The 62,807-nt window shown below is 35.5% G+C and overlaps 7 protein-coding genes and 1 pseudogene across 10 annotated transcripts in view; 6 read left to right on the top strand and 2 right to left on the bottom strand.

The window, feature by feature from the left end:
* LOC108984686 (ubinuclein-2-like) overlaps positions 1-8,130 on the top strand; it is an 8,730-nt gene extending 600 nt beyond the window's left edge. Inside the window, exons 2-13 of one of the 3 annotated variants that reach the window (XM_018956724.2) lie at positions 1,038-1,124; positions 1,376-1,468; positions 1,602-1,678; positions 2,738-3,335; positions 4,477-4,570; positions 4,671-4,780; positions 4,933-5,019; positions 5,508-5,624; positions 6,416-6,553; positions 6,639-6,686; positions 7,254-7,355; positions 7,451-8,130. In XM_018956724.2, the coding sequence (XP_018812269.2) occupies positions 1,038-1,124; positions 1,376-1,468; positions 1,602-1,678; positions 2,738-3,335; positions 4,477-4,570; positions 4,671-4,780; positions 4,933-5,019; positions 5,508-5,624; positions 6,416-6,553; positions 6,639-6,686; positions 7,254-7,355; positions 7,451-7,924 (2,025 nt within the window). In that variant the 3' untranslated portion in view covers positions 7,925-8,130. The remainder of the gene's footprint in view (positions 1-1,037; positions 1,125-1,375; positions 1,469-1,601; positions 1,679-2,737; positions 3,336-4,476; positions 4,571-4,670; positions 4,781-4,932; positions 5,020-5,507; positions 5,625-6,415; positions 6,554-6,638; positions 6,687-7,253; positions 7,356-7,450) is intronic. The other 2 variants (XM_018956725.2, XM_018956726.2) reach the window with 2 other exon arrangements.
* A 1,613-nt stretch (positions 8,131-9,743) lies between these two features.
* LOC108984685 (NAD kinase 2, chloroplastic-like) lies at positions 9,744-18,891 on the top strand. Of its 2 annotated transcripts, XM_018956720.2 has the most exons (8): positions 9,746-10,225; positions 11,287-13,239; positions 13,984-14,105; positions 14,203-14,344; positions 14,431-14,655; positions 14,888-14,962; positions 16,740-16,841; positions 18,437-18,891. In XM_018956720.2, exons 1-8 carry the CDS (start codon positions 9,956-9,958, stop codon positions 18,638-18,640), a joined length of 3,093 nt encoding a protein of 1,030 aa, XP_018812265.2. In that variant the 5' UTR covers positions 9,746-9,955; the 3' UTR covers positions 18,641-18,891. The 2 variants fall into 2 exon arrangements, with proteins under 2 accessions (XP_018812267.2, XP_018812265.2); XM_018956722.2 differs by lacking the exon at positions 16,740-16,841 and having other exon boundaries at positions 9,744-10,225.
* Positions 18,892-19,728: 837 nt separating this feature from the next.
* LOC108984687 (1-aminocyclopropane-1-carboxylate oxidase 5-like) lies at positions 19,729-21,201 on the bottom strand. Its single transcript, XM_018956727.2, has 3 exons — positions 21,085-21,201; positions 20,674-20,900; positions 19,729-20,323 (listed from the first exon to the last, which is right to left on the bottom strand). Exons 1-3 carry the CDS (start codon positions 21,184-21,186, stop codon positions 19,729-19,731), a joined length of 924 nt encoding a protein of 307 aa, XP_018812272.2. The 5' UTR covers positions 21,187-21,201.
* A 9,620-nt stretch (positions 21,202-30,821) lies between these two features.
* Positions 30,822-32,322, top strand: LOC118348776. The gene is made up of 2 exons (XM_035691251.1): positions 30,822-31,823; positions 32,137-32,322. The coding sequence occupies exons 1-2, from the start codon at positions 30,851-30,853 to the stop codon at positions 32,169-32,171; spliced, it is 1,008 nt and encodes a 335-aa protein (XP_035547144.1). The 5' UTR covers positions 30,822-30,850; the 3' UTR covers positions 32,172-32,322.
* Positions 32,323-40,310: 7,988 nt separating this feature from the next.
* Positions 40,311-43,296, top strand: LOC109009855 (putative pentatricopeptide repeat-containing protein At3g25970). The gene is made up of 2 exons (XM_035691041.1): positions 40,311-40,393; positions 40,500-43,296. The coding sequence occupies exon 2, from the start codon at positions 40,889-40,891 to the stop codon at positions 43,025-43,027; it is 2,139 nt and encodes a 712-aa protein (XP_035546934.1). The 5' UTR covers positions 40,311-40,393; positions 40,500-40,888; the 3' UTR covers positions 43,028-43,296.
* Positions 43,297-43,327: 31 nt separating this feature from the next.
* LOC109017688 lies at positions 43,328-46,848 on the top strand (annotated as a pseudogene).
* A 957-nt stretch (positions 46,849-47,805) lies between these two features.
* Positions 47,806-49,259, bottom strand: LOC109009857 (1-aminocyclopropane-1-carboxylate oxidase 5-like). The gene is made up of 3 exons (XM_018990501.2): positions 49,158-49,259; positions 48,743-48,975; positions 47,806-48,400 (listed from the first exon to the last, which is right to left on the bottom strand). The coding sequence occupies exons 1-3, from the start codon at positions 49,257-49,259 to the stop codon at positions 47,806-47,808; spliced, it is 930 nt and encodes a 309-aa protein (XP_018846046.2).
* A 5,149-nt stretch (positions 49,260-54,408) lies between these two features.
* On the top strand, positions 54,409-58,188 carry LOC109009850 (amino-acid permease BAT1 homolog). Its single transcript, XM_018990485.2, has 7 exons — positions 54,409-54,628; positions 54,771-54,950; positions 55,456-55,575; positions 56,505-56,696; positions 57,017-57,322; positions 57,416-57,598; positions 57,697-58,188. Exons 1-7 carry the CDS (start codon positions 54,518-54,520, stop codon positions 58,186-58,188), a joined length of 1,584 nt encoding a protein of 527 aa, XP_018846030.1. The 5' UTR covers positions 54,409-54,517.
* Positions 58,189-62,807: the final 4,619 nt, after the last annotated feature.

Here is a 62,807-nt window from a genome sequence, read left to right on the forward strand (position 1 = left end):
TACATGTAAGACATATATACACTCACACATATAGATTCATCCGTGTAGTGTCTGTAATTGTGTACATAATTGGGTTTTTGTATGTTTGGCATGGGTTTGCATGGGGATACGGTGTAATTGAGCTTTGTCCGGAAGACGTAATGTTTGACTTCTTTTTGTGAATCATTTACGCCATATTTACCGTTAATTGTGTTGCTGTTGATGGGGTATGGGCGATTGTTATTCTCATGTATTCGTTTGGATGAAACTAAGTCCAATGCTTAGTTTGTTTTGTTATTGTCTCCGAGTATGTGTAGTTTTAAGGTATTGTTTTGAACTTAACTGGAGGGATTGCTGTTGTCAATAGCGTGGTTGGGATAAAGAAAATGCCTTAGTAGATTTTTTTTTTTTAATTTGTTTTTATGGCTAGCTTAAACTCAACTCAGCTTCACTCAACTAATACTTAATCCCAACTTATTGGGGTCGGTTTAACAAATATCTCTTCAAGCAATCGGTGTCAGTTGCATATATCTTCATAAATCAAGCTATTTCAGGAACTGATTTCAGCAATTATACTGTTAATCCTACCGATGGAGCTTTATGGCTGAACTGGAGGTTGGTTTGGCATGTTATGTTCATCGTGATTGAGTAGTTTTTTTTATAAGTTAGTGATCGATTAATTACTGAATGGTTCTCTAGAATTTTTGGGACTAGATATTCCCAAACTCTTAACCTACACTTTCATTCTACATAATATCTTCTCAAATTCTTGCCTCATGATTTGTTATACATCAGGTATTGATGTCTTTACTTTGGATGGCTATATGCATATACGGCAGCATGAAGACATGCATTTGGTCTTTACACAATTCTATATGGTTGCATGCTTGACCTTGTAGGTGTTAAGAGTGTGAACTCATCTTCATTTACATCAGTATAGACTCCATATTGGTTACGACAAACATTGTTGTTCATTCATCTGCTTTTGTGTCTTCACTGCACATGAAAACTTGGTTTCATTATGCACTTTAACTTTTTAGTTGTGCCTCACCTTCTAGGGACAGCCAACTGAGAATGAAGAGAATGATGCAGCTGCTCCAAATCGTTTTAGTGCCGTCATTGAGAAGATTGAACGTCTCTACATGGTATGTGCATGTCCTTTGCATTTTGTTCCCTTTGTTATTCTTTTATCTAGGATGCTTTTGCAGAATCATTGATTCTGGGACATATAAGATGAACAATTGATTCCAAGATATTTATCTTTTGTCTGATGTGCAAGAGAATATTAGCATATGTGCAATATAATATGATAATATGAATATGAATAATTAACTATCCAAAAAAAAAAAGATATGAATATGAATAAAAAAATAATATGAATATGAATAATTCGCAGGGTAAGGATAGTAGTGATGACGAAGATTTACGCAATCTTCCTGATGATGATCAATATGATACGGAAGACTCTTTCATAGATGATGCTGAGCTGGTGAGTATTATCATTTTTTTGTATATCTGGGTTTATTGTCTTGCAGCTCTAAGTGGTAGGATTCTTCTTATGACATTGATGTCTTAAAAGGTATATAATGCTTTTGTAATGTCTCTCTCTATCTTTTCTGCAGGATGAATATTTTGAAGTTGATAACTCAGCTATAAAACATGATGGGTTTTTTGTTAATAGGGGGAAGTTGGAACGCATGTGAGTTTCTATGAACCTTTTCTTGACTCTATTGCTCTTATCAGAGTCACATTAGTTAGCTATACTCTATTTTTTTTTTCCTGCTCTTAGGTTAGGGCACATTACCCAAACAGTAGATCCTTTCCAATGCATTAGTATGTAGCCTTAAGTTCGAGGTTACATTGCCCAAACAAAGAAGAGGGGGGATGTTGAAGATTTAGTTTAGCTATCAGGTACAGTGGAGCAGAGTGGAAGGTTGAGGACAGGGCAGATTCACCACTGAATTGTTAGTTTTGCCCCCTTTTGTTTGCTTAAATCAACATATTAAAAAATTTAGGGACCTGTTAGTTTGTCAAAAAGATAAAAAGAAATCCTGGTGTGCCTTTTGTATGACAAATTGTAGTCAATGGTCAATGTGTCTATTTGGGCTGATCGGAGCTATGTGTGCTTATAATGGTATATGATGTCTAGCTGCTTTCCCCCCCACCAAACATAGATGATGGATGGCCATATATTACCATGGTGGACATTTTTGTTAAAAATAAAGATAGGCTATCCTATGCTCACACAGGCAATAAGCTTCAAGTACAATAAATCCTTAACCATGGGGAATTCATAAGGTCTGAAAGAATGATTCAATTCCTCGGCACCCTACAAGCTCTATACTTGAAGCTTTCTCTACAAGAATATGGCGTACACCTTGCATTCATTGTTCTCCTACATCTCTTCCCAAGCGTAACAAATGGGAGCATGCAGAACTCCTTGTCAGGAATTAGTATTTCAACTGGCAGACAATCATTTCAAATCACATGAGTTATCATCATTCATCTTTTTATGTTTCCTTTATAGTTGAGTTTTGGTTAATTTATTATATGTCATTATTTACCTAACTCCTGGAGTTACTTGTTGGTTATGTTACGAATGTTATTGGTTTTTCTTTTCTGTTTTTTTAATCTTTACCAAGATTCTGTCTGACAATTTTGTGGATTCTGAATTAGTTGAATCAAAGAAAATGAAGCTCTGTTATCTTTGGCTTTTTCTTCCCCATATAACTGAACTGTTTTTTTTTTCTTATACAAGAAACGAATCTACTGTATTACCTAACCAGCAACCAAAGAAGAGGCGCAGAAAAGATTTGGGAAAGGGTCATGGTGGAAATGATGAATTTCATGCATCATCCAAACATGTAAGGAAGGACAAGACAGCAGCCGCAAATATGAAGGACTCTTCTAGTCCCTCACAAAATTTGGCTGTCACAAGTGAACATTTTCAAGATGTGAAAATCCAGAATCAATTGGGTGCTACTGGAATTTCTTCCAAAAAGAAATCTGTTGATGTTGATACCAAAATGATATTTGATCCCTCTGTATCTCAAAAAGTTTCTAATGGTGATGCTTCTGTATCTCTAGCTGAAGTAAGGGATGTTGATAGGCAGAAGACAGGAGTCATTCAATCTAGGAACCTTGTTGACAAATTGAAAGAAGCAAGTGCATCCTTTGAAGCTTCCCAGCAGAAATACCTTGACAATAGTGATCATGTACAATCTAAATCTCTATCTGGAAGGCCATCAAACAATGTTGATCAGTTGGAATTGTCAATTAGGCCGAAAGAAAAGAATGGCATCCGCGAACCATCTGACAACAATTTTTCTGTGGATAAGTATGCCATGCAAATGACAGTAAGTTACTATTTATCTGATTAAAACAAAAAATTACCCTTTCCCTTTTTTAATGCATTGATTGCCATAATATACAGACCATGCATCATGATGGGGACATGTTGTGCCAGGCTAGGCAAAATCGGAAAATCTATGTACTGGGATGAGGATTCATTTGTATGCACTGCATGTTCGTGTGCACACATTTCTATATCTCAAACACATTGGTATTTTAGCTGGTGTATGCTTGATATAAATCCATTTCATGATCCATAGTACAGGAAATGATAATCGGGTTTTGGGGGGGGCAAATAAGAGAAGGGCATACAGACAGGTGTTCCAGTGTTTGACAGTGCGGTCGTGGAGGTTAACATGTCTTTTTGAGATGTAAAAATCACATATTTTGATCTGATCTCTTGATGCATTGGTTGATTTTTTATGTTATTTAAAAACATCTGCCATTTATATTTTTGTTTTTGGTGGTTATAATTCTGTTATAATTTCCAAACTAAAGTGTGGAAATAATTTTTTTAATTAGATTTTAAGCATAACGAGAAACAGGATCATAAGACTAGTGCATCAATTTGTCAGAAGAGAAACTAATATATGTTATTTTTATGAACGTCGTCTTCCTTTTTCCCCTGTTGATTAGGCCACATTTTATGAATGATGACTAGAAAAGATGAACATTTATGCAAGGTTTCAAGAGGAGCTATTAGTCTTATTTTTTAGCTAGGTCAATTTTCTTTGGATTAAAATCATCTCCTTCCTCCATATGGAAGGGATGGAAAGTATAGCTACAGTTTCAATCCCATATGGTTCCATGAGTCATATTTACTTATCAAAATATTTATTTTTTCTAGGCTTTACAGAGAGCTACTGAGGTCCGAATAAATTGACATATGTAAAACATGTAAGGACAATCTTGTAGAAGTTTAGGTTTTGAACCCGACCATGGAAAGAGTACGTGAAGCGAGCCATACTTTTTACCTGGCATTTCCTTGGTGCAGTCTTGAAATAAGCTTGTTTTTTTTTTTTTATCTCCTTTTCTTTTATTTGGTTGAGTTCAAGGAAAACTAGAAGATGCTGCAAATAAGTGCTAGTTTTTTCCTTGTATATCATGTCTGTGTTAGTCTTGATTTTATTTCTTAACTTTATGCAGAAATCAACAACACATAGAAAGGATAATACTAGTGCTAGGCCAAAAAGTTCACTAGAAAAGGCTATCCGAGAGTTAGAGAAGATGGTTGCTGAATGTAAGTCTTGAAATTATCATGACAATGCTTATCTTTTACAAAAGGTAATTTTTGGAACTTCTTGCATATAATTAATTGCTGTTTGTGTAACTTATTACAGCGAGGCCACCGGCTATTGAAAATCAAGAGGCAGATTCTTCATCCCAGGCAGTTAAAAGGAGATTACCTCGAGAAATAAAGCTGAAACTGGCAAAAGTTGCTAGACTAGCGGTATTTAAAAAAGAGCTAAAATCACTTTAACTTTTTGGCTCTTGGTTTTGTGCTATTCTGGGAATTTTCATCATGGCCGTATATTTGTATACCCTAAGCCTCTGACAAAGTTCAATAAGCTTATTGTTATTAATAATATTATTTGGTTGCAGCAGGCAAGCCAAGGGAGAATATCCAAGGAGTTACTTAACCGCCTTATGAGCATTCTTGGACATCTAATTCAGCTCAGAACATTGAAGGTATTGTCATCTGTTATAAAAATGATATCACTCTTGGTATCTAGTGCTCCATTTTCCATTTGTCATGTAAAGGCCAGATTATTTAGGTGTTTATGTTGTATACTCTCTGTGTACATTGATAAAATCTTTATATTATTGATGAAGTCTTTCTTACCTACGACTTATCAAAAAAAATTTCTTACTTATAAAAAAAAATAGCAATTTTATGTCTCTTTTACTATCTACCTATCAAAAAAAGATTTTTGATAGACTTCTTTCTTAAATTATGGAACTTTTTGAATTTGGTAGATAATAAAGTTTCTTTGTTATTGTTGTTTGTCTAGATAAATAGAGTTGTATTGTATTAATCTGCATGTGTGTGTGTTTGTGTTTTCCTTCTAACTAGTGGTCTTCTTTGATTAACTCATTTTGGTTTATGATATGGGTTTTTAATTCATATAAAACAACTGAAAAATGGCTAGCACTTATCCAATGCTTTTCTTCTACAGAGAAACTTGAAAGTCATGATTAGTATGGGTCTGTCAGCGAAACAGGAGAAAGATAATAGGTTTCAACAGAGAAAGAAGGAAGTAGTTGACATGATTAAAATGCGGGAGCAATCGAAGGTATGATTGTTTTGTAATGTCTACCAACACCCCCCCCCCCCCCCCCCCCTCTCCATCTACACTTGTGCCTAGGAGTCTTGACCCATGTGGTGTGTTTTACCGCTATAGCGTTTTTTTTTTCCCAATCTATTTTCTTTTAGACGGATGAGAGTTAATATATGACAGATAATTGTGGACTGAGCTTCTTTGTCTTTACGTATCTATTTACTTTTGAGGTCCACTTAGCTCACAAAGCATCTCATGGTCAGCATCAATTCTTTTTTTCCCCTTTTTGAGCTTTATGTAGGATCCTGCTCTTATGCTAAGTTAGAGGCTATTGTGTCTTTCACAGTTGGAATGTCTTCTTTCTGGCTTTTTTTTTTTTTTTTTTAATCCTAGAGGAGTGTCTGACATTGTTTTCCCTTGCTGGTGCGGTTATTACTCTTTCTTTCTCCTGGCCAAACCTTCTTTTTTTTATAGTTACAATTTTTTATTAATAATAAAAAATAAGCATTGTCCAAGTATATAGGACGTATATAAGAGAAATCACCTATTTAAGAAGGAGAAATAGATATAAGAAAATTATGAAAGTTTAGCACATCGAAATCAATAACTACTTCCCATAGGAATGATGTATTGAAGAAGAGTCCTGGCCAAACCATCTTAAATTTCTTTCTTTCATTTATCACTAGTGAAGTAATAATAATTTTATTTTATTTCTCTGTAAAAAGATGTGTATATTGGAGCAATGCCGGATAGATTGTTTTCTTTGATGCTTGTGCTGAAATCTTAGTCTTGATTTTTTTTCTCAGGCATTTGTGCAGCAAGCTGGAGCATCAGATGATTTTCAAGAATTTTGTTCTGAAGAAAAAGGAGTCTTTAAAAAGAAATTTAGTATGGATGCTGCATTAGAAGACAAAATTTGTGATCTCTATGATCTTTTTGTTGATGTACAGATTTCTCTGCCCTTGCCTGCTAAATATGTTGATTGGTAGTGGATGGAACTTTTCTTATTTTTTCATATGCTTAATCTAGGGGCTGGATGAAGATGCAGGTCCACAAATTAGGAAGTTATATGCAGAGGTAATTCAATTTTTACTTTGACTGTCAGTTTCACTGTCAGCATTTCCAGACTTGTGCCTATCTTGCTGCTTCTGTTACGTAACGTCTGAAATTTTAATGAAGCTACATGAAATGACCATAAAAATGTCCAGAGAATTAAGAAGTCCAAATCAGCTCCTCTAGTTGTTTCCTTGTGAGTTTATACAGGTTTTGTGTTTCAGCATGGTTTACTTGCACAAAAAATGTCTTTTGCTTGATATGGAACAAATGGTCTCTCTTCTCACAAAATTTGAATAATGTTGACTGGCAATTTCGTTTGACAAGCTTTCTGATTTCTATCTCTTTCTTCATTTCTTTTTGTCTACCTGTCACCTAAAATTTTTGATACACTTTGATTTCTTTTTTTTTTTTTAAAGAAAAACTCACTATACTATCATTTAAATACTCTTGAAACACTTAAGACTCTTTCATGTTATGATTTCTGTGCTTTTGAAGTTGATTTCTCTATGATTATAGTGTCATTATGATTGTCAACATTCCTCAGTAATTTCCTAGTTTTTTGAGTCAAGAATCCTCTCTGTGGTTCAGCTTGCAGGATTGTGGCCAGTTGGTTTCATGGACAACCACGGGATCAAAAGAGCGATTTGCAAGGCAAAAGAGAGGCGGAGGGCACTGCATAGCAGACATAAGGTATGTGTTCTGCATTCTGTCTTGATGGATGTTTGCAAGGCTATTCACGCTTCAGGTTGATTAAAAAAATTGGTATGCTGTTAATATGTATTCAGGATCAGGAAAAAATCAGAAGGAAGAAGATGCTGGGACCTAGAATAGAGGAGACTGTTCGAGCGGAGGGTAATTCAATTGTGCAGCCACAGTCTATGCGTGAGCGCATATCTTCAGAAACTGGCAGCCATGGTTTAACTTCAGCAGACAGGCCAGTTTCTAGTTCAACAGCAGCAGTCAGGATGCAGAGCCCCTCAACCAATGGTCCTCTTATTTTGGACAGGATAAAACAAGAGAAGTTAAAGGGAACCTCGAGCAATTCCCTGGATGATGCAAGGGTGTCTGATGGTGGAATGATAAAGAAGAAGGTAAAGCGGAAGCCAGAACTGGACCTAAACGAAACCCATTACCGACCCGAGAAGTTACCTTCTCAAACGGGAGAGGAGAGACACAAGTCCCTCAAGCAGGCTGCTCTTCCCGGCCATAAATCAAACCTTCAGACAACTCCTCCTCCAAACGTTGAGCAGTCAAGCTGACTTTGATTATAGCTCGATTAGAAGTTTACATCTTAATATCTTCGTGTAACACAAGTATTTTTTTCTTTTCTTTTCTTTTGGTGGGTGCGTCATTCATTATCATGACCATCAGATTTTTACCATTTTTGTAAGTATATGTTCTTCGATGGAGCCCTGTGGATTAAAGATTTTATTCTCTAAGAAAAAATCTACCAAACTTCTACACATCATATTTTTTTAAATTTTTATTATTTTTTTCTTTTATAAAAAATTTAATATATGAATAATGAATAGAAGAATTAAATTAGTTTAAAAAGAATAAACTAAAAAAAAAAATTTAAAAATTTAAAAATTTAAAAAAATGTGATGTGTGAAGGTTGGGAAGCATTGTTTTACAATGGATTGCTCATATTTTTGCAAAAACAGAATCATTTGACAAATTTTTTTTAGAGAAAATATATTTGCAATCGTGAATTGTACAATCGTTGTTTAATCGTTTTTAAAAAAATAATAAAATATGAGACATATATAAAAAAATTAATTTTTTAATAATAGACTCTATTTATTTTTAAAGTAATTACGCGGCATTTACGTACTTTATGATTGTATGTATAATTATTATTCTTTTTAAGATCTCTTTTAAACGTATATGAAGTGGGAGCTCAATGACTTTTATGTTTGAATAGTGAAATGAGATGAGATGAATGTAGATATTTTGTAAATAATAGTGAGATTATTAGTTAAAATTAGATAAAATGAGATGAAGTGAGATGGTTTTATTTTACCTCCGTATCCAAACGGAATCGAAAATAAAAAATAATACCAATAATAGAAAGATTGCCAATCCTATCAATAATGTCAATGATAATACCATGTACAAAAATAATGGTCAATAATTTCATTCTTGAAAATGGTCAATAATGGGATAGACACGTGCTTTTATTTAGAGACAGGAGTTTTTTGTTTAGAGATAAACATATAAAAAAAGATATTACAATATTTATTATTATATAATTTTACTAAACAATATTATATGCTTAACAAAATTTATAAATACAATTTGACAATTTTGATACAATTCGCGAACTTGGATATGAAATTATGAATTATAGTTGAGGACTCTCATCGGTTTCAATTGAATAGATCAAATTAATATAAACTTATTTAAGCTGAATTCAATTTATAATTTGAGCTCCGTACATCATATTCAAAATATGAGAAATAATTCATTTACAAATGAATCTCACAAAATAAATTTACAAATTAACCTAATTTAATACAATATATCTCATCTAATTTCAGATAATCAGATCAAATCATTGAATTCATATATCTAACATTTCTCTTTTAAATTATAAAATTTTATTTTTAGCTCATAACAAGTGGTCGTGTTTATTTTCACAATTATTTTTATCTCATCTTATCTCGTATAATCATTTTAACTTTACTAAACTTCTATACAAAAAAAAAAAAAAATTTTTCAAATTTTAAAATAAGAATAATATTATAAAAATATATTCTAACAATATTTTATTTAATTTTTAATTTTCATCTCATCTCATTTATAAAAATAAATAAAACGTTAGTAAATGTCCCATCAATAATAGTACATGTATAAATTTTTTTAATAATTTTTTATATAATAATATTTATATATTATAAAATATTATAAAACGATATTATTTTTATAAATTATTTTATAAAAAAAATATATTTTATTTAAATAGGATTATGTAAAATATCGTGAGTGTATTATTTCCCTTGAAACAAAGTTTACGGCTTGATCTGAACGCAGAGACACGTATGTATGACCCGTGGTTGCGGAGCCGAAAGCATCACGTCAAGAGACTGGATAATGCCAATCCGAAACTCGAAAGGAAGGAAGAGTATGAGAGAGAGCGAGCCAGAAAGGAACGAAAAGCAATCAACCAATAATGTTACAAATCCAACCGCCAACGATATTATCCACGGCGTCTACATTTTCTCATCTTCACACACGCACACATATATATAACAAGGAAAAAGAAAACGCATATAGAAGTTGATTCACACATGGTGGCACGTTGCTTTTTGTGCCACGTGACGATCTCCGTCGTCGGCATGAACCACTCCTCTCCGGCTACCGGAATTTCATCACGATCATCATCTCTAGCATCCCATTTTTGTCCATCTAAACCATCTCAGTTTTCAGTTGGTAGTCTAAAGCTTTGCGGGTTCGGGTTCGAGTTGAAGAGGAAGGACTTGTTGAAGAGACGGCTTAAGTTCGTAGTCAGTGCGGAGCTCTCGAAGCCATTCTCCCTCAGTTTCGGGTTGGACTCTCAGGTTTATTGCTTTCCCTGCCACCCATTCGGCTGCTTGTTGTTGTGTTGTTGGGTTTACTTTACACGTTCTAGATCTTCGAGCTCGTGGATATTTGATGAATTGACTGAGTGAGCTGAGGATGATATTTTTGGGAAATTTTGTTGCTTGAAGATGTGGGTTGTGTGTTTGTTTTGTGAAATTGTAACGGGTTCGATCAAGACTTTTTTTTTCTCGTTATTGTGGGCGGAGAAACCGTAGGCCGATTGGTGCTACCGGTTTTGGTGACAAGATATGATATGCTTGTGGTCAATTTTACTAACGGAGGCCATGGTTGGAGAGCAGTTTTGAATTAAAAAAACCCACTCGTTTTCCAGGCACTTATGACTAGTGGCGCTGTAATTGGACGTCTTTGCATTGTGAATTGTTGTATTGCATTAGCCGATGTTCTGTTTTTTAAATGTTCGGAAGCCCAAATTGAGCTATTAGCCTATTACGCCGCTTTGCTTTGCTTTGAATTGTTTTTTATCATCACAAACTAAAGCAGTTGTCTGTTTTTGTTATTTATTTTTTCGGCAATTAAGTCGCAAACAATATAATATGGCCTCTATATCTGACATAAAATGCAATCTCCATTTGGTCTGACCAATAAAGTTTGCCCTGCTGCGTCTGTGCCTTATAAATGCCATTGTTGGTAAGCCCTAGGGTTGGTCAAGTGGTAAGGGCCTTGGTCTTGTCTAAGGTTTGAACCCTCGGTGCAAAAAATTCTAGGGGCCACGTCCAATTTGTAAAAATTTGGTAATTTACCTGATCCGTGTGGTTTGGGCACATTACATGGATTCGGGGTTTGATTAGATAAAAGACATGTTGCGCGGTCTTTGGGTTTCCTCATCATAAAAAAAGAGGACTATAATGCTGTTGTTGGTCATTTTATCTTAGTTTTAGCACTCATTTCCTTCCTCTGAATGGTATATCAGTTTCCAAAATTTCCTGGTTTGATACTTGATCAGTTGCTTTCTTTCATATGTTTAATGGAGATTCAATCCGTAAGATGAGTTTACTGACTGCTTTATTTGCATGTGAAGACCTTTCGGTCTCATGACCCATCACAGGCGCCTTGGATTGGTCCAGTTCCTGGGGATATTGCAGAGGTTGAGGCATATTGTAGAATCTTCAGAACCACTGAATGGCTTCATGCTGCGCTAATGGATACATTGTGCAATCCATTGACTGGCGAATGTAGCGTTTCATATGATTTCACACCAGAGGAAAAACCAATATTGGAAGATAAAATAGTCTCTGTGCTTGGTTGCATGGTGTCCCTTCTTAACAAAGAGAGAGAGGACGTCCTTTCTGGAAGATCCTCGATTCAAAATTCCTTTCGGGTTGGAGATGTAAGCTCAGTTGAAGATAAACTTCCTCCACTTGCCATTTTCAGAAGTGAGATGAAAAGGTGTTGTGAGAGCTTGCATATTGCTCTTGAAAACTATCTGATGCCTGATGATGATCGAAGCTTGGATGTATGGAGGAAACTTCAGAGACTGAAGAACGTCTGCTATGATTCTGGTTTTCCCCGGGGGGAGAATTATCCATGCCATACGCAGTTTGCAAATTGGAATCCTATTTATTTTTCGACTTCTAAAGAGGACATATGGTCCAAAGATTCCGAGGTAGCTTTTTGGATGGGTGGTCAGGTAACAGAAGAAGGCCTGAAGTGGTTAGTGAAGAAAGGATACAAAACAATTGTAGACCTTAGAGCAGAGACTGTAACGGACAACTTCTATCAAGCTGCCCTAGATGATGCTGTTCTATCTGGGAAAATTGAACTGGTCAAAATTCCTGTTGAAGTTGGGACCGCACCTTCAATGGAGCAGGTCGAGAAGTTTGCATCTTTAGTTTCAGATTACAGCAAAAAGCCCATATATCTTCACAGTAAGGAAGGAGTAAAGAGAACTTTGGCCATGGTCTCCAGATGGAGGCAGTACATGTCTCGCTGTTCACAGCAGTTTGTCTCTGGTCAACCAGTAGCTTCCAATGGTTTATTATTACAAGATGCCGATGGAATGAGAAAAATGCAGGAGTCTTGCATTGTTGAAGAAAGCTCTCTGCTGGAAAAGGAGAGTGGGTTGATGCAGGAGTCTTTGGGTTCAAATGGTGTACCATATGAAAAAGTCTCTCCATACAAGGGTAAGAAGCATCAAAGCAGTAATGGGGTCCTCAGCAGCCTTGTTTCTGTCCAAGGTATGCCATCAGAATTAGCTGATAATGGAGTAGGATCCCCAGCAAAGTTCACCGTAGATATTGACCCTCTGAAGGCCCAGGTTCCTACATGCAATGTTTTATCCAAAAAAGAAATGTCTAGGTTTTTTAGGAGTAGAAAGATCTCACCTTCTACTTATAAAAATGATCAATTGAAAGGATTCCAAATATTACCAATTTCTAGAGATGCGCATAATGGAACAGTGTGGAAAGGTGATATTGTTCGTACTGACACTATGTCCGAGCCTCTGGAGTCGGGAGGTCCCAATGGGTCACTCAATGGAAAGACTCTTTCTCCAGAGACCCAGAAATCACCTGCTGATGATGAGAAGAATTTGATTGGTCATATTCTGGTTTCTGTTGGTCCAGTTGTGAATGGACTGGACCAAGTGGATAGGCCTTCTGTGATGACAGAAACTAATATCTCTACTGTTGTGAATACTAACTCTGACGAGACTGTGAGATCCCAATCAATATTAAAAGATCGGAAGAGCAATAGCGGGGCTGCCTTAATTTCAGCCAATGATGATCTGGGGCCAATTGAAGGTAATATGTGTGCTTCTACAACTGGTGTTGTAAGGGTCCAATCAAGAAAGAAAGCAGAGATGTTTTTAGTTCGGACAGATGGACACTCTTGTGCTAGAGAAAAGGTGACAGAATCGTCTTTGGCCTTCACTCATCCTAGTACCCAGCAGCAGATGCTTATGTGGAAATCAACACCAAAGACTGTATTGCTGTTAAAGAAACTAGGGCAAGAGCTCATGGAAGAAGCAAAAGAGGTACCATTAGAAATCTTATTAGTAAATGACATTCTGTTTATGTACAAGAATATGTTTCTGCTCCTTTGATTATTTTTTCTCTTTCTTTCACTTTTATGTTTGTAGATTGTTAACGGAATTTCTCTTCATGTTATAGTAGTTTTTTTTAAATATATGTTTTAAGCTTCCAGTCATAGATAGAAATGTACTCACTTCATCCCATAGTTGATGGGAGTTCACAAATGGCATACAGTTTAATAGAGAAAAATAAACATTATATTCCTTAAAATACCTATAAAAAAATAAAAAAATACTGTGGTTCAAATAAAAGGAGGTTTCATATATGAAAAAATTGGGTTCAATTTTAAGGGTAATATGGAAAGTTAAATGGAGAAATATATCCATTTTTGGAACCTTGATATATTTTGGGGCACCTCAAAAAGTAAAGCACCTCATTTTTGTTTGGAACAGAGAGGGTTGGATACACATATAAAACAAATCAAGCAATAGGGATGTGACCACTTTATTTGTAAAATTGAAATGAAGGACTAAATTAATCAGGAAAGGTTCTTAGTGGTACTTCTCTCGGGTATGGGTGTTTTGCCTAGCAACTTGGTATTCAAGAGGAAACACCATTACCAAATTCTGCGGGTCTAGTGAAAGATATCGGTCTCTTTGTGTAAGTGGTTATGGTTTCTTCCACATTCACCTATTCAGTCTTTTCAAGGCTATTTCTTAACTGTATTTATTGCGTTGGGTTTTCAGGTTGCCACTTTCTTGTATTACCAAGAGAAAATGAACGTTCTTGTGGAACCTGATGTGCATGATATATTTGCTAGAATCCCGGGGTTTGGATTTGTTCAGACCTTTTATAGTCAAGACACCAGGTAGGGAACTCTTTGATTTAATAACAAATAATTGAAGATTTTGTTAAGGTCCCTGTACTTCTGGAGCTTGCTGATCTGTTGGATGCCCTTAATCTAGTGATCTGCATGAGAGGGTTGACTTTGTGGCATGCTTGGGTGGTGATGGGGTTATACTCCATGCATCAAATTTATTTAGAGGTGCTGTGCCTCCTGTTGTCTCATTTAATCTTGGATCTCTTGGATTTCTGACTTCCCATGGTGTAAGCTTCTGAACTCAACTTTTGTGTTTTTCTTTTCCCACAATCAGCTATATTTTCTGACTCCTAGTATATTTCTTTTGTTATAGTTTGAAGATTATAAGCAAGACTTAAGACAGGTCATCCATGGAAACAATACTCTGGATGGTGTCTATATAACTCTCAGAATGCGTCTTCGATGTGAAATTTTTCGAAATGGTAAAGCGGTGCCTGGGAAAGTATTCGATATTCTAAATGAAGTTGTTGTCGATCGGGGTTCTAATCCATATCTTTCTAAAATTGAATGCTATGAACACGACCGACTCATAACCAAGGTGAGATTAGTGAATTCATTTCTTAAGTAGGAAAAAGAAATTCATGCCCTTGACTCTTATGTGAACTGAGGAGTTGTTACCTGCTCTCTCCAATTATGAAGTCCAACATTCACTTAATCTAAAGCAGTGGTCACCATTTATGCCACATATCATGTTTAAAACTTTGATGCAAATAAGAAAAGATAAGTTTATGAAATTGCCAGGCTTTTAACGACAAATACTATTTCTTTAGGTACAAGGTGATGGAGTCATTGTAGCCACCCCTACAGGAAGTACTGCTTACTCTACAGCTGCAGGAGGTTCCATGGTAAGCTGTGCTTTTTATTCGAGTCACGGTTATATTATTATTGGTAAATGGATATATATTGATTGCAAATTGTCTTTTTAGTTTTCACTAGACCTAAGCTTTTAAAACAGCCATTTGTTTGTTTTTCTTGACGTGAAGATAAGAGGTCAGAACTGCCATTTGTGTTAGAAAAAGCTATTACATTGTGTCGGTGTATAATTTAAAAGCAAAGTAACATCATTTGGTCTGGGAGCCATCAATTTACTTTGGCGGGTAGAAATATGCTATTAATGCAAATCTCCCTCCCTGCCCCCCCTCTCTTTTAGGATTATAATTGGTAGCTTCATGGTTGGTAATGACATTGATGTGGTGTTTGGTGCACGGATTGATTGGGTTGGGTTCTAATTCTTGTTTTTTTTTTTTTTTTTGATAAGTAAATGGTAAGTTTCATTGATACGAATGAAATAGGCATAGCCCGTGTACATATGGAGTATACAAAAGAAAATCTAAATACATTCTAGGAACGATAGATTAAGGACAAGAAGTCATGAGCATTGTTCCTATTAAGTACAATAGCAGAAAACCAAAGCAATAGTTTGTGTATAAAAAAATTCTGAAGCTCCGCCATTGTGCACTCCCTATCTTCAAAGCACCGCTCATTCATTTCTGTCCAAATATACCACATAATGCACAGTGGAATCATCTTTCACACTGCCGCCACTTGATGACAGCCTTGAATCTCCTTCCAGCAAGCCAATAAATCAACTACCCTTAAAGGCATTACCCAAGCGACGTCAACTCTTCTAAAGATCTCATCCCACAACACCCTTGTCACCTCACAATGCAATAATAAGTGATCCAGCGATTCTCCTTGCTTTTTACACAAGTAGCACCAATCCATCACAATGAGTTCCCTCTTCCTCAAGTTGTCAGTGGTCAAAATCTTCCTAAGAGCAGCAGTCCATACGAAGAAAGCTACTTTAGAAGGCACACGAGACCTCCAAATATTACTCCTAAATCTTGTTTGGTAGCTATTAATCTTAATGGCCACAAGTCCTTGATGACATCAAAGATATCTAACCATTATAGGAACCCAAGTGGTCGGATGTCTGCAGAAAATGCCTTCATCCTCCTTATGCACAGGCTTAGCAGATATTTCTCTTATAGTTGATCGATCGTCTTTTGTTACATTGTGAGGTGGCTAGCTAGTGTTTTATGGAATGTTATTTTTGGAACGCTCTGAAAGATCAACCTCGTAGGGTGGTTGATCTTTCAGAGCATTGGAAAGATGGTCTTGTCTTGCCTCTTGTGGTGTCTTTGGAGAGAGCAATGGCTGAAATTCTAGGACAATGAGAAGATGGTGGTGGAACTCCAATATTTCTTCTATAGAACCCTTTACATTTGATGATTGCTCATTCCACGTTGGACATGTATCTGCATCACCAGTCAATTTCTACCGTAGGAAAAGCACATTTTTCTTAGAATCTATCATTCGAAGGTCTTGAATTCTCTGCAAAGTAGGAAGGAAGAAGAAATATCCCTTCAGCAGCTACATATCTACTCTGTCATTTTGTCACGTTCTAATTGCATATATTAAATTTCAGAGGCTTGTGTTTTACGTAATTCAATTAATAAATTCTACTATTCTTGTGTCTCTCATACTCATTGCAATGTAAACAAATGTTCTTATTGAAAAATATATAAGTTCGATCCGGCAATTACAAATACTATCACTGGTCGTTGTTCGCTCTTTCACTTTGTTACTATTAGTAAGGCCATTATGAAAATCTAAATGCAGGTGCATCCAAATGTTCCTTGCATGCTCTTCACACCAATATGCCCACACTCCCTCTCATTTAGACCGGTTATACTTCCAGATTCTGCAAGGCTGGAATTGAAGGTATGCTATTGATTATCAAGGAACCAGATATTTTGGTTCTTTAGCTCCTAATCTGGAGATATCTTAACGAAAATTTTGGCTTTAACTAAGTACTATCTTTCTTTTTGCCACCTCTAGTTCTTAAACTGTAGAAAAAGGGATGTTGCTTTTGTTGAACTGAGTTGGCACTTAGAGAGCATAGTGTGCTTTTGATGTCGAGCAAGAAAATTCTCTCCACTCATTTCTGTTTATTCATCTCTTTTCGAATTGGAAAGCTTCTTTGCAAGGGTGATGTATGCACTTACGAGAAAAATGGCGGTTATGTACAATGCTCACACTTAAATTGAAAATCAATATCAGATCACAGTGGTCCCAAATGCCAAACCATAAGAGGGAGCTGCTTTATTTCGTTCAAGGAAATGCCACATTTTGGAAGAAGCAAGAAGGAACATAAATATTTTGGTTTCTTTACTTTTCTGCTATTTCTGTTCTTTTGACATGTTTATAAAGTTCTGTTAAATTTCTGCATGTTAGATCTGGGGATTCAATCTTGGAGCTGCCCTTTCCGATGCCCATGTATGCTAACATCTTTTTGAGGGGATATTTTCCAATCTCTCTGATTCTGATGTTGCTTGTTTCCATATTGAACCATGCATATGTCAGGAATCGATCAAGTGTTGGAGAACCAAGCTAGTTTGACTTGGTTACTTAAATAGTTCTAAACAGTATGCATTTAGAGCTCTAAATCATACAATGTCCGTATGTGTTCCTGGATAGCAAAAAGGTATATACAATTATTAACATAATGACAAGTGCAATTTTGAAACTCAACTTGGGAGGTGGTGGGCTTTCTGAGGGAGGCATGTTGCTTTATGGGAATTCTATGTCTAGTTGTGGATTTTCTGAGTTAGATATATGCCAAACAGTTTGGGATGAATCCAGAAGTATGTCCTTCTGTCAGTCATCTGCCAGATCTGGTTTTCCCTTGATCCTAATCCTCCTGGAATTTCATAAAAATATGTTCTAATAAATTACGTCCAGTATCTTTGTAGATAGTCGTCAGCCAAATTTAAATAGATAGTCATTTCACTCTTTTTTTTTGGCTGTGGAGTGGTAAAAGGTTTACGATGAGGGTGGGACAAGCAGTTATGACTTGGTTCCTCTCTCTATGGAAAAAAAAACTATGAGGCCTAATGAACTGTAGGAACAAAGAATCATCTTTTGTTTCTTTATGAAAATTAAGAAAATGGTTAGAAAACAGAAGGCCAAATGGGGGGTGTGACCCCAATACACAAAAGAGTAGTTCAAAGTATTCTGTGTTCTGTTACTTGTATCCATATGTGAGTTGTTATACTTGTATTCATGTCCGTTTGGTAGTTCTATTTCATCTTTTGTGAATTCCTGTTTCTTTAAGACAGTCTCTGGGAAGAACAAAAACTTTTTATGCCAAATTTGATCTCAGGTCTAAAACCGTTCCACATCCCATGAAGTTGCCTCAAATATGATACAATAACTGCTATGCCATGTCATCGTTGATAGGAAAGTTTGGCTTATTGATCATAGTTCTTGCCAGTTATATTCTTTGTTAGTAGTATTAACATGGTTGTATTTGACAGATTCCAGAGGATGCTAGAAGCAATGCATGGGTTTCTTTCGATGGGAAGAGAAGGCAGCAACTCTCAAGAGGAGATTCTGTACGAATACATATGAGTCGGCACCCACTTCCAACAGTCAACAAGTCTGACCAGACATGTGATTGGTTTCACAGCTTGATTCGCTGTCTAAATTGGAATGAGAGGCTTGATCAAAAGGCCCTTTGAAGAAACTTAATCTCTTGCCATACCAGAGTACTGAGGTTCTTGTAAACATACTGTACATATTATAAATTGAGATTAAAGAAAGAGAATTTGACTTTACAAATAGTAAATACGATCCATTCCCACATTGGCTCCCATATGAAGGTAGGGTTTGCCACTTACCCCAGTTTTCCTCTTTCCAGTATGACAAAATGTAATTCATGTTAACTGCCATGATCTGTTACGTACACAGCAATAAAGATCTAATTTTTATAGATCCTCTATGCAACTGAAAGTTGATCGATGTTTGTTTGATCACTTCCTGTATTTCTTTGTGAAATGTTATATAACACCACATAAGGATCTGTGGCCTATTATACGACAGGGGAAGTTATTTTCATGAGCTATTTTTTGTTTTCCTTTCAGTTTTCCTTGCATCCAAACAGTTTTATACGATTATTGTATCTAGTATTTATGCAAACTGAACAGAGCTGATCTATTTTCTATTCTCTGTTTTTCCATATTTCTATTGCTATTTTTCAAATTTTGGCTTAGCTACAAGCTGATGAGGTACTGGAAGAAACACAACTTGTTCAACAAGTGGTTGGCCAGGTACAATGGTTTTAACATGTCTTCCTAGAAATAGACCAATTAAATTTGTGTTTGAAGACAACATACTCAAAAGAACTGAATGTACGACCAGTCTTTATATATCATTGCTAATGAAAGAAAACGACCTTAAGATGGTCGATCCTTTGAGCATTATTCCATCATCTGTCGCAAGAAAAAGAGACCCTCGAAAGCAATATAATACCGAAAAGCTCAATTTATATAATTATATTATACAAAGCAAACCTTGGCATGTGGATTTAAGCATCCCATGATTACATAACGAAGAAATAAAAACAGCAATCGAAAACAAAACACACTAATACCCACATTAGCTTTCTGTCCTCCCTTAACGAACGTACAGAGAAAGACAAGCCAGTGGTATCCTTTGCCTGTTGGCAAATCTTCATCACTAAGCCCATAATAAACTAAAAAAAAAAAAAAAGGGTCCATAAATGTGTCATATATATGTAATCTTTTAGGAAGATTAATGTTTTTGCTTCTTACATGGCCCTCACAGCTTGGAACCTTGGTTCCTTTGGGAGGAACTTCTGCTCAGCATACACAGACATATAGTCACCAAACACAAACTTGGGGTAAGCTTGATCCACCTCTTTCTTAAGATTCTCCACCAGCTGAGTTGCAGGGGATATGGTGGCCTTAAGGGAGGGATTGTAAAATGAAGCAATTGATCTTCTGTTTCCATCTGGTGTGGCCAAAACTCGGTGCCAGACACTCTTATATCGACCATTGCTCAAGACCTCAATCTGATCTCCAGTGTTGATGACAATGGCATTTGGCAATGGCTGAACATCGATCCATTCGCCGTCTTTGAGGATTTGAAGACCTCCCACCTTGTCATCTTGGAAAAGTAGGATGACGCCTCCAGCGTCGGTGTGAGCTCGGAGACCATTCACCAGCTCTGGATTTGGACATGGGGGGTAGTGACTTACCTTGGTGCCAAAGAAGGCACTGCCTTCTTCACCATCAAATGCTTTCTTGATGGATCCCTTGGGTAAACCTAAATTCTCATCCATCACTTCCATGACCTTCACGCCCAATTTTTTCAGTTCTGTTCGGTATTCAGCCATGGTTTCCCTGTCATCAGTGTCACAGGCAAATGATATCAGCATACTACTGCACAAGTTATTTGAGGATGAGTCATTTCTAACTACTAAAATGAATTCCTATGAAAGTTTCCATGCATGGTTTTGGCTAGAGTTGAATATGGCCATATTGTATCAGTATTAATTAACAAATGACCAAAAGTTATTCTAGAATTTAGAGTTCATAATTTTGAGCCTTTTAATTTCAATCTGTCAGCAACCAAGTTTCTGTGAACTTGGAGAGAACTGATCAGAATCTTCACTCTTCAGCCGTACGTACTGGTTCTTTCCTCAGTTCCAGCTCAGTGATCATTAAGAAATACATGACGCAGTACTGCTTACTTGAATCCCGGGGTTTCAGATGTCCTCTCGTTATCGTCTAGGAGAGTGAAGACATCTTCCCAGTCCTCATTCTCCAACTTGTTGCCGCTCTTCTTTTCAACTATCTCATTCAACAGCTTCACTGGTGTTGAGTTCTTGAATTTTTCTTCTCTTTCCTGCTTATAGCACTCGGAACAGACCTTCTTCACCCTTTCAAGGAGCTCCTCTGGAATTCCATGGTTCACCAGCTGTAACAATAATGATGGTAATGAAACCTTAAGAACTCTCGTGAAACACAACAAGTATGCATCAAACAAAATAAATCTACAAGCAGAGGCTACACATCCAGGCATGGAAGAGACACATGATGTGGGGCGTGTGGTAGATTCATTGCAGATCAGCAAGTAGTGATAGAGAGAAGCATGCACGTACCTGGAAGAATCCCCACTCCTCGCATCCGTTGGCGATCTCAGCCATTGTCTTGGCCCTCTCCTCGCCGTTGAGCTTTGAAAAATCAATCACTGGGATCGTCATTGAAGCAAAACAAGACTAGGCAAAGGTAGAGAGGGAGGGAGAGAGATCTAAGTTGCAGCTTGTTCTAGTAAGTAGTACTGTATATATGTGCCTAGCTAGCTCTGTTAGTTTGCATAGTTTTGCGGTTTGGAAGAGAGGGTACTCCTTGAGCCTATTTATAACAAAGCTTCCCGCCATGCATGCATATATTACCACTTAATTTTTAAGCATTTTTTGGTTTATTTTTTTAGAGTTAAGTTTATTTAATTTATTAGGGGAAAGGTGGTGTGGGACGGTGACACATTAGGTTTTAAATAAGATACAAGAAGGTCAATGCCTTTTGAAGTACTACTACCTGGTAACCCACAACACAAGCATTTATATATACTCATGATCATCAGCTTTCATTTAATCCATAACATCATGATGCAGGTCATTTTCCTTAATTAGGTCATTAATTAAATAAGCCAATTTGATTAACTGACACGTGGAAAATATATATCATGGTAATTTTCTTAAACTAGTTCATGATATATATATATTTATATATATTTATATCCTCTAATGGGGGTGCATGCATGGTCGCACTATTGATATATATGTATATATATATCCTCTAATGGGGGTGCATGCATGGTCGCACTATTGATATATATATATATATATATCCTCTAATGGGGTGCATGCATGGTTGCACTACAAGAAACAAAGTCTTTTCTACTTATATAAAAAAAAAAAGAAACAAAGCCTTTTATGGCACCAAAAATCGCCTCAAATAACCCTCAAATTTGCTGCAAATAACCTTTCGCAGCGATTTATGCTGCGTCGGACATTCGTCACAATTGTTGACTAACTTAAAAGTTAAACAAACGAAACCCAAAAATCGTCACAAAAAATGTTTATTTGCAGCGATTTTTTTTGTTGCTAATATTATAAATTACGCCGCAAATAATGTTTATATTTTAGTTCTTTATCGCTGCGAAAAAGTATTTGCAACGTTTTATATTGTTGCGAATATACAAAATATTGCCACAAATAGCTTCATATTATTTGCAGCGTGTTAAAAAATCACCGTAAATAACATTTTTTGCGGTAGTTAAATTTGTCACAAATAACCTTCTATGACAAATAAATTATTTGCAACGGTTTATTGTCGCTGCAAAATAGTATTTGTAGCGATACGACAAAAAATTATTTCCGGCTAAATGTATTCGCCGGAAATGATGTTTCAGTAAAAAAAAAAAATACACAAAACAGAATAAATTGCATAGCTTACATCAAGTACCCAGCTTAGAAAAGAAGTCTATTGCATAAAGAAATGCCATAACCTTGGAAATATAAAACGTCGATAAATACATTCATCCAACAACTTGGGATTGTATGAACCTATATCATTTCACCAATAAGCTCCTTGTAGGTCTCATATTTCAAGCATGTGATTGGCCATCATGATACTCAAGGAAGATATCCCGAGTCTTTTGAGAAAAAAACATTTACATCATCATTCCCAGCTTGTGCATTAATACGCACTCACTTGTGGCAAAGAAATATTTTATTCCATCAAAATTTCATTATAGAGGTCTCAAAGCAAAAAACATATTTATATGAGCTAAACTAGAGAGAATAAATTAAAATTACTATTGTAGAAAAACTAGGCAATCCCACTCTACCAAACAGATCATAAACCAATCAAATCATGTTGGGGAAGTTGAGCAGTAGAAGAAAAAGAAGCATCATGATGCCAATTACTGCTCCAAAAAACTTATTAATCATCAGCTAATTATCCACGGATAGTTCTTAATAAACTTGAAAATTATAGCAAGAGATAGTTCTTTTGATAAACCATAAAATTCTAATGAAATCCTTAGTTATTTACTTGGTTATTAGCTTGAGTAGAAGGTAAAAAAATACATACTGATTTCTACTAGTTTAACACATAAAAATGGAGGCCTCAACATAATTGAAAAGTGATTCAAATAGAGGAAGAAGTATAGTTAAAACTATGGCAAAACCTTTTTGCTTAAACTGTACATCATGGAACAAAACAAGGCAAAAAATCATCTCACATCTTCAAGCAGTAGATTGCACGAATTATGCATGCTTCTACCTTCCCTCCACTTGGTTACACACCCAACTAAACAAGTATTAGGGGAAAAATGTAAGGACAGATGAGGTTGGAAGACACCATGATAGAATCTGTTGCAAAAAATTTCAGAACTTGGAAGTGTGTTTGCTGCTATCTTTTTAGGTGCTAAACGTGAGCTAAGAGAGGGAAAAATGATGGAGTTTTAAACTAAATTGAACTTAGTTTTCAAACAAATGAAATTTAAGCCAAAGTTTCAGCCTTGTAGAGTGAAGATATAAGCTAAAAATGAAGGGAAAACTGCTGCATCACAAATAGAAAACATCACTTTGCCTGATATATGGTAAACTTAGTCTGCATCACAACTAATATATGGTAATTGACACATGTAGTTTCAAATTAATGCAACAAGTTTACATGACTAAAGCAGAGTTATTTTTCAGGACCAGATTTATTCTGTTATTACATAATCAAGCCAAAGCATATGGGATAATTTCAATTTGGTTTTGTGCATGCTAAGACAGTCATCTTGTTGAAAATATCTAGGATGTTTGAATATCTAATCCTTGTATCTGGTTCTTATTCGTTGTGACAAAGGAAGATGTTTAATCCTTGTATCATGATATTGATCTCCAAAAATATAAGTTGTGTGATTTCAAATGTTCTAATCCTAGCTCATACCAATTATGCTACAAAGGGAGAATAGGTAAACTGGTTGTGCAAATCACAATAACTATTGAAAAATTCTTTAAAATACCATTCACCAATACCAAGAATCAAATGGAAGGCATCTAATTGAATTCTCGAGTTATATTGTTAAGTATACTAACTCTCATAAAACTACACAATATGATCACTCTCATAAAACTACACAATGTGATCACTTATTAATAAAACTACACAATGTGATCACTTATCAATAAAACTACTTTCCTCTTAGCATAATTATCAATGACTTTTCCTAAAAAACCCAAATAATGTGAAAATAAAACCCCTAAATTAGATTAAAGATAATAATAATAACAAGAATTCAAGAAGAAATAATCTTGCATCACATTAATTAGCATAATAATATATGCTAATTAATGTACTTTCATTCTTTACAGCAAGCTGCCTAGCTATAATTATATATATAGATATATATATATATATATATAATGCATATATATGGGAAAAAATGATATGATTTCCCATAACTTTTGGGGGATACATTTTTTTTTTTTTATAAGTACTTTTGGGGATAATTAATGCAAGCTGCTGTTAAATTAAAACATATAAATCCTATTGATCTAATACCCAATGCCAAAATCTAATTAAAACATATAAATCTCCATTCCACGACAATATGCAAATTTTCCAAATCCAATACTCTAAACTAAAGAAAAAATTGATGAATAGGACAATTGCAAAGTAAAATCTTCTTAAACTCCAAAAAAAATCCAAAAGCAAACAAAACCCTAGAGCTGCCAGTATAACACCAACATTATTTACACAAAAATTGAAACAAAATCCTAACTTCATGTTCATAACCCAAATCCATTAAAAAATTATCTCCATCACAAAGCACCTCACAACTCTAAGCCACCAACACAGACATCAAAGACACACAATAATCTTGTTTATTACGCACCCTTGCTGTACAAAATAGAGAGATGAGAGAGAGAGAGAGAGAGAGAGCAAGACCTACTGACGAGGGTGAAGAGCATGGTGGTTGTGGTGGTGGAGCAGGACCGAGGAGGCGTAGAGCTCGCAGAGTAAAACAACTCTAGCCCGTCGGCGTTGTGACTCACACGGAGACTTTAGAGAGAGAAACAGAGAGAGGGAAAGATGCGGACATCGTGAGAGAGAGAGAGAGAGAGAGAGCCGTCGGGGGGGTCTTGCGAAACAGAGGGGAAATGAAAGAGGGAGATATCGGGCGGGAGGGAAAAATGAAGGATGCCGCGGGCTCTAGTTACTTTTAATTTTGAATATTACCTTTTACGACGATTTAATGTCGCCGTAAAACACATTTTCGCTTTTTTTTAGTAATTTTTAAAGTTAAAAAATCGCTGCAAAAAGTAATTTTCACAATTCTGTCGAACAATAAACCGCCGCAAATTTTTTTTTAAACTTTTTGCAGCAAATACTTCTATTGCAAAAAGTAAAAATCGCTGCAAAAGACCAATTTAGTATTTGCGGCGAACTTTGCGTCGCAAAAGATAAAAAATCGTTGGAAAAGACCATTTTATAAACTTGATAAAAAAGATTGCGGCAATGTAGAAATTGCCGCAATTAAAGTCTTTTTGCAGCGATTTTATTTCTAACAGACATAAAATCGCCGCAAAAAGCCTTAATTCTTGTAGTGGCCGTTACATCTAATATTGGATTTCAGCCCTCTTTTATGATAAAAATGGCTTGAATATGTATAGAACTAATAGAGATGAGAAAGTTTCCCTAATTACCAACTAATTAAGAAGTCTGAAGCCATGGATCAGTTACATGGCACAAACTTAGGGATTGGTTTATTATATATATTGATCTCTAGGCATGCATGGTGACTTGCATGCATGCATGCATGTATAGCCAGTTTCCAAACAATAATGTTTCCCGGCCATAGGATTTTGCTAACCATCATCCCTACACATCACACATGCAGTACCACACTTATTTTACTTGTAGTTTAAACATCTGCCGACCAGCTAGAGCTAGGGTTCATCGATGATCGATCGCGTTGACTACTTGCATGCATTATATATATATATATCTTTCAAATGCTATATACCCTCCCTCTGACTTTTTGGACAATATTGAAATTGTTTTTTGACGAGGAGTTGTTGCAATATCATTAAACTGATCATATAGTACTACTGGTTTGTAGGCATTGTTTGTGGGTTAAGGAAGCTGGCAGCAGCATTAAGGTGAAGACTTTTTTTTTTTAATAAATAAAGCTATATATCATCCACAGCCCTAATGATTTAATTCATATATAGATAGTCAACTTAGCTCTGTATATAATATATATATATATATATATATATATATATATATATATATATTATATGTGATGATCATGATCAGGACTTCATGACAGTTTTTTTTTCTTATTTTTTTTTTCAAGTAGTACTTTTTGTGGGAGAGAATATTTTTTTTTCTTTTCTTTTGTTTTAATTAATCAGAAAATTAAATGATCTAGCTGCATCTTTGTTCGAAGCAGTGGTTGAATACATGCATGCATCATGAGCAGTTATGGCAGCGTATCGTTGGCCATGTTCGGGTACTTGTAGTAGTACTACTAGTCCTCCTCCAAAAACCATATATAGTTGACTAATTCGTGGCGTCACGGATCGAATATTATCCTATATATATATATACACACACACACATACACACACGGGAACGGGCTCGAGTGCGTTAGTTTCAAAGTGCACCTGACATAATGATTTAAATAAAAAAAAAGGTAAAAAAGTCAGTAGCTTATTTGTCTAAAAAAAGAAAATACAAGTTAAAGTAAGACAAAAAATCTAAATTAAAAAAAATCTAAATTTCAGCAAAGTATGAGTATTGGTGATCTGCATTCATATTGGATTATCTATTTACTCTCTATATAATAATAAAATATTATTAATTTTTTATTTAAAAGAATTGAAACAAAAAGAAAGGAAAATGAGTACACTGTCAGAACAAAAATGATATGAAAAAGAGAAGTCAATTCATGTGCGCCGCGGGACTATTAAGGGCCTTTTGGTAAAATATGAACCTTCATTGAATTCTACAAAGGAGTTACACGACAAATGGTCAAGGGTCTTAAAGATCTTTTGATAAAATAAGATATTTCATTAAATTCTATAAGAGAGCTATACGTCAAATGATTAAGAGTTTTAAAAGCCTTTTGGTAAAACAAGACTTAACGTAAAAAGAGAAAAGATAACAAAAAAATAACAAAAAATACTATTCACAATTAGATAATCACTTATTATAATAGAGTAGATAATTGTTAACTTATTCCACGTTGCATATATGTTCTATCTATGAGATCATTATTGGAACAATGTTTATTCCTAAATAACTGTATTATTTCTCCAACTTATAATTTACATGATAATGGCAGAGTCTGGGGATGCATGGGATTCTGGTCCTAGGGTTCAATCTTTAAACCTAGCTAGTTAGAATGATGTTGGGGGCATTATTGCTCTGATTGGAAGATGAATCTAGCTCAACTGATTATATTAATTTATTTCAAATTAATTATTGATGTGAGTTATTAGTACTTTTTTAATTTTTTTATAAAAAAATAAAACACATCTGAACCAACTTCATAAATTTCAGTCTAAAAAGTTAAATCCATATCAACGTAAAAAAATTAAATCCATTTCTGTCAATATTTAGCAAGATCATGAGATCAATATATAGCAGTGCACACTTTACACTCACTGCGTGGCTGCTTTTAGTTGATTGTTCTCAACACTCACTTGGGGAGATGTGTGATCTAGATGATGTCACATCATATATGTAAAATAAATGTTCTCAATAGTGACTTCTATCTATATTTATTCATAACAAATTAGAGAGATGCTAGGTACTCATCAATCGATGACAGTTTGTCATGAAATTACATCAATGGATCATCATCATACAGATCAGATCATAGAGACGAATTAGATCGAACACAATCTTTTAATTTGCAGTACAGACTTTCTATGAAACTGATCAGTACATGCTGATCATGAGCTTCCTTTTGTTGATTCTAAAGTTATCTACTTTGGTCGTGATTAATTACAACAATTAGCTTATCGTTTTCTTCCGATTCCGAGGCATATAATTTGTTTGCCATCAATATTGATTTATAAATTAAAGTCTCATTAGTAATTATATTGTTTATAATTAAAGTATTAATTGGTTTTTGTCTAAGACTTTTTTTTTTTTGAATAATTGTCTACGACATTGATAATGACAATTATTGAAAAAGAATTAAGCTAGCTAGCTGTTGGTGTAGAGCAGAAAGTCAAGAGATCGATGCAACCTTTTCATTTTTTTACTTTTGGTATTTTTCTATTGATCGATGCCAAAATCGGATTAAGGATACACGTTGGATATTAATGAATAGTAATAAAATGGCTGATGAATAGTAATAAAATGGCTGATGAATAAAGTACTCATGTACTGTTTGTAAATAGTACATATTAGTTAAAATTAATATGAATGTCATCATAGTCTCAACAGCCAATTAAACACAACCTAAGATTTATTAGACTAGTTTCTCTTCGAATTCTAGTTAAGGTCTAAAATAGGAAAGAGATAAACGTACACATAAATAATATGCTAGGTTAATGCATGATATATATATTTCTTGTATTTATTTCTCTTTTATTTTAAATTCTATATCATTTCGAGCAAGAATTTTAGTAGATATTAATTAATCCACAGGCCAATGCATTAAATTACAGCTAATTTTTTTTCAACTTTAACACAAACCATGCATTAATGTGCACCAAATTATTTTGATCATGGCATTCATATTAATTTTAATGTGATATTTCCTTAATTTTTAAATTACGTATTTAAAGGGGTAATCCTTTCAAGGAAAAGTTCTTAAATTTCTAGCTAGCTAGTGATCTCCCTTCTAATAATAAAATGGGTAAAAATAAATTATTCTTTTGAGATCTTAAATTAGCTTTTACAAAATGGTGGTGAGCCCTCCTAAAAAAATCCGAGTGCTGCGCGCCAGCCTGCCCCAGCTAGCTAGCTAGCTTCTCCATTAAATTAATTTCTACCTAATTATCATGATCTCTATGATCTACAGATATTAATATCGTCACAAATATTAGCTAATACGATATGTATCTTTTTAATTGATTTAGCCACGGCCTGAAAGCTAAAACGATAGCCATCTTAAGTTTTCATTGAGCGAGAAGCTGACATGAGTACTTACAAGCCATCCAATATAATATTTCTCTCTCTATATATGTATTATTATTTTTATGAGAAATTCTATTTACAGTCTCTATTTAGAGATTGTATGTGCAGATTCTTTATAAAATGAGAAAATGCATCATTTTAAGAGGAATATTTTTATAATTTTAAAAAATTTAGAAGATAAAATTGCCTTATACTTATATTGCAGTCCTCAAATGGAGATTGTACGTAGTATTGTTCTATTTTTATTATTATTCGCTATTATTTATAGATCATTTGAGATCAATATATCAATCCAATCTAGCCTAATTCATATAATTATTTTTATAACAATATATACGTACAATAAATAATTATCATGTTCTGAGAGCCATATATATGCAGGCACGTACGTACGTAGCTAGCTAGGTAGCAGGCCGGATCGATCGATATTCATATTCAATCGATCTCATGAATTACTCCCAAATAGAAATGCTTTTGTTTATAACCGAGCGGACATGATGATGTAGGACTGCATCATGTACAACGTGAGTACCACTTCAACATCATGCATGGATTATCCACTACTACAAGAAATAAGCCGTCGCCAGAAATACTATAAAAACTCGCCGTAATTGATTAATTCCGGCTGAAACGTACAGGTTGCCATCCAGTCGCCGCTTCTAAAGAGCCAAGTGAAAATTTTTCCTCAACTTTTGAAGTTGACGAGATACTAGTAATCTTTACCCGATTAAACTAGCCGGAAATAATTAAGATAAATGATCGTCAGAAAAAAGTTTGCCAATATTTTTTTAATGAGCATTACTATTCATAAGCTCATACATCACACACCATAATTTTTTTTATTTTTTTAATTTTTTTTTAAATTTTTTTTGGTTTTATTATTCTTAAAATAATTAAATTATTTTATTCATAATTTATATACCACACATTTAATAAGAGAATAAAATTAAAAAAATTAAAAAAATGATAGTGTGTGGTGTATGAGGCTAGGAATATAATTTTTCTTTTTTAATTAGTTGCTAGACTGTATTTTCAACAATTATTAGGCGCCCGAAATAATCTATTCAACATTATTGGGGAATATGTGTCGCCAAAAATATTCCCCACCATATGGTGCTTGCCTTTCGTCACTAATGTATCAAGATAATTACCTGCTATTGGAGGATCATCACGATGGCAAGAAAACAGAGTCATGAGTGCTGTAAAATGGAAACTGTCATGCCGTTTATAGGAATCTTTTGCATTCTGTTATTTCTTTAGCTTTGCTGAGTTGTACATAAAGGGTATTCATGTATTTCTCTATTAGATAGGCAGTTAGAATATTAGTTTGTTATTTGTATATAAAGCAACTTTCTGTAAAGCTTTTTAACAAGCACGTAATATACATGAGCAGAATACACCTGCTTCTTCCCAGACTTCATCTTCAACCTTCCTTACTTACATGGTACCAGAGATCCCTCGATCCAAATGACGACCAACAATGAAGAAACTCCAAAATCAACCAACGCGAACACACTTTCTCAGCGTTTCCTAAATTTTTCAGACCCATTCAATCCATTCCGAATTGAAACTGGTGACAATCCTGCTGCTGCTTTGGTCTCTGACCTCCTCGACGCTAATAACTATGTCAGCTGGTCGCGTGCCATTTGTCGAGCTCTTCGTACGAAGAATAAGCTCGGGTTCATCAATGGGACTCTTCTCAAACCTATGGATTTTTCAGATCCTCTTTTTGAAGCCTGGGAGCGCTGCAACGATTTAGTAGTGTCTTGGTTGCAAAACTCTGTAAGTGCTTCTGTTAAATCTAGCTTAGCTTTGGTTGATGATTCTAGAACCTTGTGGGTTGAACTCAAGGATCGATTTACTCATCAAAATGGTCCCCGTATATTCCAACTTAAACGTGATTTGGCTAGTTTATCACAAAACCAAGACTCTGTTAGTTTATACTTTGGCCGCTTGAAAGGCTTATGGGATGAACTTGCAATTTATGATCCACTTCCTGATTGTGACTGTGAGAAATTGAAAATCCTTCATGATCGTTATGATCGTGATTGTGTCATTCAATTTCTCATGGGACTCTCTGAATCCTACTCTAATACCAGAGATCAGATTATGCTCCTTGAACCATTACCACCCCTCAACCGTGTCTTCTCTATGGTTCAACAACAAGAAAGACAACACCAAGTAATTTCTACTTCCGCACCTTCTGATCTTATGGCCATGATGGCCAAACCAAATTATTTCACCACCAAACACAACACTAAATCCTCCAATTCCACCAGTCCTAAAGGAAATAGACCTTATTGCTCACATTGCAAAATTCCCGGTCATTTGCTTGAGAACTGCGTTAAAATTGGAAATGCTGAAGCTCCTGTGTGCTCCCATTGTCACATGACTGGCCACCACGTTGAGAAATGCTACAAATTACATGGTTATCCTCCTGGTCACAAGCTACATGGAAAACCGAAAAATATTACAGCAGCTGCCACTTATGGAACTTCTTCTCCAGATGTTGATCATGACTCTCACTCTAATGAACCTGTGGCACTCACTAAGGACCAGTACAAGCAGCTTCTTGCTCTTTTACACTCTAATGACGTCAGCACACCTATGGCTTCCATTGCTGCTGCACAACCTTCTTCTTCCTCGCCTACTCACCATATCAACCCTTCTCATGTTTCTGGTATGGCTCTTTGCTCATCAACACACACACACACACAGCACCTTGGATAATTGACACAGGTGCCACAGATCACATGATCTGTTGTACCTCTCTTTTCACATCTATTACTGCTACTGTTTCTCATCAAGTTCAATTACCAAATGGAGAGGCAGTACCCGTCACTCACGTTGGTGTTGTGAGAATTTCTGAACACCTTACCCTTTCTCATGTTTTGTGTGTACCTTCATTTCATTTCAATTTACTCTCTGCCAAAAGACTTGCACAAAACAATTCTTGTTGTCTCATTTTCCTATCCAACTCTTGTTTTTTTCAGGACTTAGCTTCTTGGACAACGATTGGGATGGGTGAAGTAAGAGATGGTTTATATCATCTGCTTAGATCACGGGTTGCACCTTCTGCTCTAGTTGATGCCTTGCCCAAATTCACCAATAAAGATCAGTTCACTTCCGCTTTTGCTACTCATTTGATGTCTGATTTATGGCACTGCCGTCTCGGTCATATATCCCCTTCTAGAATGTCTTTAATTTCTGATCCTATTGTAAAAAGCACTCTGAATTTTCATAATCAAACACCTTGTTCTATTTGTCCTTTGGCAAAACAACATCGCCTCTCATTTCCTAATTCTCAACATACTTCTCTATCTTTGTTTGATATTATTCATTGTGACCTTTGGGGCCCAAACTCCACCATTGCCCATGATGGATCTCGATTTTTCCTTACCATAGTTGAGGATTTTTCACGAACAACATGTGTTTATATGCTTCAAAATAAATCCGATGCCAGACCTTGCATTATCACTTTCTACAATTTGATTGAAACACAATTCCAAAGAAAAATAAAAACTATTAGAAGTGACAATGGATCCGAATTTCAAATGAAAGATTTCTACCAACTCAAAGGAATTATTCATCAAAGGAGTTGTGTAGAAACACCTCAACAAAATGGCATAGTAGAGCGCAAACACCAACACATCATGAATGTGGCTCGGGCTCTTAAGTTTCAATCCCATGTTCCTCTCATCTTTTGGTCTGATTGTGTTTTAACAGCAGTATACATTATCAATCGAACACCCACCCCTCTCCTTCATAACAAAACACCATATGACATCTTGTTTCACACCCCACCTAAATACCAACATTTTAGAGTTTTTGGTTGCCTTGCATATGCCTCCACTTTATCCCATGGGAGAAAGAACTTTGACCCCCGTGGAAGAGAGTGTGTGTTTTTAGGATATCCTTTCGGAATCAAAGGCTATAAGTTACTTGATTTGAACACTCAACAGATTTTTATCTCCCGAGATGTTCAATTCCATGAAACTGTGTTTCCCTTTCATTCTCGCCTTCCAAACAGCATCTCTCCTTCCTCTTCCACTTTTAATTCCTTGCAAATTGACACTACACAACATTCTATTCCAGCCACTTCTTCTTCTTCAAATTTTTTTCCAAATCCAACTCCAAATAATCATCCTAACTCACATTTTTCAGACCTTACCATTCCCTTCCTTCCCCTTTCTACCACAACCTCTCCTCTTCCTTCAATCACTCCTCCCACTCTTCCTACCGAATCACCTTCACTTCCTCCTCTTCCTGTTTTCCCTCGCAGGTCAACTAGAACTCGAAATGCACCACGTTATCTGCAGGATTTCCATTGTCATTAGACTTCTCTTACTGCTCCCACTTCAAACTTGGACAAGCAGCCACTGTCCTCAAGTACTCCTTTTCCTTTACATAAAACATTATCTTATCATTCTTTTTCAACTTCATACAAAGCCTTTTCCATTAGTATTTCCACTCACATTGAACCCAAGACCTATAAACAAGCCATCAAAGATCCGGGTTGGTGCAAAGCAATGGACCATGAGCTGGCTGCTTTAGAAGCAAACCACACTTGGGAACTCACATATTTGCCATCTGGAAAAATTCCCATCGACTGCAAATATGTTTACAAAATAAAGTACCATTCGGATGGTAGTGTTGAAAGGTTGAAGGCCCGTCTAGTGGCCAAAGGTTACACTCAACTTGAGGGGGTGGATTTTCAAGAAACTTTCTCTCCCGTTGCTAAGTTGGTTACTCTACGATGTCTCTTGGCAGTTGCATCGATTAAAGGCTGGCATTTACATCAATTTGATGTAAATAATGCCTTTCTAAATGGGGATTTACATGAAGATATATACATGAACAAGCCCCCCGGTTACACCAAGGGATCACCTCACCAAGTTTGCAAGCTTCTAAAAAGTTTGTATGGCCTCAAACAAGCTTCGAGGCAATGATATTCTAAATTTTCATCTGTTTTAATTGATTCTGGTTTTTCCCAATCGAAAGCTGATTACAGCCTCTTCACCCGAGAAATCAATGGCATTTTTGTTGCTCTTCTCGTGTATGTTGATGACATACTTGTGGCAAGCAATGATCTCAACACAGTGACTGATCTCAAACATTTTCTGCATAGCAAGTTTCAGATTAAAGATCTCGGCACACTAAGATACTTTCTTGGCATTGAAATTGCAAGATCCTCCAAAGGTATTCACTTATGCCAATGAAAGTATACATTAGACATCTTGGCAGATTCGGGTACTTTAGGCAGCAACCCAACCAAGATTCCACTTGACCAGAATCTTAAATTTACAAAGTCCTTAGGCACACCTTTGCCAGATCCGAGCATTTATAGACGCTGGATAGGTCGACTGTTGTGTCTCACTGTATCTCGACCTGACATTTGTTTTAGTGTCCAAACACTTAGTCAATTCATGGCTACTCCTACTGATCTACATCTCTTGGCTGCCCATAAAATTCTTCGATATCTTAAAGGTGCTCCGGGGCAAGGTCTTCTACTGCCTAGTGCTTCATCTCTCCAGCTTGATGCATATTGTGATTCGGACTGGGCTTCTTGCCCCGACACCAGAAGATTCGTCACTGGATATTGCATTTTTCTTGGTTCTTCTCTCATTTCTTGGAAGTCCAAGAAACAGTCCGTCGTCTCTCGCTCCTCAGCTGAAGCTGAGTACCGTTCAATGGCAGCAACTTGTTCTGAACTAACATGGTTACGTTTCATCTTGCTTGCTCTTCAGGTTCCTCATCCTCAGTCAGCTTTACTCCATTGTGATAATCAAGCAGCTCTTCATATCGCTGCATATCCGGTTTTTCACGAACGGACCAAACATATCGAGCTTGATTGTCACTTGATTCGCAAAAAATCCTCGAAGGTAGTATCTGCACTCGGTATGTCCCTAGTTCTGCTCAACTTGCTGACATTTTGACAAAGGCTCTACCCTCTCATGTTCTTCATCATCATTTATCCAAGATGGGTGTCGTAAACCTTTACGCTCCATCTTGCGGGGGGGTATTGGAGGATCATCACGATGGCAAGAAAACAGTGTCATGAGTGCTGTAAAATGGAAACTGTCATGCCGTTTATAGGAATCTTTTGCATTCTGTTATTTCTTTAGCTTTGCTGAGTTGTACATAAAGGGTATTCATGTATTTCTCTATTAGATAGGCAGTTAGAATATTAGTTTGTTATTTGTATATAAAGCAACTTTCTGTAAAGCTTTTTAACAAGCACGTAATATACATGAGCACAATACACCTGCTTCTTCCCAGACTTCATATTCAACCTTCCTTACTTACACCTGCAGCTTATATATCTATAAATATATATGGTAATTTATTTATTATATATATATATATATATTTTTACCAAGAAATTTAATTTAATAAATTACATGAAGGTCATGAAGATAATAAATATATAATATGATCATGATCTTTGGCGGCCAAAGGGTAAGTACGTACAGTCTGTTATATGTCTATATAGATGGTAAGGTCATTTAAGCCATTGCCTAAGGTCCCTAAAAATAAAAATGAAGTGTTTTTAAAAATAAAAAATAAAACCATTTAATTAAATACAATTCTAAATAATTTATATAGTTTTCAATGTGTGCAAGGCCCCATAATACTAAATTTAATATTTAATACAATGAATTATTTATATTTTAAATAATTTTTTTAAGATCTTGTTAAATTGAGGCACAAAATCTGCATTTAGGGCTTATTTTAAGTTGTTGTAAATATAAATTCACTAAAATGTATTTAAAGATTTTAAATAAAATATCATTTTATTGTAAAGTTTGAAAATATTTCATATAATAATTTATATTTCATTATATTATAATTACGAAAGACTTACTTAAATCTCGCTTTAGGCCATAATTTGTATTGAGCCGCTGTCAGTATATATATATATATATATATAATATATATATATATATATATATATAGTTCTGATCATGATGATCTCCATTTTGTTCATATCATGATGACCATACAGAAATGAAATCCTAGCTAGTCTAAGTTAATTTGATGCGCGCATGGTCAAATATTAACTCAACTTGAATTAATTATTCATTTTACATCGATCTTTCATGACCAAATTACACACACATTCACACACCTAATAATTAAGATATATATATATATATATATATATGTGCAGTTTGATCGGAAAACCCTATATTCGAGGTAAATTAACCTAGCTTGCTTTTCGCAAGCATTCATGTTCCCGAAATGAATATCATGCCGGCCAACCCTTATCTTAAAATATTAATTCCCGTGGACAATGGTATGTTTTCATGGAAAGAGATTATATATATATATATATATATATATATATATATACAAAAAATCTACTCAACCTCCTACTATTCATACAACCTCCACACTCCACATTATTTTTAATTTTTATTATTTTTTTTATTAAATATTTATTATATAAATAATGAATAAAAAATTTAAAATAATTTAAAAAGAATAAACTCAAAAAAAAATTTAAAAAAAAATATTAAAAATTTAAAAAAGTGTGGAGTGTGGAGTGTGGTAGAGGTTGTGTAGCAAAACTCATATATATATATATATATATATATATATATATATATATATTAAGTGAGGCAGCCATGCATACATCTAGGGTATTCTGCATGCGCATATACATTCCCCCTAAAGGATAGCTAGCTAGGCTTTGGAAGATGTGATAAATTGAATAAATAAGATAACGAAGCAATGCTAATTAATTAGTTTTATTTAATTAATTGAGAAATGATATAGTCAGAAAGAAATTATATCAAAATAAATTTATACATTGATCACATGATTTCATATAATGTTTTAAATCTATTTTATAATAAAGATAATCTTACTGTTAATGTCCAAAAATGCACAACCTAAAAAAAAAAAAAATTCATTTCCGGACGTACTGAGCCTCGATCGGTATTATTGGGTGCACAATGATTCAATAGAGCTTACAGTATCGGTACATATTACCATATCACATCATATATATTAGTCTATAGATTTAATATTCTTACTAAATCAGTAACGCTCGACTATTAATTAATCATTAATTGTCTAATTCATTATTGTAATTCAATCCCTTACGTACATGCAAAGACCGGACTCTCTATTTATATATAGATTTCTATGATCTGCGTCTCTGATGAACTTTGATCTCTTTAGCTGATCTCACCCACGACTCTCACATGACATACATGGTACTGCTGAGTAATTGTGTCTCTGAGAAGATATTGATCATGAGGGTGACAAAGATTAATTGGTTTGTGGTCTATAGATTAATTGGTTTGTGGTCTTTGTCATTCACTACTATTTATTTTTTATATAATTTAACTAATTAATGATCTTGACGCAATCATTGGTAATATTTTATAGGAGACCGACAAATTAATTAAAAAAAGTGTACATATATATATATATATATATATATATATATATATTAATTAAGCTAGCAAATCAGTCATGGCATATGGCCAGCTTAGATAAGTCCAGTTTAGATATATAAACAGTTTCATCTCATTTCATTTTATAATTATAATTTTTTTAAATTTTCACATAAAATATAATAAATAATTCAATTTTTTCAAATCTCAAAATAATAATAATATTAAAAAATAATATTTTATTCAACTTTCATTTAAAACCATCTCATCTCATCTTACTATTCAAACGGAACCTATATGTTTTTTTTTTAATCTCTCTTTGCTAAATTTTCGAAAATCATTGTATCAGAACCATTCGCATTGAATTAACTATATTGGTTTAATCGAAAAATCAACATATATATATATATATTTAATGAATCATACATTAATCTTGTTTGTATATATTAATCAATGAAAATACTTAATTCACTGGTTATTATGAAAATAGTTCTTGATGATCACGTCCCCAAGTAACTAGTTTGAAGATTTCGAAGTTACTTTTTTTATTAAATTTAAGGCATCGTTCGTTGTTTGGTAACCTATATAACTACCCATGACAACCGTACGTTAATGGAGTTTGGTAATATTGATTATGAAATTAGGCTATACAATAATATAGATAACCTATATATATAACTACCCATGACGACCGTTAATGGAGTTTGGTAATATTGATTATGAAATTAGGTTATATAATAATATAGAGAAATTATACATGAAATCCGACTTTTACCACACATCTCCACCTAATTAACATGTGATTTATCATTTTTGTCATTTTATCTTAATGCTTAAATATGTGTGTATTTAAATAGAAGGACAAAAATGATAAATCACATATTGATTAGGTAGATGTGGTACGTGGTGTAAAGTTAAATATTCCAACTTTTAGCATTTATCTCAATAATATATAATGTCTTTTAATTAATTAAAGGTGATATTCATGCATGCCTAGCTCCAAGCTAGCTGATCATCGATGAAGATTAATGTTTTATTTTTCTAAATTTCATTGTTATAAAACGATCATATATTATAATTAATTTACTATTTCTATATATAATCTTCCGCGTGCGAGACGACTTTTCTTGAAATTCTTTTTTAATTTTTCGATTAAGTTGGATTAATTTTAATCAATCATAAGATAGAGATGAAAAAGAAAACAAAAAACAGAGACGTACCCTTGACTTCGATCCCTTCATTACTAGGCTAGGAAAGAAATAATGGGGTTTTTTAATATTATTATTTTTTTAAATCAGATCATTATTGTTAGACATTAATATTTGAAGCTTCCCACAAGTTTATTTACATAAATTAGATGATGTTAAAAAAAAAAAATAGACTTCATTTTCATTTAGCCCCGATTTGGATTGGAAACTCATTTTAATTCTTTTCATTTCATCATTACAACTTTCCCAAATTCTCATATAAAATATAATAAACAATTTAACTTTTTCAAATTCTATTCAACTCATATAAAACAATCTCAACTCATCAATAAAATTGCAATAAGCAATCCTTTTACATGTACATGATCATACTCATCAGGATTCTTATCTAGCAACTAAAGCTAGCTCCATTTGACAATAAAATCATTTTCAAGTATTCTCAGATGAGTAATATTACATACAGTCGTAGAGTGCGCAAGTGCCGTTCAATCATTTTGAAAAAGAGTGAGATCCACTATTAAAAAATTAATTAATTTTTTTTCATGTGAATCCCTTATTTACTTACTTTTTTCAAAGAGATTGCACGACTGCAAATATCATTTCACTTCTTAGATATTTCATTTTCAAACATCATTTTAAACATAAAACACTTTCAATTTCAAATTTTTAACCTTTTCATATATATAATCATTACAACTTTCTCAAACTCTCAAATAAAACACAAAAAATAATACTACTTCTTCAAATTTTAAAATAAAAATATGCAATATTAAAAAAATTATATTCAATCGTTTTTATTCAACTTTTTCTCTTATTTTTCGAAACCCAATAAAAATATTTTAACTCAAACTATTTGACTACTATTTATGCACAGATATATTAAGATATTCTAAATATCCAAATGGGCCCAAATACAATATCTAGAAGAAATAAAAATGTTAATAAATGCAAGTCAACAACTTATTAATCATGATTTTTCCAAATATTCACTAATTAATTCTTTATTTTGCATTCTTAATTTATATACCGATTGAGATCAGGCATTGAGTGGAAGTATATATGGTCTCGCAGACCTTTACATCAATCGATCATTTTCATTGATTTGTCATGATCGTCAAGTTGATCTAAATAAAAGTTTTTGTACGTAAGTACTCTAGCTAGATCATTACATCATGGCTCGAATATTATTTTAACATGAGTACCATTGATTTCCATTTCATGTACATTCTTGAATAAACGATATTTCTATTTAATTTGAAACACGTGCATGCTATCTTTATTTTTTTATGATAAGTTTATATTCAGCTCAAATTTTATAAGCTTGACATACTGCAACGTAACAAACAGACATACATGACAAAATAGATAACAGACTCTGATGTTGGGCTGACTGGTCCATTGGACTAAAAACATAAAAGATAACTGGACTTAACATGGACTCAATTTATAAAACAGTCACCACTCGTCGGCCTGTGAACAAGCCCAGCCCAGAAGCCCGCTTCCTCATCAGACGACAAAACCCTAACTCCCTCAGTTCTCTTGTCTCGAACTGAACTGCCCTTCGAAGTGTGACACCAACCCAACCAGAAACGCCGTGTTTCGCCGTCCTCCGTCTGCCGTTGGACTGAAGGCCGCCGGTAAGTACCTCAATCTGCCGTATTTCTCTCTCTGTCAAGTGTCTCTCTCTCTCTCATACTTATCTGCAATCCCGTTTCCGTCGCCACTCACGTCGCCCGCCCTCAGTTTCCGTCGGTCTGTGCTGCACTGCTCTCCCCGGTTCCGACCACCACACGACGCCTCAGAGCCCCCTTGCGTCGAGCAACTCTCCCCGCCTTCCAAGAAGACAGGCCCCACGCCGTCTGTCTCGGTCTCTGCCCCTGACTTCTCCTCTGTCCCTGCGCCGCTCCGTCCGCCTTTTTCCCCTCTCTCTCTACCCTCTGTTTGTCCCCTCTCCGGAACCGCGACCGTGACCAATGGAGGCCGCCACAAGCATCACGGCAGCAAATGGGAAGCACTACCCAGCTCCTTCTCACGGCAAGCCCATATTAATCAGTGAATGAGTTCTTTGATATATTGCTTTGGAAAGTTTCTCGTTAAATTGTAGATTTCTGCCTCTTTATCTATGCTAATGAATGAAGCCATTCCACTCTCTCATCGAGAGCTCTGCGTGTTCTTTGTTCAAGGTTTTAGAAATCCATTGTCGGGCAATCAAATTAGGTGCCATCGCTGACATCTACACCGCGAACAATATTCTAAGTTTGTATGCAAAATCCAGGGAGTTATGTTTTGCCCGCAAGCTGTTTGTGGAAATGCCCCGCAGAGACACTGTTTCTTGGAATACAATGATCGCTGGGTATGTACATTGTGGGAACGTCGAGACTGCGTTCGAGATTCTAAGAACCATGAAGATATGTGGCTTTGATTTTGATGGGTATACATTTGGAAGCATACTCAAGGGGGTTGCTTCTGCTTATCGGCTTGATATTGGGGAGCAAGTGCATTCGATGATAGTCAAGATGGGCTATGCTGCAAATGTTTATTCGGGTAGTGCACTTTTGGACATGTATGCGAAGTGCGGGAGAGTTGAGGATGCATATGTGGTGTTTCAGTGCATACCAGAGCGTAACTCAGTTTCGTGGAATGCACTGATAGCTGGTTATGTGCTGGTTGGTGATCCTGGGACTGCATTTTGGCTGTTAGATTGCATGGAGCGGGAGCATGTGGAACTTGATGATGGTACATTTGCTCCGCTTTTGACATTGCTCAATAATACTGAGTTTTACATGTTAGCAATGCAGATTCATGGTAAAATCATAAAACACGGGCGGGCATTTGACAATACTGTATGCAATGCCTTAATCACTTCATATTCAGAGTGTGGGTCCATAGAAGATGCCAAAAGAGTATTTGATGGTGCTACTGGCAACCGGGATTTGGTGACATGGAATTCCATGCTCGCTTCTTACCTTGTACACAATAAAGAAGAACTTGCATTTAAACTCTTCATGGATATGCAATGGCTTGGGTTTGATCCAGACATCTATACTTACACTAGTGTCATTAGTGCTTGTTTTGATGGAGCACATAAAAACCATGGGAAATCCTTGCAGGGATTGGTAATAAAAAGGGGACTGGAACAATCAGTACCGATATCTAATGCATTAATAGCCATGTATCTCAAATCAAATAACAGATCCATGGAAGAAGCATTGCTCATTTTCGAAGCCATGGAGTCCAAGGACCGTGTTTCTTGGAATTCTATTTTGACTGGACTTTCGCAAATTGGCTTGAGTGAAGATGCCTTGAAATTCTTTGGACACATGAGATCTGTGGTAGAAGACATTGATCACTATACCTTTTCAGCTGTTCTTAGATCTTGCTCAGATATAGCAACCCTCCAATTGGGTCAACAGGTTCATGTCTTGGCACTTAAGTCAGGATTCGAGTCCAATGAATTTGTTGCAAGCTCATTGATCTTCATGTATTCCAAGTGTGGGATCATTGAAGATGCTAGGAAATCCTTTGAAGGCACCCCCAAAGACAGCTCAATCACTTGGAATTCGATCATTTTTGGGTATGCACAACATGGGCAGGGAAATGTTGCACTTGACCTCTTCGACCTAATGAAAGAGAGTAGGGTGAAACCTGATCATATAACATTTGTTGCGATCCTAAGTGCATGTAGCCATATTGGCTTGCTAGAGGAAGGATGCAGGTTTCTGAAATCTATGGAATCAGAATATGGGATTCCACCGAGAATGGAGCATTATGCCTGTGGGGTTGATCTATATGGGCGTGCTGGGTGTCTCAGTGAGGCAAAAGCTTTGATTGAGGCAATGCCTTTTGAACCTGATGCAATGGTATGGAAGACTTTACTTGGGGCCTGTAGGATTTGTGGTGACATTGAATTAGCTACTCAGGTAGCAAGCCTTTTGCTAGAGATAGAGCCCAAAGAGCACTGCACTTATGTTCTTCTCTCGAACATGTATGGGCGTCTTAGGCAGTGGGATGCAAAGGCTAGCGTGACCAGGCTTATGAGAGAAAATGGGGTGAAAAAAGTCCCTGGTTGGAGTTGGATGGAAGTTCACAATGAGGTGCATGCTTTTAATGCAGAAGATCATTCCCACTCCCATTGTGAAGAGATATACCTTGCATTGGGTGGACTAATGGAGGAAATCAAGAGCTTGGGTTTTGTTACTAGTTCAAAGGTTTTGATGCATGATGTTGATCACGTGGATGAGTGTATTGATTCAACACTTTGTTTGGGTTAGCTGCTGTGACTAATGGTAGACAAGTTGTAGTTCGGAAGATACTAATTCGTGTTTTATTTGAAAAAAGATCGTTCGTAGTCCAAATTTTGGAGCTTAGAGTTCAACAGTGGGAACTGTTTTTGATGGCATTTTCTGAAATAAAGTTCCCCTTTTTTACTTTAAGGAACAAAAAAAAAAAAAGTTGCTCTTATGCATAGCCTGTGGATCAGCAGATGGGGTGCCTCTCCATTAGTGTTCTGATTTAGTTGCTGCTTGTTTTCATTTTAGGGCTCTGATTTAGTTGCTGAGCTAAACCAAATAGCACACCAAGGAAGAAGCGGTCGAAGATGGAGACGTCGCAGTTCGAGATCGACCTTGGCAATCTCTTTGCCTTCAATCCTCACCACCAATTTCCCTCCCTACCTTCATCCAGGTTAGGTTTTAAGGAAAGAAGCTTCTCTATGCACATGACGATATTGAAATCTATTACCTTGTGTTTAATGCCTCAAATAACGTGCGCATGGATGTTTAACCTCTATGTGGTGATAACCCTTTTTGTCTTACATTTTTTCGAGTTCTGCAAAGTTTTATTTTTCAGATCCTCATTCTGTGTGGAATGTTGCTTCTTTGGTCTGAGTCGGGAATTTTATATATCTGTTTTTAATTAATATTTTAAACCCTATTACACTTATAAAAAAATTAATATTTCCAATCATCATAGAGAGGAGTTAGTGAAGGAATGTCTAGAGAAGGGCATTGAGTTAGTTCAAGCCATTGCAAATACTCTGTTCAACATACCTTCTACTGTGGATGCAGATGGTCCCCTGGTCAAGTTGCCCCCACCAACAACAAGACTGCCCAGAGAGAAGCCTGTGAGTTCTTCCTTTTATCTATATATGTATCTCTATTTTGTCTTCCAGATATATGTATTTCATATATCTGGACTGCATCTTTACCATGTAATCGATACCGTTTCTGTGCGTTCTTCGGTTGGGCTGAACGTGAGAAAGCATAGATCATAACTTCCTTTCATAAGTAATCTGTAGTTCGTATATAAGTAAGATGGCTTATAATTGGCATTGTTAGAACTGTCTACCTTGTTGGATTTCTGTTGCCAAAATACACTATTACAGTAGCTTCTGCAACTTTCTAGTTGGGGAACAAGGTTTTTGATGGCAACTATTTTGAGAGAGAGGTGGATGTGTTGATGGCACTTGGTTTGGTTGCTTAGGAAGCTTTTAAGACCACTGAAGGAAACTACTTCTGCAACTGAAAATATGAGGAGATGCATGTTCCTAGTAGAGGAATCTGCATTTGTTTATCATCTCATTTTTGAGAACTAAATTGTACAATGTGCCATGCAGTTGATTTGAGAACTAATTGTGTATATATAGCATATACACTTGATTGATTATCTCAAATACATTGTATTTTCAGCTTCCAAAGCCTAAACCTCCGACAAAATGGGAACTGTTTGCCAAAGCGAGAGGTTAGCATCTTTATAAAGAAGCGCAAAAAAGACAAGATATCATATGATGAGCCAACTGGTACTTGGAAACGTCTTTATGGATATGATCGGGCAAATGATGAGGAAAATATACCAATCATTGAGGCCAAGATAACTGATGGTAAATAATTTAACAAGACCTTACTGTGTTAAAGAATCATTTGTTGCAATTAGTAGCCATCTATTGGTACTTCTTTTTTTTTCCCCCCTAAATGGTGAAAATAATTACAATATAAAAAAATTAAAATTAGTGTACTGAAGTTTGATATCTAATTGTGATATCATAACTATAAAGCAATAATCTTTTATCCACTAATTTACAAGCATCAAAATATCATATCACATTCTTGCATTATGACATGGTAATCACCTTTTTGTAGAGCCAGGGGAGGATCCTTTTGCTAAAAGGCAAGCAGATAAAAGGAAACGTGTTGAAAAGCAAGATAAAAATCGGCTGCAGAGCTTGAAACAAGCGGCAAAAGTTGGCGCTTTACCAAGGTTTTCCATTTTATAACCTTTCTACAGATCTGAAAGTATATATATTTTCTTAGTTAGTACAAGTAATTTCCTTTGATTTACCCCTTGTCACTCCTCTTTTCCATTGCTGGACTCCCCTAGACACAAATGGTGCTTTCACCTTTGCAATTTAAGAGTGAATCAATGATCATGCAATCTCCAATGTTGTTGGTGCTTATAGTGTAGTTGTCATCCTTTTCAAGAAAATTTCTTTGATGAGTAGCTGAATTCTGGTTGCTTCCATGTCACTGTATTGGTTACACTCACAACCCACACAAGACAATGCAATTATTCTTCAGTATTATGATGGAATGCCCTAGATCACCTCCACTGAACACCATAAATCCTTTTCCCAACTATTCAAGAACAACTTACTTGACCTTGTGGAGTATCAATTTGAAAACCCTGTTTCTTGTCCATTCTGATGGCCTAACTATCCCAATTGATCCTTCGTCTTGACTTAGTCAGGGCTATCCCAAGTTCTCGTGAATCTAGTCATTGTCAGCCCAGTCTTCCTTTTCTTGCCCATAATATATATCTCGTTGGCTTTTGGCTTTTGTCATCTTGACAATGCTGTAGGAGTAGTTCTTGGCTTAGTTACTTGGTCAAATAGGCTTTTATGTTGTGTTTTCTTATTATATTTCCGTTTCTTGTATTGCAACACTGGACCTTGAGGAAACTTTTTCTGCAGCCATGTCCAACTAGCTGCCACAGCGTTGCCTATAACGGGAACCCAGACTGCACCCAAGAAAGTCACTAAAGATGAACTAGTGAATGTAGCAGGAATAGCAGCAAGTGCAACAGCCAGTGGTGGGAAGTTTGACAAGAAGTTGCCCGGAGAAAAGCCTGCCCAACATAAAGGGAAATATCGCAAGGTTTGTTAATTTTACCTTCAAATGCTTCTCCACCAAAAGTTGTACTCGGTAATGGAGTGGTTCAACATCTTCTATATGTCCTTTCAGTTCCTACCTGTTGTGGAAGGAAAAGGGATAGGCTGACAAGAGAAGGAGCAAACTGAGAAAGTCCTGAACAAGCTAATCTCTAAGAATTCCCACGAGATACTCAATGTAGATAAGGTAATCTTTAGCCATTCGGGGTTAATATTCCCTTGGTAGTTTAAATCTTCAACTTTGTTAGTCAAATGAAGGTTTGCTTATCACATGGACATGTAATGCTTGGGATCTAGGCTGTCACCATGTACAACGTGAAAAAAGAGAAGCAAAAGAGCCAGAAAGGGAAGTCTTCACCAACCTCAAGCAAGTTGAAACCAAATTTAAAACCTCATGAGAAGTCCTTAAAGAAGGGATCTTCATCCTCAAAGAAGGGATCTTCCAAGAAAACAAAGGCAAAATGAAAGTAATTGAGTGAAACTCTGGAAAGCTTGTAGAGTGGCTTTGAGCCAGGTACTGCAAGTTTGTTTATTGGGGAACGAGATTGTTTAATTTTTAGATACTTTTTACTGCAGGTTTTGTTCACCGAAATTCTGTCATTGGGTACTTTGGAGGAATTTTGTAGTGCTGCATCTTATCTGTACATGAGGGTTGTGTTTCTATACCCTCGAGGAATGTCAGAGAGGCTTTTATACATTTTCAAATTATACTATTCGGAGAAATGGTGTGGAAGATCACACTTACAGTGGTGTTGGAATGGGATTTTGTTGTAACTTTTGATTGAGTGAGACAGGTCTCACCCTTTCCTATGGCCATGTCCCCCTAACATCTTTTTGAGGGAATATTTCCCAATCTCTCTTGTAACGGATTCTGATGTTGCTTATTTCCATATTGAACCACATATCAGGAATCGATCGTTGGAGAACCAAGGTAGTTTGACATGGTTACTTAAATAGTTCTAAGCAGTATGCTGCCAGAGCTCTAAATTATACAATGCCCGTACGTGTTCCTGGATGGCAAAATTGTATATTTAGGATTTATGCAAACTGAACAGAGCTGAGCTGTGATTCGTTTTCTATTCTCAGTTTTTCCATTTTTCTAGTGCTATTTTTGTAAATTTGGCCGAGCTGCAAGCTGATGAGGTACCGGAAGAAACTCAACTTGTTCAACAAGTTGTTGGTCAGGTACAATAGTTTTACCGCGTCTTACTAGAAATAGACCAATTAGGACTATAGTGAGAGATAATATGAGATGAAATGAAATGGTTTTAGATGGATTGAATAAAATATTGTTAAAAAATTATTTTTTAATATTATTATTGTTTTGATATTTAAAAAAGTTGAATTGTTTATTATATTTTGTGTGAGAATTTGAAAAAATTGTAATGATGAGATGAGGTGAGATGATATAGTTTTTGTATCCAAACGAGCCTTAATTATACTCGAAAGAACTGTATGTAGGGTCAGTCTTTTTATATTATTGCTAATGAAAGAAAACGACCTTAAGATGGTGATCATTTTAGCATCCCATCATCTCATGTAGCAAGAAAAAGAAGCTACCCAAAAGCTCAATTTATATAATTATATTATACAAAGCAGACCTTGGCATGTGGATTTAAGCCATGATTACATATATAAAAAGAAAGAAAAACAGCTAGCAATCGGAAACATACACACTAATACCCACATTAATAGCATTCTGTCCTCCATCAGCGAACGTACTGAGAAAGACAATCGCCAGTGGTATCCTTTGCCCGTTGGCAAATGATCTTCATCACTAAGCCCATAATAAACTAAAAAAGAAAAAAAAAAACTCCATGTATATATATATATATGTGTGTGTGTTATATATATGTCATCTTGTAGGAAGATTAACGTTTTTGCTTCTTACATGGCCCTCACAACTTGGAACCTTGGTTCCTTTGGGAGGAACTTCTGCTCAGTATAAACAGACATATAGTCACCAAACACAAACTTGGGGTAAGCTTGATTCATCTCTTTCTTAAGATTCTCCACCAGCTGAGGTGCAGGGGATATGGTGGCTTTAAGGGAGGGATTGTAAAATGAAGCAATTGATCTTCTGTTTCCATCTGGAGTGGCCAAAACTCGATGCCAGACACTCTTATATCGACCATTGCTTAAGACCTCAATCTGATCTCCAGTGTTGATGACAATGGCATTTGGCAATGGCTGAACATCGATCCATTCGCCGTCTTTGAGGATTTGAAGACCTCCCACCTTGTCATCTTGGAAAAGTAGGACGACGCCTCCAGCATCGGTGTGAGCTCGGAGACCATTCACCAGCTCTGGATTTGGACATGGGGGGTAGTGGCTTACCTTGGTGCCAAAGAAGGCACTGCCCTCTTCACCATCAAATACTTTCTTGATGGATCCCTTGGGTAACCCCAAATTCTCATCCATCACTTCCATGACCTTCACGCCCAATTTCTTCAGTTCTGCTCGGTATTCAGCCATGGTTTCCCTGTCATCAGTGTCACAGGCCAAATGATATCAGCATACTAATGCTCAAGTTATTCAAGGACGAGCCATTTCTAACAACTAAAATGAATTCCTACGGATCGAAGTTTCCATGTATGGTGTTGGCTAGAGCTGAATATGGCCATATTGTATCAGTATTAACACACCAAATGTTATTCTAGAATTTTGTGTTCTTAATTTTGAGCCTTTTCAATCTGTCAGCAAACCAAGTTTTTGTGAACTTGGAGTACTGAACTGATCAGAATCTTCAGTCCTACTTGTTTTCTTTACTCAGTTAGTCCAGCCTAGCTATTGATCATTAAGAAATACATGCAGTACTGCTTACTTGAATCCTGGGGTTTCAGATGTCCGCTCGTTCATGTCGTCTACGAGAGTGAAGACATCTTCCCAGTCCTCATTCTCCAACTTGTTGCCGCTCTTCTTTTCAACTATCTCATTCAACAGCTTCACTACTGGTGTTGAGTTCTTGAATTTTTCTTCTCTTTCCTGCTTATAGCACTCGGAACATACCTTCTTCACCCTTTCAAGGAGCTCCTTTGGAATTCCATGGTTCACCAGCTGTAACAATAATGATGGTGATGGAACCTTAAAAATTCTTGTGAAACATAAAAAATATGCATCAAACAAAATAAATCTACAAGCAGAGGCTACATCCAGGCATGGAAGAGACACATGATGTGGGGCGTGTGGTAGATTCATTGCAGATCAGGAAGTAGTGATAGAGAAAAGCATGCACGTACCTGGAAGAATCCCCACTCCTCGCATCCGTTGGCGATCTCAGCCATTGTCTTGGCCCTCTCCTCGCCGTTGAGCTTTGAAAAATCAATCACTGGGATCGTCATTGAAGCAAAACAAGACTAGGCAAAGGTAGAGATCAGGGAATTAAGAGATCTAAGTTGCAGCTTGTTCTAGTAAGTAGTACTGTATATATGTGCCTAGCTAGCTCTGTTAGTTTGCACAGTTTTGTGGTTTGGAAGAGAGGGTACTCCTTGAGCCTATTTATAACAAAGCTTCCCGCCATGCATGCATATTGGATGTCAACCACTTAATTTTTAAGCATTTTTTGGTTTATTTTTTTAGAAGTTTATTTAATTTGTTAGGGGAAAGGTGGTGTGGGACGGTGACACGTTAGGTTTTAAATAAGATACAAGAAGGTCAATGCCTTTTGAAGTACTACCTGGTAACCCACAACACAAGCATATATACTCATGATCAGCTTTAATTTAATTCATAACATGATGCAGGTCGTTAATTACATAAGCCCATTTGATTAACTGACACGTGGAGAATATATATCATGGTTCTCTTACATTTCATCCTCGATCTAATGGGGGTGTGCGCATGAATATCATGACTTCTGCTCTGTTTTCTGATCAAATATATCTTGAATTAATATAGAATTAATGTAGATCAGAAAGTTTCTCTAACCAACTAATTATTAAGAAGGGTGAAGCCATGGATCAGTTACATGCATGCATGTATAAAATAACGATCGAGCTAGATGAACCTCTTAGCTAGGCATGGTGACATGCATGCATGTATAGCTAGCCTGTTTCCAAATAAATATCTGATCTCATAAAACAACGTGTACTGGTACTGAAATATAATATATATATATATATATATATATATTTATATATATAGACACACACACACCATTAATTAATCTTGATCTTGCTGATCAGGATAATCACCATGTTTAACTTTTCAAAATGTACATATATATGTAATTTTACTTGCAGTTTAAACATCTGCCGACTAGCTAGAGCTAGGGTTCATCGACTCTCGATCGTGTTGACTAATTGCATGCATTAATATATATATATATATATTAATGCAACCCTCCCTCTGACTTTTAAGACATTGAAATTGTTTGTTGATGAGAAGTTATGTTGCATCATTAAACTCATATACTGATTTGTAGGCATTATTTGTGGGTTAAGGAAGGCAGCAGCAGCAGCAGCAAAGTCATGAAGACTTATTTTATAAATAAAGCTATATATATATCATGCACAGCCCTAATCTAACATATATATATATATAGTCAACTTAACTCTGTATAACATATACATTATATATATATATATATATATATATATATATGTGATGATGATCAGGTTTTTATTTTCAAGTACTTTTTGTGGGAGAGAATAATTTTGTTTTTGTTTTAATTAAGCAGAAAATGATTTGCAATATCTTTGTTCGAAGCAGCGGTTGAAAGAGCAGTTGGCGTATGGTTGGCCATGTTCGGGTACTTGTGGTACTAGTTGTCCTCCAAAAACCAAATATAGTTGAATAATTCGTGGCGTCATGCTGCATGCATGCAGGATCGATCCTATCTGTTAAGTTGTGCCACGTAGGTTGCATGCATATATATATAATGGCTGAGATTGGAACAATAATGTTTCCTAAATTATATTATTTCTCCAACATATTTACATATTATATATGATGACAGCGTCTGCATGGATTCTGGTCTAGGGTTCATTAATCTTTAAATTCATATATTATATATATATATATATATATATATATATATATATATATACACGTAGTGAGAACATGATCATGAGCAAATTATTAAAGACCTAGAATGATGCATGTTGGGGGCATTTGTTCTCTCTGATCTTTCACTTATTTGAATGTTAAAGACTCAACCAATGATCCAAAAATCTTAGGAGTACTCATGCATGTTGGATACTAATTTGGTTAAACCTTTAACCATCATGATCATAACATTCTACCATACTTCTGAATCAGATACGTCCACGACGGTCCACTCTATTGACACTGACCCGGTGGTAGTCCTTTTCCTTTTGGCGGCTTCACTCATCTATCAATATTTAATGATTTTGGTACTGTGTTTGACCATACATAGTACCAAAGTATTTTAATCCAGCCTACAGATCACCCTTTCTGTAACTTGAACTCATGATGTGGTCCCTACGCTTTGATACCAATTGTTAAAAACTCAATCATTGATCCAAAAATCTTAAGACTATTAGATAATAATTTGGTTAAATCTGTTTGAAATATTTTTAAAATAATATATATTATATTTATTATTAATAATATGTTGAAATTTATTTTTGAAAGTTATGAATTATTTTTGAAAGAGAGGATATATAAAAAATTTATAAGCTATGAATTATGCTTATAATAAATTGGGTCAACACAAGGACATTAAGTAGTCAATGGCTCAATGAGTAACATCATTAATCCTCGTGGTGAGGGTTCGCTTTTCATTCCAAGACAATAGCTAGCACAAGTACAAAACAACTTTGAAAACCAGGGGTGCACCATGAACCTAAGATCCAAAATCCTTGGGCTGGATACAAGGGTCAAACACAACTTCAAAAGTTACTGCAACTTGGATTAAACTTTCTTTTTCACATCTTTGTGCTGCAACTCATCCTCTGAGTTTTAGTTTGGGTGGGGAGAATATTTGAGAAGTGATGATAATATTTATGAATAATTATGAATAGAGATTAAAGTAAATTTGTGGATCTCATTGATAGTATTTTGAGTTATTTGGATGTGTGAAGTATGTTAAATTATTAAATTTTGGATAAGTAGTTGAAAAATGTATGAATTCCATAAATATTATAGTGATTTTATTTGTAGTAATAAATATTATGGTGATTTTATTATAGTGATTTTTTAATATTAATAAATATTGTAGTGATTTTATTTTATTTTTATATATAATAATGATAAGTATTATAATGATTTTATTTTTAATTTATATATAATAGTGATAAATATTATAATGATTTTATTTTTATATATATAATAGTGATAAATATTATAGTAATATTATTTTTTATTTATATATAATAGTGATAAATATTATAGTGATTTTATTTATTATTTATATTTAATATTGATAAATATTATAGTGATTTTATTTTTTATTTTTATTTAATAGTGATAAATATTATATTGATTTTTATTTTTATTTATATATAATAGTGATAAATATTATAGTGATTTTTGGAAAGACTTTGATACGAAAATAATTCATTGTGTTTGGCATGTGGAATATTTCTAATAGTACGAGAATACTTAAAAAGTGTTGAGGTATATTGGCTACCCAAACAGTAGTTAAAAAAAGTGGTATGGATTTAAGTTTTTATAAAAATAAACTCACAAATAAACGTAATTTTATATGATATATTAGATTTATTTTATAATAAAAATAATATCAAATTATATTAATTTATGAATTTTTTTTTATAAATTTTTTATTTATTTATAAAAAAGTCATTTCTCTTTAATTAATGTGCATGAGCTATTGGTTCAAAGGCCCAACATAGTTATAGGCCTAAATCATTCTCCAGATCTCAAGGGTAGAGCCTTTTTTTTTTTTTTTAGGACACATTTCCATCCAAATTAACAACAGTACTTTTTGACGAAGGGGGCAAAATCATGATACCGAAACTTTAATAAGAGAAATTTAAAATTTAAAATTTTTAATCTAACATATAAAAAATGCATATAGAAAAATAAAAGTTTTCAAAATTAACAAGTTTTGCCGGCCTTTTGATTATTACAGTAAACGAGAGTCTACATTAGACAGAAATTACAAGTGGCAACAAGAGAGAATGGCGTTCGGTGCATATAGGAAGTTGAGTCAACTAAGCAACAAGGATTATTATTTTTCTCACTCAGATATAGATATATATATATATATATAATATATATATATATATATATATATTATCCTTTCAGAGTAAAAGTCTTCATGTCAGTACATGACATGCTGCTGCTGATCATGACTGATTCTTCGTTTACTTTGATCTTTAATTCAAATAGGCTGCAGAGATGAGTTTTATTTTAATGCAACCTTAAATATCTGCCATTGATAAGTTGTATGTATTTTGATGCAACCTTGAATAACTATGCCATTGATCTTAATTAGTAAAATAATAGCAGTAACATGAGAAAACAAGCATAAACTAGAAAGCTTGTAAATTAAAATAATCAGTCTCATTTGGCTGAATTAAAGTTCATTGAATAATATTATAATTTCTCTCAATTATTCAGTCAACTTTCCTATTCTCTCTCACAGTGCTTACTGCACGTGCAAATTAGGTGTGGGCTCGGTAGTTGGTACTTGTATTGGTCAATTCTAGTACAACATTCTAAGATCAAGTTTTATGTTCAAATTAGATTTAGATTTAGACTTATGATACACTTTGTTGGCCCCAAATTTTTGTGGGGTTTAGTTCGGTTTATGTCAAATTTAGAGGATTCTAATGAGAAGGTAGAGAACCGAGTCATACATGAATTGATCTGACCAAGAAAAAAAAAAATCTAAGTAGAATGCCTTAGTCAACAATCGAGTAAAAAAAATTATGTTTTCAAGTTAGCATGGAAACATACTCTCTAATTGATGGCACGACAAGATTTGATTTATAAAAGAACTTAATTTTAAACCTTTTTCGTGAATCAAATTTTACTATTGTTGATGAATAATCTTACATTGTCTGTGGACAAGGTCTTGACATGTTTATAAGGAATGAACAATCCTATCTTGTAGAATCGGTTTTATGATATGAGTTAGACTCGTGAATTTCTTCATAGTATTAGAGTCTGCCACAGGACGAATGGAGGTCCACACTACTTACCCCAAGCAAGGATTAGGAAAAATACTGGCCTGCACGTGAGGGAGGCTATTAAGGAATAATCTCACATTGTATATGGATAAGATCTTGGACATGTTTATAAGGAATGATCAATCATCTCTTGTAGAACCGATTTTATGAGACGAGTCAGGCCCATCAATTTCTTTAACTATATCAACAGTGTGAGGGTTGTTCTTTGTACCAACTTGCAAATAAAAAAACTCGAGAGAGAAATGAAACAGGTGTAGATCAGAGAATGAGAAACATTATGGGGACTTTAACATGCAAGGATCATGCATGAAAGTCAATACCAGAAGTTTTTAAAGGTTTATAAGAAAATCAGTTTCACCATGTGGCTTGGCATTCATTTGACGAACTTGGCCGGGATCAATGCATGCATGAGAGTTCAACTTTCTCCCTTCTTAACATGTTTTGGTAGATAAGATACTGCTACCCATTGAAGCATAGCACATATGGCTTTTAGAGAGGCACATGTTGGCTTGAATCCCAGAGCTATGGAGATGGATTCAGGAGAAAAGCGGCTAAACGAGCTTGGATACAAGCAGGAACTCAGAAGAGAAATGGTATATGACAGTTTTTTCAGTCCTTTTAACTGTTTGTTTCCTTTTAATTACATGTTTTCAAGATTATTAACATGGACCCTGAAATGTTTTCAAGATTATTGACATGGGTTTTGCTCTCTCTCTTTTTGGGGTATTAATGCAGAGTTTATTCAAGACATTTGCGATAACATTTTCGACCATGGCACTTTTCATTGGAACTCCACTGTACGGATCTAGCCTACTATATGCAGGCCCTGCAAGCATGATATGGGGTTATGTTGTGGTCACCTTCTTCACCTGGTTTGTAGGATTTGCCATGGCTGAGATCTGCTCATCTTTTCCAGTATGCATCATTCTTCTTCTTCTCCATAAAGAATCTGTTGTTTTTAAGATTCCATATATTCTCTTTACCATGTCTTGATTACTAATGATTACTCAATCATGACATCTATAATTAATAAAATAAGAGAAAAGATATTTGTATAAAAATATAAGATCCACATGAACCCCACCACCCCCCAACATGGCATGATGTCAATAAACAACTTACAGAGGGAATTTTCTTCTTAATCAGATGCCATAATTTATTCCAATGCTAATATTTTTCCTCATTTGTTTCTCAAACTGTTACATAAACAGGGGATTTATCATAATTAATGTAATAAACAAGCAAGGAAGCAAATTTATAGTGGATTTAGGCTTTTGATTCAACCGAATCGATCACTCATATCTCCTGGTGTAATTTTTCTATCGGCTGTTTGATATTTGTACATATATATTCACTCTCTTTTTCATCATAAGAGTCACGATTCTTCAGATATATGAACTGATTGTAAGTCATTAAACAGACTACTGGCTCCCTTTATTTTTGGGCTGCACACTTAGCTGGACCCCGGTGGGGGCCATTTGCATCCTGGTGCTGCGTTTGGCTAGAAACTATCGGTCTCGTTTCTGGAATCGGCACAACGGTATGTGCTTAATTCTCCCCATTCAGCACTGAAGTCTAAGGTGAAAAACACACTTTTCATTTTGCGTCTGGACAGTGATGTTATTTGTCAGGTTTTGAAGTTGAAAGATGCAATGTATCAGTTTTAGTAGTTTGTGATGATGTAAAATGCAGACATCTAAAAGTAAGAGGATAAAGTGTTGAGAGGTGGCTTGAATCTAGTTGAAAAATCACCTCTTCAGTCTGGTTGCTCGAGCGAAGCCCAACCCGAGAGTTCGCTCGACTCTCACTTGACAGTTAGCTCGAACGAGATGTCAACATCGTGCAACCCGAGAGTTCTCTCAACTCCCGCTCTACAGTTAGCTCGAGTGGGGTGCAATCCGAAAGTTCGCTCGACTCCCGCTCGACAGTCGGCTTGAGCAGGATGACAAACCCTAACATTCGCTCGAGCGCCACTCGACACTTGCTCGAGCGAATATTCGAGATTTAGGATCCATTCCGTTTCATATAAACAGGAAACGGTGTTCATTTGTATAACTCAGTTTTTGAGAGGTAGCAGCTCAGCATACGATAGAGAGAGACATGAGAAGGAGACATAATTCTTTGTAAAGAATTTTTATTATTCATCTCCTGTACTCCATCTTTATTGATAGTGAATTCATTGAGATCGACCCCGCCAGTAGACGTAACTCACATTGAGCTGAACCACTTAAATCTTGGTGTTCTGTGTGTGATTTTCATTATTTTCTTTTGTTTATTTCCTTTGCGATACTTCAAATTTAGCCTTTGATAACCGGTTTATCCCTACAGAAAGTGTACTTTTCTAGAAGTTCGGTGATAATGTTAAGTAGTTAGTTATCGATGTGTTCATGATTCCAAATATGATGTTTGGTTCTCATCGCAAAGTTTCTATATTGATCTTCATCTTCTGTTTTTCCTTACTGTTATCAGGCCTACTCTGGAGCACAGGGATTGCAGATAATAATTCTTTTGTCCACTGGGACAAACAAGGGTGGAGGCTACTTGGCAACAAGGAGCGTATTTTTGTCTATGTATATAATCCTTACCTTAATATGGGCAGTGCTGAACTCCTTTGCTTTGCAAGTCATTGCATTCCTCAACATAATTTCTGTATGGTGGCAGGTGTGCTCTTAATTTGACGTTCTGCTTCAACATACATACATATATATATATATATATATATATATATATATGTTAATATCAGAAATATTCTGCATGATCCATTTATGACGAAAAACAAAGTGGAAAATGTTGTTTGTGTGTAGCTTAAAAGAATGGATATTGCTATCCAACAAATCAGTTATGTTTCATATAATAGAATATGTTTTTAAGAGTCTAAGACTGATCAAAGTAATTAAGAGGCTCATATACAACCTGAACTCTTAATTGGAATATATAAGCAAATTAGCTTCTCACAATCATGTCACCAAAGCAAATTGCAGGTCATTGGCGGATTTGTTATAATAGTAGCTCTTCCCATGATAGCAAGCCCGACACAATCAGCATCATACGTCTTTACTCATTTCGAAACATCTCCTGAGACAACAGGCATACATAGCAAACCTTATGCAGTAATAATGTCGGTACTTCTAAGCCAATTCTGTTTGTATGGCTACGACACTGCGGCTCATCTCACTGAGGAAACCAAAGGCGCTGACAGAACTGGTCCCATGGCCATTCTTTGTAGCATAGGAATCATTTCAGCATTTGGATGGGCATATATCTTAGCCCTTACTTTTAGCATCCAGGTATATATGCTTAGTTTGAAAATTCTGGTAGATTTTTATTTGTATTTTTGGCCAGAGAACATTATATAGATAATATTAAGGTTAATATTGCAGGATCCTGCATATTTATATGATCCAAACAACGAAACAGCTGGTGCACTCGTTCCTGCACAGATAATTTATGATGCATTTTATGGAAGGTATCACAATGGTACTGGAGCCGTAATTTTTCTCTGTATCATTTGGGGAACCTACTTCTTTGCAGGGCTCTCAGTCACTGCTAGTGCTGCTAGAGTAGTAAGCAAACCTGAATCTCTCTCTCTCTCTCTCTCTCTCTCTCTCTCTCTCTCTCTATCTATAACAATGACCATGCACGTATACTCTCTACTTTCTAGGTCTATGCACTATCCAGGGATGGAGGAGTTCCATTTTCAAAAGTCTGGAGAAAAATACATCCAAAACAGAAAGTTCCAATAAATGCAGTGTGGTTGTGCACAGCCATTTCCATTATCATAGGACTTCCCATCTTGAAATCCAATGTAGTTTACACTGCTGTAATTTCCGTTGGTACAATTGGATGGGTGGGAAGCTATGCTGTCCCAATTTTTGCAAGGCTGGTCATGGATGAGAAGGATTTTAAACCAGGTCCCTTCTATTTGGGAAGAGCAAGCAAGCCAATTTGCTTGATGGCTTTCTTATACATATCTTATACTTGTTCAGTCTTTCTGTTGCCAACTCTTTACCCTCTACAATGGGATACTTTCAACTATGCACCTATAGCTATTGCTGTATTATTGACACTGATAATGCTTTGGTGGGTGTTGAATGCAAGGAAATGGTTCAAGGGACCAGTGAGGAATATTGAATTCCAGAATGGAGCCATTTAAAACTGTTCTACCATTCACTGAGGACAAAATTTCATATAAAATAGAGAAAGAAAAGAAAGCAAAGGTTGTAATATGCAGTAGATGTACTTCATTGTTTTAAAATGATCTTTTCTATGCCTGCATTATGTAAACTGGTTGGATAGATTGGCATTACATCTACACTTTGTACTATGGTATTTATTGGATTTGTGTTCCTATTTTCAATGGTGATATGATGATCAATTTTATATTTCCCTTGTACTTTTCTCTCCTTATTCTTTTTTGTTTCTAAGTAAGATAGTGGAAAACCTCACATTTTATTTTAGTGGAGAGAGACTTGGAATTCCAAGTCTTAACGTAGAATGCGAAATAACAGATATAGTCATAAAAAAATAGAAGTAACAAATTTTGAATCCATCGGTTACTAAACTAAGAAAGCATCAGTTGAGAAAACTAAAACAACACGTACTAGGAAAATTACAACCCTTAAAATGAAAATTACTAATGTAATTAGATAAACTCTTAAATTTAAATTACTGATGTAATTGGATATATTATTTTTCATTTAATTTTTTTATTTGAAGCGGCCCCGAGTGGTGGTAGTCACGGAGGGGGAAGCTAAGGGGGTTCCGGGGAGGATCCCAACCTCTGTTGAGTCTCTATCATTGATCAAAGGAGGGGAAGCATGTTTAAGGGTTGCGCATGCGTGGCACCGAAAATTGAATGCACTACATACGAAGGAGCCTAGTGGAAAAGATTAGGACCCACTCGTTTAAGTCCCGTTTGAAACTTGGACTGAATCTCAATTCAGTCTAATTTTAAGTTGAGTCTAATATCCAAGCATCTAACTCTTAAATCACTAAACTCATTTCAACTCAAAACCTCTTTATACGTGGGACCTACAACCTTTTCAACTCAATACCTCTTTACATGTTGTAGTTTAGATGCTTAAGTTAGTTTCGATGTAGGAGATAAATCAGGAAGATAATAGAAATGTGTGTAGATGTTAACCTTTTCGTCGGTTGTAGGAGTCGTCTATTTATACCTGCCGGTCTGGTTTCCATGGTAGTGGGGTGTTGTTCTGTAGGAGATCGGATATTTATGCGGCCTACTTGCCGTGCTATAAGGCTATAAGGAACTTAGGTTTGACGTGTGCGTTCCGAACTCTGAGTTGCATTGAATGCAATATGCTTTCTTCTCTAAGTTTCTCCCATCTCATTAATGCGGCGTGCCTTCCTCTCCAAGATTCATTTCCCTCATTAATGTAGCGTGTCTTCCTCCCTAAACTTCACTGTCTGTCATGTTTGAGTGGTGATATTTTCAATCTGCGAGCACATCTGTTTGTCGGTTAGTGGTTTCCAGGCTATCTTCCTTGCCATACGTTGTGCTGTTATTTTCTTATCTACTCATCCTCTTGATTTGGGCCTTCGATGTATACATTGCCCGGCCCGACTCCCATGTCTTGTCTGGGCTTGGGCCTAGGCCTGGATCTGGATCTAACCCAAGGAATAACTCCCTTCACAGTACCCCACGAATTTTCAGCATCCTTTGGTGGCTGAAAATTATGAAGAAAATTTTTGTGTTTCTTTAATTTCCAACCGAGGGGCTTTTATGGAGGGCAATGATATTCGCACGTGCATAGTCGCCCGTTCCCCTTCTCTAGGCCCTTGGGATGTGAAACTTTCTCTGAGCGCGTTGCCTTCCCATACACAGAGCTAATAATGGTTCCCACCCTCATTAATTGAAGTTTTCCTTTCATATGGGCTCCCGTGCTTGGACGTGGCGTTCAGGGTTGGTTCGTGCGAGGTACGCGCCCTGTTGGTGACTATTAGTCTGGTTTCCCATGACTGACCAATCCCTTGGGATTTCATGTTGCTGTTTCAGAAGTCCTGCTGTCCCCTCACACTATTTAAGCCTATTACTTCTTCTTTCTCTTGCCATTTTTGTTACTCCAAACCTCTCCTTTCATCTTCTTCCTTGAGCTTCTCCCTTTTCTTATTTTCGAAACATCAAAGTTATAATCTCTCATTTCTTTTGCCATATCTAACCGAGGCGATACCAATGCCCGTCTAAGCTATTTTGTTGGGAAATGGTGGCAGTCCGCCGTGACCAGTGACGACCTTCGTGCATACCATAGGTTATACAACATTCCTCTGGACACCGTTTTGAAGATTCCCTGTCCTCTTGTCACTGTCGTGGATGCTGACGGATTGGCAACATGAGTTGCCCTCTTTCATTACATGTTCACCAATGGATTGCGGTTGTCGTTCTGCCGCCCCATCAGGGATATTCTGGACCTCCTCTAGTTGGCCCGGCGTAGCTTCATCCCAATGCCTAGTACTTGATGGTGGCCAGTTGTATTGCCCTTAAGATAGCCCTTGGTGGCTCTTCAGAGGATTACCCCGATTTGACAGCTCGAGAGTTTTTATCAATATATCGCATCAAACGGCTTCTTGGGAATATCTGCAGTTTCCAGTCGCAATCTTCAAAGAAATGCTTTGTCTCCTTGGAGAAGCGTCATTCTTAGATAAAAGAGTGGCAATGACGTTTCTTTTTTATTTCATGTTCGGGTTGGGAGATCTCGGAAGAGGAGTTGGAAAGTGGGGAGTTCCACGTCCAAGCGGTCTGGGGCAAAGTGCCAAGTTCCAAGTCCCTTTCCATCAAACTATCAGAGAGGGAAGAACTTAGGGTCACCACTATGATGTTTTGGGCGGCAACTCACCCCACTCTTTCTGAATCGAATACGTTGTTGACAGACATTAACATTCAACATTATATAACGCTTCCCTGCCGTTCGCATGTGCTCGGTCGGGAGTTCTTGATGATGCCCCCTTCCCCTCATAGGGAAAAACGTTTGGCCACCTTTTCTCTAGAAGGTGATTGGGTGAAGTGGCAAAGAACAGGTAAAAGATTTTAAGGTCTTTGCCTGAAAGATTTCGTCCAAAATTTCAGTCATTGAAGAAAACAAAGATCTTGATACTATTAAAGTTGAAGAATTGGTCGGCTCCTTACAAACATATGAGTCATCTCTTCCTCAAACAAGAAAATATAGGTACATTGCTTTAAAAATAATAAAAGAGGATCAAGATGATTTTTCTGATATAGAAAATTTAAATGATGAGGATATAGGTCTCATTGCAAGGAAATTCAAAAAATCCTTGTTTAACAAGAAAGCTAGTGGAAAGCAAAAATAAGGTAAGGAATTTCTTGCAAAAAAAAATTCTGAAAAATGGAATAAAGAAAAATCTGAAAAATTTGATAAAGCAAAGTGTCATGAATGCTTAGGATATGATCATATAAGAACTGAATGTCCAAAATTTAAGAAAAATAAAGGAAAAGCACTGAATGTCACATTTAGTGACAGTTCAGAATCTGAAACTTTAAGTTCATAATCTGATTATGAAAATTCTTTTATGACTTTTTCTGCTGTTGTTAATGATTTTTTTGATATTATGCAAACAAAATCTAAAAGTGAATTTGATGATAGTGACTCGGATGCAGCTATTGTTGATGCTGACCATGAGTTGAATGTATATGAAGCATATAAATGATTTATGTGAAGAAGTGGTCAAGTTGAAAAAACTCAACAAAAAGTTGTATAATAAACTCACAACTATGGAAAATGAAAAGAATAACCTTATTGAAGAGCTGAAAATTTCTGATGTTGAAGTATTAAGCTTGAATGATCAAAAGGCTGCACTAAAAAGAGAATTAAAAACTTATTAGGAATGCAAACAAAAAATTGCAACACAGAAATTTGAAGAAATGTTAAGCTTTCAGAAGTTGAGTTATGATAGAACTGGCCTAGGATACACAACTTCCAAATGCAAAGAACATCAAGCCTCATCATCCACTGCCACTACTTCTAAAGGTATTGTTTTTGTCAAAGAAAGTTATGGTATAAATGCTCAAAATCATGTTGTATCCAAGTTACTTTATTCAAAAAATCTGCATGGAAAATCAACCACTAAAAAGTTGAAGAAATGTAAGTATATAGGTTAGTTTATTTCTACTTGTCATCTTTGTGGTGTTGTTGGTCATATAAGTCTATATTGCTTTAACTTGAATAAAGTGAAAAAAAATAGATGTGAAAGAAAGTTAAAAAGGAAGGGAAAGATTCTAGAAAATCAATTTGATGAGATGAGATGAGATGAGTCAACAAATCACCTTCATAAGTATCAAGTTTGATGAACTAGAAGAATTTTGTCTTCATAACAAAGAAAAGATTATACAAAGTGGTGTTGATGAAAAGAATAGGGCAAAATTTAAAATAAAGTAGGTGGTCAAAGAAAATGTCGTGTCACATTAATAGGTCCATTTGCATGTTCTTACATTCCTTGCATATCATTAGTCTAGGACATACATTTTTGTTTAATTTTGATTTATACTTATGTTTTTTTGTTTAAAATACATTATTTTTTATGGTTTGTTTCCAATTTTTAAAGGAAAGTGCAGGCTTGATATGTCAAGGTTTGAGCACTTGTGTTCTCACATAGTAAACTCTAGAACTTATGCATCTTTCTATTTTGTGCAGTCCACTTTATGTATATTAACCTTGTGGGTCATCTTGACAAAGTTCATTTACAAGCACTGTGAGGAACTTATATGTATGTTCATTATAATTAAGTTTCATACTTATT

The sequence above is a fragment of the Juglans regia genome, chromosome 6, assembly GCF_001411555.2.
Source record: "Juglans regia cultivar Chandler chromosome 6, Walnut 2.0, whole genome shotgun sequence".
Lineage (NCBI taxonomy): Eukaryota > Viridiplantae > Streptophyta > Magnoliopsida > Fagales > Juglandaceae > Juglans > Juglans regia.

Coding starts and splice junctions, on each gene's coding strand:
- LOC108984685 (XM_018956720.2), top strand. CDS start 9,956: ATGGTGGCACGTTGCTTTTTGTGCCACGTGACGATCTCCGTCGTCGGC. Junction 14,656..14,887: donor ACGACCGACTCATAACCAAG/GTGAGATTAGTG, acceptor CTATTTCTTTAG/GTACAAGGTGATGGAGTCAT. Junction 16,842..18,436: donor CTGCAAGGCTGGAATTGAAG/GTATGCTATTGA, acceptor TGTATTTGACAG/ATTCCAGAGGATGCTAGAAG.
- LOC118348776 (XM_035691251.1), top strand. CDS start 30,851: ATGGATTTTTCAGATCCTCTTTTTGAAGCCTGGGAGCGCTGCAACGAT. Junction 31,824..32,136: donor CAACCCTTCTCATGTTTCTG/GTATGGCTCTTT, acceptor TGTTTTTTTCAG/GACTTAGCTTCTTGGACAAC.
- LOC109009855 (XM_035691041.1), top strand. CDS start 40,889: ATGAAGCCATTCCACTCTCTCATCGAGAGCTCTGCGTGTTCTTTGTTC.
- LOC108984687 (XM_018956727.2), bottom strand. CDS start 21,186: ATGACGATCCCAGTGATTGATTTTTCAAAGCTCAACGGCGAGGAGAGG. Junction 20,901..21,084: donor AGGAGTGGGGATTCTTCCAG/GTACGTGCATGC, acceptor TTATTGTTACAG/CTGGTGAACCATGGAATTCC. Junction 20,324..20,673: donor TCTGAAACCCCGGGATTCAA/GTAAGCAGTACT, acceptor CACTGATGACAG/GGAAACCATGGCTGAATACC.
- LOC109009850 (XM_018990485.2), top strand. CDS start 54,518: ATGGCTTTTAGAGAGGCACATGTTGGCTTGAATCCCAGAGCTATGGAG. Junction 57,323..57,415: donor CCCTTACTTTTAGCATCCAG/GTATATATGCTT, acceptor TTAATATTGCAG/GATCCTGCATATTTATATGA. Junction 57,599..57,696: donor CTGCTAGTGCTGCTAGAGTA/GTAAGCAAACCT, acceptor TCTACTTTCTAG/GTCTATGCACTATCCAGGGA.
- LOC109009857 (XM_018990501.2), bottom strand. CDS start 49,259: ATGACGATCCCAGTGATTGATTTTTCAAAGCTCAACGGCGAGGAGAGG. Junction 48,976..49,157: donor AGGAGTGGGGATTCTTCCAG/GTACGTGCATGC, acceptor TTATTGTTACAG/CTGGTGAACCATGGAATTCC. Junction 48,401..48,742: donor TCTGAAACCCCAGGATTCAA/GTAAGCAGTACT, acceptor CACTGATGACAG/GGAAACCATGGCTGAATACC.